Source organism: Hibiscus syriacus, unplaced genomic scaffold (genome assembly GCF_006381635.1).
Source record: "Hibiscus syriacus cultivar Baekdansim isolate YM2019G1 unplaced genomic scaffold, ASM638163v2 tig00110528_pilon, whole genome shotgun sequence".
In the NCBI taxonomy this organism is placed as follows: Eukaryota; Viridiplantae; Streptophyta; class Magnoliopsida; order Malvales; family Malvaceae; genus Hibiscus; species Hibiscus syriacus.
In genome coordinates, this window is record NW_024062770.1 from 1,620,440 (window position 1) to 1,692,528 (window position 72,089).

The following is a 72,089-nucleotide window of genomic DNA, read 5'->3' on the forward strand; positions in this document are numbered from 1 at the left end:
TGATATCTTGCAATATATCAAATATCAAAGTTATCCACAAAATGCATCTGAGATTGATAAAAGAACATTGAGAAGAATGGTTGCTAGATACAGGCGGGACTTTGTATAGAAGAAATAATGATCAAATGCTATTGAGATGTGCAAATACAAGCGAAGCCAGAAGCATCATTGAAGAAGTGCACAGTGGGATATATGGTACACATGCAAACGGTCTTTCCATGGCTAGAAAAATAATGAGATATGGGTATTACTGGGCTACCATGCATACAGATTGCATTGATTATGCTAGGAGATGTCATAAATGCCAGGTATATGCAGATAAGATTCATGTACGTCCATCAGCTTTACATGTAATGACAACACCTTGGCCATTTTCTATGTGGGGAATAGACGTCATTGGGGAAATCACACCAAAAGCATCAAATGGACATTGGTTCATCCTAGTGGGTTGAAGCTGCTTCGTATGACAATATTAAGAGGTCTACAGTTTGCAAATTTATAAAGAAATAAATAATCTGCCGGTATGGGCTACAAGAGAGAATCATTACAGATAATGCTCTGAACTTGAACAATAAAATGATGACTGAACTTTGTGCACAGTTCAAGATCAAGCATGCAAACTCAGTGGCATATCACCCAAAGATGAATGTGGCAGTTGAAGCAGGAAATAAGAACATCAAGAGAATCATTACGAAGACTACTAAAACTTACAAAGATTGGCATGAGAAGTTACATTTTTCCTTATATGCATACCGAACTACTGTGCGAACATCTACTGGGGCAACGCCTTTTTCTTTAGTTTTTGGGATGAAAGCAGTCTTACCAATTGAAGTTAAGATCCCATCACTTCGAATATTGAGAGAGGTAAAATTGGATGAGTCTGAATGGATCCAAGCTCGATTTGATCAGTTGAACCTTATTGATGATAATAGATTGAAATCTATTTTCCATAGACAAATGTATCAGAAACGGATGATGAAGTCTCAAGACAAGAAAGTACAACCAAGAGAATTCCAAGAGGGTGATCTAGTGTTGAAAAAAATCTTGCCTATACATAAAGATTTCCGTGGGAAATGGATGCCTAATTGGGAAGGGTCATATGTTGTAAAAAAGGCCTTTTCCGGAGGAGCGTTGATCATGGCAGAAATGGATGGAAAAGTTCTGAGAAATCCAATAAACTCATATTCTGTCAAGAAATATTAAGCTTGAAGAGAAAAAAATAAAAAAAATGAAAATGAAATGAAAAAATGATGAAAAAAATATATAAAAAGGAGGGTCAAGATGAAAACCCGCAAAGGGCGTCTTGCAACAAAAGGAAGGATTTGAGTTGAAAACTTGAATGGGTTTCTCAAATGCATGTTGATATTAGGCATCTGGCAATTAAACCCTTTTAAGAGCTTGATATTTTGGGAGAAACTTTACATGTACAAGCATTCTGGCAACGTTTGAGATCTTCCAGACATAAGCTTACCTCAGTGCTTTAAATTATATCAAGTTGATTAGTTTAGAAATACTTATGCTAATAATTTGTTGAGTCATTTGATTTTTATCATTCCTATGTTTTCCATGACTTTGGATACATTTTTATATATTTATTATTTATTCCAAGATTATCTTTTTGAAACTCAATTTCTTTTGTTCGAAATTCAATTTATTCTTTCACATAAACATCTGGTAAATGGATTAACATAATCTTGAAACAAACAAAATATTTCTGGCTATTACTTTATGTTAATACTTTTAAGTATATGAAATCCAAAATAAGTCTTATCAACATTTGTTATCACTGTTCAAAATCAAACAAGTTATTTCCATCATAGAGTCATTTGGAAGCAGAATAAGAGGAAATATGTTCTCAATTGATAGATTATGAATATAGCCCCTTTTTCGTGCAGCAGCACAAAAATACTTTGAATCTACAAATTCTGGCTCTACATCGTATAAGTACCATGACATTTGTGTCTAAACACCAATTGGAGGAAGTACCACGTTCTCATAGTAGAAATAAGGAGGCTCAATAGCATCTTCTGGAAGTGTTCTTTGAGTTATCTGATCTGGTTTGATAGAAACCCCAAAACTAATCATTATATTTAGAAGTTGAACTGCATGATCTTCTTTATTAAGAATCTTCTTTTCAAGCTTCCTCTGCTTCTTCCTTTTCCAAAAATCATAGCCCGAGTTTCACCTTTTCTTATAATTGGGGTCATTACATAATGGCTTCCTATCTTCTACCGGAAGAAGTGCGTCAGCAGCCTTAGCCATTTGAGCAGCACATATAAAATCTATCAACTCTGCGATTGATGAATCCATACCACATCTCTCCATGGCTATTGAAACCTCAGCCTCTGAGTACCCCATTTTCGTCAAGTATAACAGTTTATTATCCTCATTAGAATCAGAATTTAGGAGTTCCTCTGTATCAGAATAACTATCAATATCTATGAAATCATCCTGAAAGATTTCTTTATAATCAGATAAGTGGTTATTAGAATCAACTTGTTGTATGAAAAATTCCAGAAGTAGCCTTTACTAAAAACAAGGTTCACTATGTTGGCCTGGAATAAATTACCAAGCGATTTATACCACTCTGTCTGACTAGATCCCTCCAGATCTAGAAAATGGTCACCTCATTCAGAAGAGGCCCAATTCATACAAATCCATGCGGGACATCTTGAAAGCCCATTTCAACCAGAAATAGAATGGTGGGGCATTCTTGGAGGCTCATCTCAGCAAGAAGTAATGTTGAGCACACTTTTAGCATCTGTATAAACAAATGTTGGGGCATTTTAAAGGTTACTTCAGACAGATTCATGTGGGGTAATTTGAAAGCTCAGATTAACAAGAAGCAAATACTGGGGCATCCTGAAAGCCCCTTTCAATCAGAATCAGGAATATTGATGTATTTTGAACGTTCATATCAGCAAATGCTAGGGCATGTTGAAGGCCTACATCATCATGTGTTAAAGATCATTGACTTCAGCAAATATTTCCAATGAGATAGAAAGGTATGAAAAATGAAAATGGAGAAGCAATGGCAGTGGAGCTGACTATACATAATTGTTTCGTTCATCAGGCAGTTGCATTAAGGTCATGTTGTTGGATAAATATTTATTTAGCAAGTATGGTTTCAAATACCCAATCTTCTTAACCATGTGTCATATAAAAACATGATCTTTGTTAAGATACATCACGGTTGCATGAATAAAGATGGTCCCCATGTAGACCATCCGATCCAGGGTTCAGTTCATCAAAATATCAAGTTTGAATTTTGTATTATGTGTGTCAGTGATGATTGGAAATATTTCTTTGAGATTTCAAGCAATTAGTTTCAATCATACTGTTGGGGCTACGAAGCTGTTTTTCATAACAGTTTTCGATTACTTTATAATATCGAAGAAAGAAGCTCAGCTTATGTTATTCTTATTCCCATTGTTACTGGGGTTATCATTGTCAGCCAAGCTGAACTGAGTTTTCATCTATTTGGTTTATCATGTGCGTTTCATCTATAGCAGTAAAAATTCCATGGACCTATTTCTGTATGTGGCTCCTATAGTTGATGTGTTTTTACTTCCTACAATGCTCATTATGGAAGAAAACGTGATCGAAGTCACAGCTAGATGGATGTATTGTCAAATGTTTTACGAACATCAAAACAGAAGCCGCAAGAAGTGATGAATGTGTTGTCAAATGTTTTATGAACATCAAAATAGAAGCCACAGGAAATGATGAATGTGTTGTCAAATGTTTTACGAACATCAAAACAGAAGCCACATGAAATGATGAATGTGTTGTCAAGTGTTTTACGAACCAATAATTATGGTGTTGAACCAATGTTACAATCATGTAGCATTTCCATTTATAGATCCAAGATGAAGATTTCTTTCCACAGAAGGGAAGCATAAATTTTAACAACAAGAAACTAGTGAAACCAAATAATGTTGAACGACAAGTTATTGTTAAGCATCTTGACTTGACATGGTCCAAGCTGCCTTGTTCAAGATCCAATTAGATGTGGAGACATAGAAGGAATAAAGATAAATTTTCCTTATGATGTGTTTCAAGAGTCAAATCAGAACAGACTCTACTCTCCTAATTAATCCCTGCTGAGTCAGGCATATCTACATTTACATTCTTCAAAGATGATAGATTCTCTCTTCAAAGATGATAGATTCTCATTTAAAGATGAAAGATTTATTGGATTCTTTCACAAGTTCAGATGAAGAAAGTCGATTTTATCAAAGACAAAATGGGGCATCAAGGTCATAGTTCTGATTACGACAAGAGTTCCAGCTTGAAATCACATTTTGACCAAGTGAATGAAGTCCAAGTTTGCCACTTTGAAGTAAAAAAATACACTCAACATTCATGCATCATATTTAGGCATTTGAAAAAATATGGGCATTTTCATTCATTCCATGATAAATATTTGACAGGAATTTCAAAGATTTTAGAAAAGATTCGAATCCATACACTCAATGGATCAACATTTCAAGAAGAGTTCATAATGAGAAGAACTCATCTGAAGAATGAAGAAGAAATTCATAATGAGAAGAATTTGTTCAACCTTTCGCTCGAATTCATCATTCGATGCATCAACTTTTCCAGAGAAAGTTCATAATGAGAAGAACTTATCTGAAGAGGAAGAAGAAGTTCATAATGAGAAGAGCTTGTTCAATCTTTATTTGATTCTATCACAGAAGAAGATAGATCAACATCAACATTTCCATAAGTGTTCATAATGAGAAGCACTCATCTGAAGAATGAAAAGAAATTCATAATGAGAAGAATTTGTTCAAACCTTTTGTTTGAATTCATCACTCGATGGATCAATTTTTCCATAGAAAGTTCATAATGAGAAGAACTTATCTGAAGAGGAAGAAGAAGTTCATAATGAGAAGAACTTGTTCAACCTTTGTTTGATTATATCACAGAAAGAGATAGATCAACATCAACATTTCCAGAAGTGTTCATAATGAGAAGAACTCATCTGAAGAAGGAAGAAGAAGTTCATAATGAGAAGAACTTGTTCAACCTTGCCTTAATTCATCACATATGAAGCCAAATTAACAACCCCTTTTTTGAAGATTAGCATTTCCAGAAGGAGTTCATAATAAGAAGAACTCATCTGAAGAAGGAGAAGAGATCCATAATGAGAATAATTTGTTCAACTTTTTGCTAAATTACATCACAGAAAAAGATAGATTGTCATCCCCAATGGAAAAGTTCATAATGAGAAGAACTAATCCTAGAGAAGAACTTGTTCAACATGGCCATCATAATCAAGTGCAGTCAAATGGATAAAAAAAACTTATTATTTTTTATCTTTGTCCTATTCTTGTTAACACAAGAATGAGCAAAGAGGGGCAGCTGAAGATACTAATTTTTTCATCCATTTATTTTTATTTTTATTATATATTATTTTTATTAATATTATTATCATTAATATATATTATTATTATTATTAAATAAATAATACATGCCCAATAACAAGAACCCAGACCCGGTTTACAAGCCCGATTAGCTAGCCCAATAGCAACCCTAAAATACAACTAGGGTTTACATCCCATACACCCAGCTGCCGCTTCTATCAACCGTTGGATCTGATAGATCCAACTGTCCACAGGATACCAGCATAAAGCCCTAGGGTTTCATAACCCTAGGTTATCATTCAGCCACCGCTGCTTCCAGAACGGCCACATCGTCGCTTCTCTTGCTGCCACCACCCCGCCGCCTTAGGAAGCTATTGCCACCACTTCACCAAAACACTCCAGAAGATCCAGCTGCCCCTCCACGTTACAACTCTATGGTGAGTCACCACCATAGTCTGGTGACTCATCAAAGTGCCCCTTTTTGGACTGGTCTGAGGCCATTACCATGGTGGCTATAAAGCTACCGAACCTACAAAAGAGAAAAAAAAGGGATTGATAGAGGAACCCAAGAGTAAGCAAACAACCAACAGAGCAGAACTAAACAACAACCAATGGCAAAACAGAACATCAAAAAGAAAAATAAAGGAAATATATCAAGAAACTTACAAGCGATCATCGGAGAGCCTCCCCACGCCATCGGAAATCGTTGGATTTTGAAGGTAAAACTATAGATCTAGGCTATTTGAGAGACTTTTAGAACTAAGGAAGGTCAGATTTGGAATCTGGAATCCCTCCGATGTATAGAGAAGATAGAGAGAAAGTTCATTCTCTCGTTTAGAGAGAGAAGGAAAAGAGGAAAAATGAGAAACCATGGCTTTTAGGGCCGATTTTTATGGTATAAATACCCTAATCAAAATGGCGTCGTTTTGATGAGGGTGTATGTGTCATTTCAGAAAGAGTAAACCCTTTCTACGATACCTGCAGTTTTGTAACTTTACGAGTTGGTCACTTAAATTGAGTTATAATCATTTTAATTTAGTATCTTAATTTTATTTTATTATAATTCACTCATTACCTTGTTATATAATATTTAGGATAAATAATGTATTTAGCCCTTATAATTTTTATAATTATTATAATCATTATTTAATAATTAAAGGTTAATTACACTATTAGTAATTATATTTTTATAATACTTCGAATAAGGGCCATTGATTTATATATTTTATATTTTAATCCCTCAACAATTTGATATTTTTCATTTAATATATTTTACATTTTAATATTATTGCTTTTAATTTCTTTTATTTTGATTATTATTATTATTATTTTATTATTATTTTTTATATATTTTTAAATTATTATTTTATTATTATCTTAAGTCGTATAAATCTATTTATTTATTCTATTTGTTTTGTATTAAAATCCTAGTTATAAATTTAATTTTATAAATTACTTTTAAGAAAAATAATCATATTTTAATATATATTTATTTTTCAAAATTAAGAAAGGGTAGTCTTAAAGCAACTGAATGTCCATTTTCTGATATTTTTAAATAAATAAATATTTTATTTATATATAAAAAAATATATTAATCTAGTTTTAATAAATGTTTTATTAATATTTATTAATATTTTAATATTAAGAGAATAGTTATCTTAAAGCACCTAGAAGTCCTTTTCTGATATTTCTAAATAAATAAATATCTTATTTATATATATAAAAATTAATAGATTTTCTTAAAATTATAATAATAAATTTGAAATAACAAGATTATAAATTAAATATATTTGAATATTTAAATTTATAATAATAGAGACAATTTATAATTAATGAGTACCAATTTTGGGCGTTATAGGGGTGCTAATCCTTCCCTAAACGTAATCGACCACGAATCTTTTTTTTAAAAAATTTTGGTTATACGCAGATCAGTTCAGTTTATCTTTTAAATTATGTTTTCTTAAAAACTATTTTAAAAGATTATTTTTAGGTTTTTGACCTACCTAACCCAAAAAGGTTAATGGTGACTTCCAAAATATTTATTAACTCAAAATTATTTATTTATTCATTTTTATTTTTCCCGCCAAGTAAAATTTCGTGCCCGGGCGAAAACCAGTTACGACATCTATTGAAAGGAACAATGAGATGAAAAGAAGATGCGAAGATAGAAAGGCAAGATTGAAAGGAGAAGAAATCCCTTGGGAACGTATGTCTTTCCCTAAGTTGAAGACCACATTCAAATCAGGAGGAATGGTTAATATAAAACCACATTCAAAGCATGATTAAAGAAGCTATGGGAGGATTATTTATCACCATGATCACGAATGACCACAAGACTGGCAAGTACTTGGCTGGAATTCGCCCATATCTTCCTGGTGAAACACTCAACAATTGGACAGCTGAAGATCTCCCTGTAGTTTTTAGTATTAACACAAAGTAATACTCAGAACTAATCTTTATGTTTTAGCCCATGAATATAAAAAGTTTTTGTTATCTTGTAAGGGCAGTTGTTAAATTCACTTAATATCAAATATAAGAAGTTTTCTTAAAATTCTCAAATGACAATCATTCTTTACATTTTTTACATTTTTTACATTATTATTTCTCATTCTTTATATTTATTTCATAAATTTACTATATCCTTTCGGAATTATGTCCGACTTAAATTTGTAGGTGTCACAATGTTAATAGCCTGATTATTCCTAAATTTAATCATGAAATAAATTTAGAGCAGTCCATATGTTTGGAGGAAGTCAATGAGTGTGAGGATGAAGTAGAATGTGATGTTCCTACTGAATTGTTAAGATTAGTAGAAAAAGAAGACAAACAAATTTTACCTCACAAAGAAGAAATTGAGACTGTAAATCTGGGAACTGATGAAGAAATGAAAGAACTGAAAATTGGTACTACTTTGTCAACCCAGATAAACGAGAATTGATAGATCTCCTACAAGAGTTCAAAGATATCTTCGACTGGTCTTATCAAGATATGCCTGGTTTGAGTACAGATATAGTGGTCCATAAACTTCCGATAAGTCCAGAGTACAAACCTGTTTAACAAAAACTCAGACGAATGAGGCCAGAAATGTTGTTGCAAATTAAAGAAGAAGTGATGAAGCATATCAATGCAGGTTTCCTACATGCAGCCAAATATTCCGAATTGGTAGCCAACATTGTCCAGTACCAAATAAGAATGGGAAAGTTTGAATGTGTGTGGATTACAGAGATCTTAACAAAGCTATTCTGAAAGATAGCTTTCCGTTACCTCAAATAGACACGTTGGTGGACAATACTGCAGGACATTCATGTTTTTCATTTATGGATGGCTTTTCAGTGTATAATCAGATAAAAATGAACCCTGAGGACATGGAAAAAACAACATTTGTAACCATGTGGGGCACATTCTTTATAAAGTAATGTTATTTGGATTGAAAAATGCAGGGGCAACGTATCAAAGAGCAATGGTAACTTTGTTTCATGACATGATGCATAAAGAGATTGAAGTATACGTGGATGACATGATTGCCAAATCCTGAACCGAAGAAGAACATATTCAAAATTTGAGAAAGCTTTTCCAAAGATTGAGAAAATATCAATTAAAGCTCAACCCTGCTAAATGCACTTTTGGGGTGACATCATGGAAGCTTTTGGGATTTGTAGTCAGCCAAAAAGGAATCGAGATTTATCCAGATAAAGTAAAAGCAATTCAAGATCTTCTGCCATCCAATACAAAAAAAGATGTTCGAGGCTTTTTGGGAAGATTAAATTATATATCTCGATTCATTTCTCAATTAACTGACAAATGTGATCCAGTGTTCAAGTTACTTCGAAAGAACAATCCTGAAGTCTGGAACGATGAATGTCAAGAAACTTTGGATATTATTAAGAAATATTTATCCAATGCCCCCATTTTAGTATCACCAATGCCTGATTGACCGTTAATTCTCTATTTAACAGTCTTTGAAAATTTGATGGGATGTGTACTGGGACAGCATGATGGATCTGGAAGAAAAAAGAAAGCCATTTATTATCTTAGTAAGAAATTTACTGATTGTGAAATTCGATACCCACCAATACAAAAATTATGTTGTGCCTTGGTATGGGCTACTCGAAGGCTCAGACAATATATGTTATATCATACCACTTGGTTGATATCTAGACTTGACCCTTTAAAGTTCTTAATGGAATCACCAGCTTTGACAGGCAAAATGGCTAGATGGTAGATGTTATTATCCGAGTTTGATATTGTATATGTCAACGAAAAAGAAGTAAAAAGAAGTGTCATAGCTGATTTTCTGGCCAGTTGTGTATCGGATGATTATCAGTCTCTGAGCTTTAATTTTCCAGATGAAGATTTGTTATGCATATCCATGAATGAAGAAGTCAAAACAAATGATGAATCCTGGAAGCTTTATTTTGATGGAGCATCCAACGCCTTGGGAAGAGGAAATGGAGCAGTGTTAATTTCTCCAAAAAAATATATATTATCCTTTCACAAGCAGACTGTAGTTCTTTTGGACCAATAACATGGCGGAATATGAAGCTTGTACCATGGGATTGAAGGCATCCATAGAAAGGAAAATTAAATTTCTCAAGATACACGGAGATTAATCGTTAGTGGTGTATCAATTACGAAGAGAATGAGAAACAAAAGATCCCAAATTGATGGAATACCGAAATTTTACCCTCGAAATAGTGAAAGAATTTGAGAAAGTCACCTTTAATTATCTCCCTCGAGAGGAAAATCAGATGGAAGATGCTTTGGCTACATTAGCTGCTATGTTTCAAGCAACTAAGAAAGTTAATATGATGCCGATCAAAATACAAGTATATGAAACCCCTGCACATTGCTACAGTGTAGAAGAAGAGGAAGATGGCAAGTCATGGTATTATGATATCTTGCAATATATCAAATATCAAAGTTATCCACAAAATGCATCTGAGATTAATAAAAGAACATTGAGAACAATGGTTGCTGGATACTTTCTTGAAGGTGAGACTTTGTATAGAAGAAGTAATGATCAAATGCTATTGAGATGTGTAAATACAAGCAAAGCCAGAAGCATCATTGAAGAAGTACACAGTGGGATATGTGGTACACATGCAAACGGTCTTTCCATGGCTAGAAAAATAATGAGATATGGGTATTACTGGGCTACCATGCATACATATTGCATTGATTATGCAAGGAGATGTCATAAATGCCAGGTATATGCAAATAAGATTCATGTACCTCCATCACCTTTACATGTAATGACAACACCTTGGCCATTCTCTGTGTGGGGAATAGACGTCATTGGGGCAATCACACCAAAAGCATCAAATGGACATTGTTTCATCCTAGTGGCAATTGACTATTTCTCCAAGTGGGTTGAAGCTGCTTCGTATGCCAATATTAAGAGGTATACAGTTTGCAAATTTATAAAGAAAGAAATAATCTGTCGGTATGGGCTACCAAAGAGAATCATTACAGATAATGCTCTGAACTTGAACAACAAAATGATGACTGAAATTTGTGCACAGTTCAAGATGAAGCATGCAAACTCAGTGGCATATCGCCCAAAGATGAATGAGGCAGTTGAAGCAGCAAATAAGAACATCAAGAGAATCATTACGAAGACTACTGAAACTTACAAAGATTGGCATGAGAAGTTACCTTTTACATTATATGCATACCGAACTACTGTACGAACATCTACTGGGGCAACGCCTTTTTCTTTAGTCTATGGTATGGAAGCATTCTAACCAATTGAAGTTGAGATCCCATCACTTCGAATCTTAAGAGAGGTAAAATTGGATGAGTCTGAATGGATCCAAGCTCGATTTGATCAGTTGAACCTTATTGATGAGAATAGATTGAAAGCTATTTTCCATGGACAGATGTATCAGAAACGGATGATGAAGTCTCATGACAAGAAAGTATATCCAAGAGAATTCCAAGAGGGTGATCTAGTGTTGAAAAAGATCTTGCCTATACATAAAGATTTCCGTGGGAAATGCATGCCTAATTGGGAAGGGTCATATGTTGTAAAAAAGGCCTTTTCTAGAGGAGCGTTGATCTTTGCAGAAATGGATGGAAAAGTTCTGAGAAATCTAATAAACTCATATTCTATCAAGAAATATTATTCTTCAAGAGTAAAAAAATGAAAAAATGAAAAAAATGATGAAACAATATATAAAAAATGAGGGTCAAGATGAAAACCCGCAAAGGGCGTCTTGGAACCAAATGGAGGTTTTGAGTTGAAAACCTGAAAGGGCTGCTCAAATGCATGTTGATATTAGGCATCTGGAAATTAAACCCTCTTAAGATCTTGATATTTTGGGAGAAACTTTACATCTACAAGCATTCTGGCAACGTTTGAGATATTCCAGACATAAGTTTACCTCAGTGCTCTAAATTATATCAAGTTGATTAGTTTAGAAATACTTATTCTAATAATTTGTTGAGTCATTTGAATTTTTATCATTCCTATGTTTGCCATGATTTTGAATACATTTTTATATATTTAATATTTATTCCAAGATTATCTTTTTGAAACTCAATTTCTTTTGTTCGAAATTCAATTTATTTTTTCACATAAACATCCTGTAAATGGATTAACATAATCTTAAAACAAACAAAATATTTCTGGCTATTACTTTATGTTAATACTTTTAAGTGCATGGAATCTAAAGTAAGTCTTATCGACATTTGCAATCACTGTTGAAAAGCAAACAAGTTATGTCCATCATAGAGTCATTTGGAAGCGGAACATGAGGAAATTTGTTCTCAATTGGCAGATTATGAATATAGCCCCTTTTCCGTACAGTAGTACAAAAATACTTCAAATCTACAAGATTTGGCTCTACATCGTATAAGTACCGAAACATTTTGGTCCAAACACCAACTGGAGCAAGTTCCACTTTCTCATAGTAGAAATAAGGAGGCCCAATAGCATCTTCTAGAATTGTTCTTTGAGTTATCTAATCTGGTTTAGTAAAAACCCCAAAACCAATCATTGGATTTGGAAGATGAACTACATGATTGTCTTCATTAAGAAGCTTCTTTTTAAGCTTCCTCTTCTTCTTCCTTTTCCAAAAATATAGCCTGAGTTTTGCCTTTTTTTGTAATTGGGGTTATTACATAATGGTTTCCTATCTTTTACCAGAAGAAGTGCGTCAGCAGTCTTAGCCATTTGAGCAGCACATATAAAATCTGTCAACTCTACAATTGATGAATCCATACAACATCTCTCCATGGCTATTGAAGCCTTATCCTCTGAGTACCCCATTTTCGTCAAGTATAACAGTTTATTCTCCTCATTAGAATCAGAATTTAGGAGTTCCTTGGTATGAGAAGAACTATCAATATCTGTGAAATCATCCTGAAAGATCGCTTCATAATCATATTAGTAGTTATCAGAATCAACATGTTGCATGAATGCAGACTTTTCAAGAGCCTATACCATTGAGTTTTGTTCTTAAGTGGTTTTGTTACATCATACAAAATCTTTGAACATTATGTGAAGAATTTCATTTATCAGAAACCTGTGCAGAATCCACAAAAAAGGATGAATGTGTTGTCAAATGTTTTACAAACATCTGAGTAGAAACCACATGAGATGATGAATATGTTATCAAATGTTTTACGAACCAGTTATTATGGTGCTGAACCAAATGTTGCAATCATATGGTATTTCCGTTTATGGATCCAAGATGAAGTCTGTCTTCTTCGACCTCAAGATTAGAAATGAGATATGATGAAGATTTCTTTCAACAGAAGGGAAGCAGAAATTTTAACAACAAAAAAACTAGTGGAGCCAACTAAGGTCGAACGACAGGTTGTTAAGCATCTCGACATGATATGGTCCAAGTTGACTTGTTAGAGATCTGATTAGAAGTGGAGACATGAAAGGAATTAAGATAAATCCTCCTTATGATGTGTTTCAAGAGTTCAATCAAAATAGACATTGCTTTCTTAATTAATCCCTACTAAGTCAGGCATATCTACATCTACACTCTTCAAAAATGATAGATTCTCTCTTCAAAGATGATATATTCTCTTTTAAATATGAAAGATTTATTGGATTCTTTCACAAGTTCAGATGAAGAAAGCCGATTTTATCAAAATGACATTTTGACCAAGTGAATGAAGACCAAGTTTGCCACTTTGAACTAAAAAAATACAGTCAACATTCATGCATCATATTTAGGCATTTGTAAAAATAGGAGCATTTTCATTCATTCCATGTTAAATATTTGATAGGAATTTCAAAGATTTTAGCAAAGATTTGAATCCATTACTCAATGGACTAACATTACCAGGAAGAGTTCATAATGAGAATAACTCATCTGAAGAAGGAAGAAGAAGTTCATAATTAGAAGAACTTGTTTAACCTTTTGCTTGAATTCATCGTTCGATGGATTAACTTTTCCAGAGGAAGTTCATAATGAGAAGAAATCATCTGAAGAATGGAGAAGAAGTTCATAATGAGAAGAACTTGTTCAATCTTTTGCTCAAATTCATCACTTGATGGATCAACATTGCCAGGTGGAGTTCATAATAAGAAGAACTCATCTGAAGAAGGAAGAAGAAATTCATATTGAGAAGCATTTGTTCAACCTTTTGCTTGAATTCATCACTCGATGGATCAAATTTTCCAGAGGAAGTTCATAATGAGAAGAACTCATATGAAGAGGAAGAAGAAGTTCATAATGAGAATAACGTGTTCAACCTTTGTTTGATTCTATCACAGAAAGAGACAGATCAGCATCAACTTTTCCAGAGGAAGTTCATAATGAGAAGAACTCATCTGAAGAGGAAGAAGAAGTTCATAATGAGAATAACTTGTTCAACCTTCGTTTGATTCTATCACAAAAGGAGATAGATTAGCATCAACATTTCCAGAAGTGTTCATAATGAGAAGAACTTGTTCAACCTTAATTTGATTCATCACATATTGAAATTGAATCAACAATACTTCCTTTTAAAGATCAACATTTCTAGAAGGAGTTCATAATGAGAAGAACTCATCTGAAAAAGAAGAATATGTTCATAATAAGAGCTTGTTCAACCTTCTTGTTGAGTTAATCGATTGACATAATCGGTCAAGAGGGGGGTGAATTGGCAATTAAAATTTTGTGGAAGCTTTTGCAGAAAATTGAAAGTAATTGCACAGTGATTTAGAGTGGTTCGACTTTATCAACCAAAGTCTACGTCCACTACCTTAGCTATCCACACTAAGGATTTTATAACAAATTCACTAATTTTTTCTTTCTTTTGAGGCCAAAGAGATAACCTTACAACTCCCTCAAGAATATACCCCAATTCTTGAGAACACTCTTTTCTCAAAGAGAAGATTACAAATTTGAAAACTCACAAGAAAAACCTCACAAGGCAAATATGTTTGTACAATTCTAGAACAAAGAAAGAACACTCAAGAATAAATACAATTGTGCACAATAAGTGTTCTTGAAAACAAAATGAATATTGAATGAAAAATAGGCTTGAAATGCTCAAACTTGAGGTTTGATGCTTTCTCTTTGATTCTCTCTTGATTCTAGTTGCTTGATATTTCTTGTTATTGATCAATGGCTTCTAAGCTTGCTTAAATACACCTTGAATCAGTTCTGAACGTTGGGGATCATTAATTAACTTATTGGAGCCAATTAAGTTTGAAAACAATTAATACAACTGCTTGGAGCGTGGGGGGAATCGGTACCCCTCATGGGGAATCGGTTCCCTAAGTGTAAAACTCAAATATTTCGACCGTTGAACAAGGGGGAATCGGTACCCATGGGGGGTAATCGGTTCCCTCCGAGCATACTGGAATTCTCGGAGCCAAATCCTTCAGGGGGAATTGGTTCCCTCTGGACAAACTGTAATTTTTGGCTTTGAAACGGTTCGAAATACTTTGTAAAATTGTTTTAAAATTATTTTAATATTAAAACTTAATTTTACACTTTAGTAAGGATTTAAAATAAACTTTGAAATACTTTGAGTAATATTTTGATATTCGATTAATATATCGAATATGCTTAGAAAAATCTTTTTCAAAATTAAAATTCTTTTAATTTAATTTGTTATATCGAAACATCAAAATGTTTTCAACAATCTCCCCCTTTTTGATATAACAAAATATTTTAAGATTTTCTAATTTCAAAGTGAATTTTGATTTTGAAAAATACTACTCCTTCACAAAAACGCGTTTAACATTAATTTTCTTTCCTTTTTTGTTAAATAAAAAAGACTCGTAAAGGATTTTAAAAAAAGTTTTAAAATCATTTAGCCAATATATATAAACATAAGCTGCTAAGAACACAATCAAAAGAGATGTTAGTCATTAGTTTCATAATCAATATTCATAAACATGTAATGAATAATTGGTCATATATGTCTAAAGATACAAAATAAACACGAAATCCAAATCAAATGTATTAAACATAAGTTCGAACAAACAAAAATAAACAATCCAAAAGCATTCAAAATGTTTTAACAATAATGCAAATATTCAAGTTCAATCCAAACAAGCAAAGCAAAGATCAAAGTTCAAGCATCTGTAGGAGGATCGGGAGGTGGAAAATGAGCCCGCATAGCTGCCATTTCATGAGTGAGTTAATTAGTACGAGCGTTGGTTGCTTCATTGTTTGCACGCATCTCCCAGAGAATTTCCAATTGTTGAGCTTCCATAGTCGAGAAGTGAGATTCTATGGAAGTGAAGCGAGAATCCAAGGATGCATAACGGAAATCAAATATTTCCATAAATGATTGAAAATATGGAGGCACATGATCTTCTTGTTGAGCTTGTTCCTCGTGTTGTTCTGGCTCATCGTCGGCTTGGTCAATATCTTGCATTAATTGTTCAAGCCCGGGATCGTCGTCAGCTTCTGGTGGAGCTTGAGAAGAGCTAGCTCTCGGAGTATTTTCAGAAGATCGAACCCATTCACTGGTGTCCTTATTCTTTATTCATCCCGCTCTCGTTAAGGAAAGAAGATTGATTTGTTTCTTGAGAGGAAAGACGGCATCTAGACCTACTCTAAGCCCGGCTTTAGAAAATAGATTACTCAGAATGCAACCGTAAACTAGAGATGAACAGAATTTCTTATTAGGAACAAGATTTATGGTTTCAACAATTTCAGAAAAAATAATCTGAGGTAGGTTTATTTTAATATTGTTTTGGAAATAATGTAACCACCAGAGATCTAAGGCACGAAGAGTAGAGTAACGACCTCCGGATGGTCGAAACCACCAACAAATCATTAGATGAAGAAAACGATCATGAAGATCTAAGACACTCGCACTATCCCTTCTTTTATAACGAGAACCTAAAAAATGTTTTTCATTTGATATACCATCATTATCTAATCCTAATTCATTAGCTATGTAAGCCGATTCAAGATGGATGAATTGTCCTAAGAGATAGGAACGAACTGTTATGGTTTTGGTTTGATCTTGGTTTTTAATACAAACGGCATTAGAATAGAATATGCGAACAAGTTGATGGTAAACTATAGGTTCAAGGTCACAAAGTTTATCAAATTTCCACTCTTGTAAAAGAGGAAGATATCTAAAATCGATATCTATCATAGCTTGACGAGAAGGGATACGTTTTTCTCTAATTTTGTAAGAGTCAAAATATTGATAATACCAGAAACGATGATTTCTAGGACCAGGATGATTGAAGCACGAGTTTTGGATAGTCATATTAGGATCAACGGTATTAGGAATAGGAATTTCAGGAATAGGAGGAGGATTTGGAGGTGGATTTGGTTGTTGGTTTGAACGACTAGATAAAGACCTAGCACGTTTAGGATTTGACATGGTTTAGGAAATCAAAATAGAATCGATAACCTGCAATTTAGAAAATACATGTATGCAATTCAATCAATCCCAAAACTCAATTGAGTTCTCAATATTTCAAGGTTCTCTTAAACGAATCCGAATGGGCAAAGTTTTTGGAAAACTTATTGAAAAATGAGGTTTTGAAAATCAATATATGTATAGTTTTCATAACAGCAACAAAATTCAATCAAAACACAATAATTTGAAAAACAATTTTTTTTATTTCGAAAATTTCAAAGAATTTTGGAAAATTCTTGTGTTTTTGATGAAATTAGTTGTAAAATCTAGTTTCTAATCACTAAACAATCAATGCCCGATCACTATTTCTATCTAGAACTAATTGAAACTAGTTTTATGTTCAAAATCAATGAAATAGAGAGTTTAGAAAAATTTACCTTGAAAGATGAGATTGGGTGGATTTTGATGTTGTTTGCACGATTCTAATGATGCTAGCAGGTTTAGGATTTGAAAATGATGAAATTCCAACTAAAAATATATGTTATGAAGCAAAGAGGAGATAGGGAGAGAGAGAGAGGAAGAGAACAGTGTGAATGGAGAAGATATTGAGGGTTTGAGGAAAAATTAGGGTGTTCTGTCCGTAAAAACCAGAACCCCAGGGGGTATCAATTCCCCTAGGGGGAATCAGTTCCCCTTCAAAGGGGGAATCGGTTCCCCTTCAAGGGGGTATTGATTCCCTCTTCCCTATAATTCAAAATTCTATATTTTAAACAATCAAAATGCTAAATTAATCTTCTCTAGTGGTATTGGAAACTCCTTTATAAAAAATTAATTATGTTCAATCAATCAAATTAATCATTAAACTACATTTGAACATAAAGTTAATTTTTCATCAAGAATCATAAACTCCCCCTAACTAATAGCAATGAATGTAATCAGAAATTACTATTATAAGCATTTTTCATTTAGTCTTAAAAGTGCTAAAATTATTTTAAACATTTACTGAAGATAGGTCATTTAAACCTAATTATCTCCTTAGTGTCCAAAAATGTTCCTTGTCCAAAGGTTTTGTAAAGATATCCGCTAATTGATGCAAAGTATCAACAAATTGTAGAACTACATCTTCTTTAGTGACATGGTCTCTAATGAAGTGATGTATTATTTCAATGTGCTTAGTTCTAGAGTGTTTGATGGGATTTTTAGTGAGACAAATAGCACTAGTATTGTCACACTTGATAGGAATGGTACCTACTTCAATTCTATAATCAAAAAGTTATTGTTTCATCCATAAAACTTGTGCACAACAACTACCGGTTAAAATGTATTCGGCTTCAGTGGTAGATAATGCAACATAATTTTGTTTCTTTGAAAACCAAGAAATCAGCATATTTCCAAGGAATTGGCAAGTATCGGAGGTGCTTTTCCTATCTAATTTGCATCCTCCATAATCCGTATCAGAAAAGGCATGCAAGCTAAAGCTAGAGTCTCTAGGATACCAGAGTCCTAAACTAGGAGTGTCCTTAAGGTATCTAAAGATTCTCTTAACAGCTAGTAAATGTGATTCCTTAGGACATGATTGAAATCTAGCACATAAGAAAACACTAAACATAATGTCTGGTCAACTTGCAGTTAGATAGAGCAAATAACCAATCATTGACCTATATAATTTAACATCCACACATTTACCTCCTTCATCCAAGTTAAGCTTTGTAGAAGAGCTCATTGGAGTGTTATGAGGTTTCCCATTTTCCACTCCAAATTTCTTGAGCATATCTTTGACGTACTTAGCTTGATTGATGAAGATGCCATCTTTTCTTTGCTTGATTTGGAGTCCCAAGAAAAATGAGAGCTCCCCCAACATGCTCATTTCAAATTCGCTTTGCATTAGCTCAGAAAATTCTTGGCAAAGAACATTATTAGTAGAACCAAATATTATATCATCAACATAAATTTGAACTACTAATAAATCTTTACCTTTATGCTTTAAAAACAATGTAGTGTCAACCTTCCCTTTTGAAAAACCTTTTTCAATTAAAAAGTTTGACAATCTTTCATACCAAGCTCTAAGAGCTTGTTTTAAACCATAAAATGCTTTTGTCAATTTAAGAACATGATCCGAAAATTTTGAATCTTCAAAACCTGGAGGTTGTTCCACATACACTTCTTCTTTTATAAAACCATTTAAAAATGCACTTTTAACATCCATTTGATATAATTTAAATTCATGAAAACATGCAAATGCTAATAACATTCTAATTGCTTCCATCCTAGCTATGGGAGCGTATTTTTCATCATAGTCTATGCCCTCTTCTTGAGTATACCCTTGAGCAACAAGTCTAGCCTTGTTTCTCACTATATTACCACTCTCATCAAGCTTATTCCTAAATACCCATCTAGTACCTACAGTAGATTTATTACTAGGCCTTTCAACTAATGTCCATACTTTACTTCTCTCAAATTGATTTAACTCTTCTTGAATAGACATAATCCAATGTTCATCATTTAATACTTATATATAATATTCTTAGGCTCTATGCATGAAATAAATGCAACATAATTACAAATATTTTCTAAGAGAAGATCGAGTTGTTACCCCTTTGGATGGATCACCTATAATCTCACCATCCTTGACATAGTTGTACTCTCTTGGATAAGATACTTCCCTTTCTTCAATGGTTGGATTCTCAAGAGGATCATGAGTTTCCTCATCTTTCGTTTCTTCCTTTGATGATGATTCTCCAACGTCATGTCTAACGTCATTTGTATTTATAATACCTACACAATCATTCAAACAAGAATCCTTCCTCGGAAGGAGATTATCATCGAAAACAACATGTATATACTCTTCTACAACCAAAGTTCTTTTATTAAATACTCGATAAGATTTAGAATTTAAGGAATAACCCAGAAAAATTCCTTCATCACTTTTAGCATCAAATTTGACAAGGTTTTCTTTACCGTTGTTTAAAACAAAACATTTACATCCAAAAGGATTAAAATAGCTAATGTTAGGCTTTTTATTTTTGAAAATTTCATATGGAGTTTTCTTTAAAATTGGCCTAATCATTACTCGATTTACAACATAACAAGCGGTATTTGTGGCTTCCGCCCAAAAATATTTTGGCAAATTATTTTCACAAAGCATGATTCTAGCCATTTCTTCTAAAGTTTGATTTTTCCTCTCAACAACTCCATTTTGTTGAGGGGTTATAGGTGCTGAAAAATTATGGCTAATACCATTAGAATTACAAAACTCATTAAATCCAAGATTTTCAAATTCAGTGCCATGATCACTTCTAACACTAGTGATAGAGTAACCTTTTTCGTTTTGGATTACTTATGAAAATGTGATGAAATTTTCTAATGCTTCATCTTTAGTACTTAAGAATATAACCCAAGTATATCTAGAATAGTCATTTACCAAGACAAATGCATATTGTTTTCCACCCAAGCTAGTAGTCCTAGTTGGCCCAAAAAGATCTATATGGATCAATTGTAATACTCTACTAGTTGACACATCATTAATGGATTTAAAAGAAACTCGCTTTTGTTTTCCTTTAGCACAAACATCACAGATTTTATCATTATCAAATTTTAGTTTAGGTAGCCCTCGAACCAATTCTCCTTGAACTAACCGTTGCAAAACACTCATGCTAGCATGTCCTAGTCTCCTATGCCATAACAAACTATCATGTTCATCTTTAGCAACTAGGCATAAATTAGTCATTTCTATAGAGTCTAAATGCACCATGTATATGTTTCCTATTCTATGACCAACAAGCATAACCCGATTAGATGCAATGTCAACGACTTTACAACCATTAATTTCAAACATGACATTGAATCCCTTATCGCATAGTTGACTAATACTCAATAGATTATGCTTTAATCCATTCATATATAACACATTTTTAATTTGTATGGAATAGATATTACCTATAGTACCAAACCTTCAATGTGACCTTTTGAATTATCACCAAAAGTCACTTCTCCTCCATTTCTGGCGTTAAGCTTTATGAACCGGCTTTTGTCTCCGGTCATGTGTCTCGAGCATCCACTATCAAGGTACCATGAATTTGGATTTGTTTCCCCTACCTTGTAGCAATGCTCCTTTTCCTACAAACATAGATTAATTTCTAATTTTTGGTACACAAATTCTTTTGGGTCCATATTCATTAGTTTCCAAAATCCTAGTCCCCTTAGGTATCCATTTGTGTAGGATATCTTTATCTTTAGTAGTATTGAGTTCTTTAGGAATCCACATACTTCTAACAATTTTTCCATTAGAGGTTCTTCGGGGACCTCTATGATTGTAGTTTTTAAAACTTTTTCTAACAAAGTTGGATCTTGAATTTTCTCCTTTTTCAAAATGTTTTGTTCCAACTTTATCAAAAGAAGCTTTAAGATCATCAATTTTATTTAGATGATCCTTATTGTCCTTTGAAAGTAAATTTTTCAAATCCGAATTTTTCTTTTCAAACTCTTCTAGTTTGATTTGCAAATCTTTGATTTCACTTTCAAGATCGTTGTTGGTTTTGGATATGAGTTTTTTTCTTTTTTCAATTTTGAAATATCATTTTTATGTTTTAAAAATAATTTCTCATAATCCTAAGTCAACCAATTATATTCCTCTAATAACTCATCATAAGATAAATCATCAAAATCATATGAGTTAGAGGTTACCTTAGAATCTTCCCCGAATGCCATCAAGCACAAGTTAGCTACTTCTTGTTCCTCTTCATCAGAACCTTCTTCATCGCTCCATGTAGCCACATGAGCCTTGTGCTTATTCTTTGATTGACCATTTCTCTTCAATTGTGGGCAATCATATTTGACATGTCCCAACTTTTGCATTCATATCAAATGATCGGGTCCTTCTCTTTTGGTTCATTTTTTAGGCATTCATTTCTTTTGAATTTTCTTCCTTGGTAAGGTCTAATCATTTTTTGAACCGTTTAGCAAACAATGCCATTTCCTCATCATCGTCATCTTCATTCGAATCACTCTCATCTTTTGTGGATTTGAGAGCAACTCCAATGTTTTTCTTCTTGTTAATCTCCTTTGGTGTCTCGTCAATCTTATCGAGGTCCACCTCATCTTCAAGCATCATTTCATGAGTGAGGAGGGAACCGATTAGTTCTTCAAGAGTTAAGGATGTTAGGTCCTTAGACTCGATGATTGCCGTCTTCTTTGATTGCCATGATTTTGGAATGGAGTAAAATAACTTCCTCATAAGCTTTTCATTTGAAATGATCTCTCCATATGATTTGAGACCATTGACAATCGTTTAGAATCTATCCATCATAGCTTTGATATCTTTATTTGCTTTCATCCTGAAATTTTCATAGCTATGCGTTAGAATACTAATTTTAGATTTCTTTACCTCATCTGTAACTTCATGAGTGACTTGAAGTTTGTCCCATATTTCTTTGGCGGTTGTACAAGATGAAACTCTTCCGTATTCATCTAGTCCAAGAGCACAAAATATGATATGGATGGCTTTGGAGTTGAGCTAGAACATTTTTGTCTCTCCTTCACTCCACAATCTTGGATAAGTGAGAGGCTTGATGTATCCTTCTTCTACGACATTCCATGCTCCCATGTCACTTGCTTGAATGAAGTACATCATCCTATTTTTCCAATAGGCATAGTTAGCCCCATTGAAGAAAGGAGGCTTGTTCACGGGCATCAAATCGAGACCGGAGTCGAAGTTTAAAGTAGAGGCCATTGATGACTTTGATTATCGATGTAACTCTTCCCGAATCGACTCAAGAGGTGATTAAACCTTCAAATGAGTTAGGCTCTGATGCCAATTATTGAGTTAATCGATTGATGGAATCGGCCGAGAGGGGGTAAATTGGAAATTAAAATTTTGTGGAAGCTTTAGCAGAAAATTGAAAGTAATTGCACATAGATTTAGAGTGGTTCGACTTTATCAACCAAAGTCTACGTCCACTACCTTAGCTATCCACAAGGATTTTCCACAAATTCACTAATTTGTTCTTTCTTTTGAGGCCAAAGAGATAACCTTACAACTCCCTCAAGAATATACCCCAATTCTTGAGAACACTCTTTTCTCAAGGTGAAGATTACAAATTTGCAAACTCACAAGAAAAACCTCACAAGGCAAATATGTTTGCACAATTCTAGAACAAAGAAAGAACACTCAAGAATAAATACAATTGAGCACAATAAGTGTTCTTGAAAGCAAAATGAATATTGAATGAAAAATAGGCTTGAAATGCTCAAACTTGAGGTTTGATGCTTTCTCTTTGATTCTCTCTTGATTCTAGTTGCTTGATATTTCTTGTTATTGATCAATGGCTTCTAAGCTTGCTAAAATACACCTTGAATCACTTCTGAATGTTGGGGATCATTAATGAACTTATTGGAGCCAATTAAGTGTGAAAACAATTAATACAACAGCTTGGAGCGTAGGTGGAATCGATACCCCTCATGGGGAATCGGTTTCCTAAGTGTAAAATTCAAATATTTCGACCGTTGAACAAGGGGGGAATTGATACCCCTGGGGGGAATCGGTTCCCTCCGAGCATACTGGAATTCTCGGAGCCAAATCCTTCAGGGGGAATCGGTACCCCCTTGGGGGGGAATCGGTTCCCTCTGGACAAACTGTAATTTTTGGCTTTGAAACGGTTCGAAATACTTTGTAAAATTGTTTTAAAATTATTTTAATATTAAAACTTAATTTTACACTTAGTAAGGATTTTAAAATAAACTTTGAAATACTTGAGTAATATTTTGATATTCGATTAATATATCGAATATGCTTAGAAAAATCTTGTTCAAAATTAAAATTCTTTTAATTTAATTTGTTATATCGAAACATCAAAATGTTTTCAACACTTCTGCTAGATCTTATCACAGAAGAAGATAGATTGTCATTCCCAGTGGAAAAATGGAAGAATTCCCAAAGAAGAATTTGTTCAACATTGACATCATAATCAAGTGAAGTCAAATGAAAAAAAACTTATTATATTTTTGTCTTTGCTCCATTCCTGTTCTATAATAATGAGCAAAGAGGGGCAGCTGAAGACTCTCATTTTTTTCATTTGATTATTATTATTATTATCATCATCATCATCATCATCATCATTATTATTATATTATTATTATTATTATTATTATTATTATTATTTACAAACAGACCCAAAACTGGACCAGCCCAGTTACAAAAGACCAATCTAGACTGGCCTAACTACAAACCTTAAACCTGTTTACGGGTTATATCAATTTCTCTAGCCGCTAGCAATCATCCACTGTTGGATCCCAGCAATCATCCACCGTTGGATCTGATAAGATCCAACGATCCAGAAGCCTCCAGATGAAACCCTAGGGTTATGATACCCTAGGGACACGCGGTCACCGCCTCTGTTGTCGCCGATCTACGCCGTTCCACGTCGCTTCACATACTGCCACGACACCAACCGAGAGCCTCCAGAAGACTCAAAACTAGCCGTCCACGTTAAAGGCCACTGTGAGTCACCACTAAAGTTTGGTGACTCACCAAACTGCCATCCTATTAACCGGTCCGAGTCCAGTATCGAGGTGGCTATAAAGCCATCGAACCTGCAAATAGGAGAGAATAGCGAACAAAAAAAACGGAGAGCAACGGAAAAAACTAAAGACCAACTCACTGAGAAGAGAGAATAAAGAGCTTACCTTGCCGGAGAACCCCAAACATCGCCTAAGAACCAAAAATACCGAAGGTATTTTCTTAGATCTAAGAAATTCTAGAGGTTTTTAAGATAAAAAGAGGTCGGATTCAATTTAGTGGTTGTTAGATCTTTAAGTTAGGGGTATTTTTGTATATTCTGGCCACCATGGGCGGTGTTCGGCGGTGGTGGTCGGCGCTGGAGTACGACTGCCGGTCGGTGGTCGGCCAATCTCCGGTTGGAGGTTTGAAGAGAGAGTTGAGAGAAAAAATTTTCTCTCGTATAGAGAGAGAAAGGAAAAACAGAGAAATGAAAGAGGGCTGGTCTAAGAGGTCGGGTTTAGGGTATTTATACCCTCACCAAAACGACATCGTTTTTGATGAGGGCCTGGGTATAATTTCATCAATGGCTAAACCATACACGCAGTACTACAGTTTTGTAATTTTCTATTTTAGTCACTAAATCAAATTTTAGATTTTTTTAATTCGGAATATGAATTTTAATTCCTTTATAATTTGATCACTAATTTAATTAGGTAAAATAATCAAATTAGGCATTATGATTTTAATAATTATTTTAATCGAACAACATGTTTTAATTATTTTAATTTGATTTTCAAATTTAATATAATTTTATTTTAGTCCCAAGTAAATAAATATGTAAAATAACATGTTAATCCCTGTAACTTTAATGATTAATTACTAATTAGGGTATTTAATTTTATATGTTATAATTTAATCACTACTTTCATTTAATTACAAATTTTATTATTGTTATATTTCAATATTATAGTTTTAATTTCATTTATTTTAGTTATTGTTTAAATATATTTTAATATGTTTATTTTCAATATATTTAATTATTATTATTATTATTATTTATTCATATAAATATATATATAATATTTAATTATTTTATTTGTTTTCTATTAAAATCCTATTATAAATTTAATTTTATAAATTACTTTAAAAATAATCATATTTTAATATTTATTTTCCATATTAAGAAATGACAATCTTAAAGCAACTGGATGTCTATTTTCTGATATTTTAAATAAATATCTTACTTTTATAAATTATATTAATCTATTTTTAGATAAATACTTTATTGATATTTATTTTTTAATATTAAGAAAAGAGTTGTTTTAAAGCACCTAGAAGCACTTTTCTGATATTTCTAAATAAATAAATATCTCTTATATATATATTAATAGATTTTCTTAAAAATTATAGTTATAAATTTGAAACAACATGATTATAAATTAAATATATCTTCAAATTTTTAAAATTCTAATAATAAGAGATAATTTATAATTAATGAGTACCAATTTTGGGCGTTATAGGGGTGCTAATCATTCCCTAAACGCAACGACCACGAATCTCTTTTTATTATTAAAAAGAATGAATTTTTGGTTATACGTATATCAGTTTATCTTTAAATATGTTTCTTAAAAATATTTAAAAGATTATTTTTATGTATTTGACCTACCTAACCCAAAAGGTCAATGGCGACTCCCAAAATATTTTTTAAATCAAAATCATTTATTTATTCATTTTTTCGCCAAGTAAAAATTTTGCCCGGGCGAAAACCGGTTACGAAAAATATTATACAGAAATTTATGTGATTTATTATTTATATCTTCTATTATAATTAGGGGAAAATAAATTTCAAATCACTTTTGAATTGGGTAATGTTTTAAGTAAATCTGTGACACCTATAACCTGCATGATACCTATAATCTGCATGATACAGTATACAGGTCGTAGGTGTTACATTATATATGTATAGATTACCTGGAGAGTCCACGATAAATGGATGCACCCTTTGAAAAGCCCTTACTTTTTCTGAAAATTAGTGCACATTTCAATGTAATGAATAACTTCATTTGTTTTCAATGGAGATGGGAAATATGTATGTATGTATGTATGTATGTATGTATGTATGTATGTATGTATGTATGTATGTATGTATGTATGTATGTATGTATGTATATGTATGTATGTATGTATGTATGTATGTATGTATGTATGTGTATGTATGTATGTATGTATGTATGTATGTATGTATGTATGTATGTATGTATGTATGTATGTATGTATGTATGTATGTATGTATGTATGTATGTATGTATGTATGTATGTATGTATGTATGTATGTATGTATGTATGTATGTATGTATGTATGTATGTATGTATGTATGTATGTATGTATGTATGTATGTATGTATGTGATGTATGCATGTATGATGTATGTATGTATGTATGTATGTATGTATGTATGTATGTATGTATGTATGTATGTATGTATGTATGTATGCATGTATGCATGTATGTATGTATGTATGTATGTATGTATGTATGTATGTATGTATGTATGTATGTATGTATGTATGCATGGATGTATGTATGCATGTATGCATGGATGTATGTATGCATGTATGCATGCATGTATGTATGCATGTATGCATGCATGTATGTATGTATGTATGCATGCATGTATGTATGTATGTATGCATGTATGTATGCATGTATGCATGCATGTATGTATGTATGTATGTATGTATGTATGTATGTATGTATGTATGTATGTATGTATGTATGTATGTATGTATGTATGTATGTATGTATGTATGTATGTATGTATGTATGTATGTATGTATGTATGTATGTATGTATGTATGTATGTATGTATGTATGTATGTATGTATGTATGTATGTATGTATGTATGTATGTATGTATGTATGTATGATGTATGTATATATGTATGTATGTATGTATGTATGTATGGTATGTATGTATGTATGTATGTATGTATGTATGTATGTATGTATGTTGTTGTATGTATGTATGTATGTTGTATGTATGTATGTATGTATGTATGTATGTATGTATGTATGTATGTATGTATGTATGTATGTATGTATGTATGTATGTATGTATGTATGTATGTATGTATGTATGTATGTATGTATGTCTGTATGTATGTATGTATGTATGTATGTATGTATGTATGTATGTATGATGTATGTATGCATATGCATGTATGATGTATGTATGTATGTATGTATGTATGTATGTATGTATGTATGTATGTATGTATGTATGTATGTATGTATGTATGTATGCATGTATGCATGTATGTATGTATGTATGTATGTATGTATGTATGTATGTATGTATGTATGTATGTATGTATGTATGCATGGATGTATGTATGCATGTATGCATGGATGTATGTATGCATGTATGCATGCATGTATGTATGCATGTATGCATGCATGTATGTATGTATGTATGCATGCATGTATGTATGTATGTATGCATGCATGTATGCATGCATGCATGTATGTATGTATGCATGTATGTATGTATGTATGTATGTATGCATGTATGCATGTATGCATGTATGCATGTATGCATGTATGCATGCATGTATGTATGCATGTATGTATGCATGTATGTATGTATGTATGCCTGTATGCATGTATGCATGTATGCATGTATTCATGTATGCATGTATGCATGTATGCATGCATGTATGTATGTATGTATGTATATATGTATGTATGTATGCATGCATGCATGTATGTATGTATGTATATATGTATGTATGCATGTATGCATGTATGCATGCATGCATGTGGTGAAAGAGAAAACATACAGGGAAATTTATCGGTGCAAATTCGCCCCATAATTTCAGAGCAGCTAAATCATAAGCCCTTGCTGCTGATACTTCATCATCATATCCACCTGTGGAACCAATCCACGTTTTCCAAAATTGTTGTCCATTATCCTTGTTTGTAGGGTTAGCAAAATTCGATTCGACTTGAAAATAAAAATTTTCTATTATATGCTCAAAAATTTGACTCAACTCGGAAAAAAAAATTAAAATTTGAGTCTATTTATAAAATAGAATTCGAATAACTTAAATTTTTTAGTAATTAGTTGATTGATTTTCAAGTTTGAGTTAAGTCTCTTAACTTTACATAATATATATCACATATCAAGAATTATATGTATACTGTATATGATTATAGAAAACCATTTAAATTAGACCTACTTAATTCGGATAGGTAAAGTTTTGTACGTATGAAGAGTTTAAGGTCATATAAACTACCCATAATATGCTGGAGGTACATAAGAAATTATACAGAATTTAAAAGTGGAATCGGATGAGATCACTGACCTATATAAACTGCAAAGTGCAGGAGGAACAACAAGAAGAACAACATGGTTAGCAATGAATGAGATAATGACGATAACCAAGGAATATATATATATATATATATTAGAAATCAGAAAAACACAAGAGAAAAGAGGATAATGTAAAGACCAGTCTTTGGTTTTTGTGTTGGATCAGTGTTATCCCACAAAAATGACTCATATCGACCCGTGTATCTGCATCTAATGCCATGGCATCTTTCAGTTTCAATTGTAAAACAGTAGGAATATTAACTTAAAATGAAGATGGAGATAGGCCATCACAACCTGCTAACACATCGGTAGCTCGTCCTTCTCGCTCCGAAAATCCGCAGCGACTCCTTCCGTGGCCGTTTACGTTCATTGCTCCGGTTATCACTGTCAAATTATGAATTTGTTGAGTGAGTTCAACTGCAAATACTCAGATCAATGGAATAAATAGTGTGTTCTAATAGACTGTTTAACTTGGTTTGTTTTTGCTTCCTGGATGTTGTCGTTCCCATTGGGAAGGAGACGTTACCACCACATGCAATCATGAATAGTGTATTACAATCTTCAAACTGAGGATCAATGTTTGGTGAACTCATGTTAATAGAACCTACAAAATTAACACATGAGAAAAATGTACATACATAATTGTAAGTGATGCCAAATCATGCTCCAATGCCTTAAGATTTTTAGACTTGTTTGTGGAATTCATGATACTAATGGACAGACGCATGATTTTAAGATAAGAAAGGTGAATTTTTAAAATTTTAGGGAACAAAAATAAATTATCAAGAAAATACAAATAAAATATCTAAATTATACAATAAATTTAAAATTTTCAGAAAAAAATGACTGCCCACTCACTTTTCTTGGTCCATATCTGCTTCCATTTTCATTTTACTTCATGGGATTTTTGTAAACTTCGGCACTGTATTCTTCTTTAGTTGCCGGTGTTTTTATTGATTAACATTTTCTTTTATATGAATTTATAAACTATTTCATGCGGATATTTTTAATTTTTTTTTCTAAATTTTTTAAAAAAATCCTTGATTATATATCTATTAGTCATATCCCTCATCTTAGCTTTGACAAAACATGATTGAATGGTAAGAATCAATACGGAAAAATATTGGATTATGATATTTAGCTTAAAACTGCTTCCCAATGATTAAAAAAAAAAAAAGTGGAATAGAATTGCAGGGAAAGTGATGTTAAAAACATGAAGAGTAAATGAATTCTTATGGGAAGAAGAAACCCAGTATATAGACTGACCTGAATATAATCTCAATGGAACCAACTCTAAATCCAAATTAAAATCCCAAAATGTACGATTATATACATATATACACTGGGTTCATCAGAGAAGAGATATATAACGTAAATTTAATTACAGTGTGAAAAATGGCAACTTCATAATTGATAAACAAAGTGATAAATGATTTAAGAATTTTGTAACCATATATAGTGGTGTATAATAAATTCAGCAATCACATGAGTTTCAAGTGTGGGTCCCACACTTCTTTTAATTTAAATCAAATCACACAGTAAATTAAGTTGCCCAATCATTTCTTTGGATTCCAAAATTTCCTTGCACACCGTTCACCGATGACGACCAAAATTGTGTCGCTTGCCTTCACTTATTCAATAAATAAACCATTTACGCTGATTTACAAATGTAAACATAAAAACTTTCTTAGAAGTTGTTAGCATAATGAGTTAGTGAGCAACGATCATGCTCCTACACTGCTCGAGCTCTAGTGCATGCTGCATAGTGATTCTAGAAGATTGTTGATAATGATTAGTTGAGGTTGTTAATGATTAATTACAAAGTCTGGTAAGACTATAACAACTATGTAGAGCTGTATATAAGAAAGAGAGAGATGTAGATCAAGAACACAATTCATCTTCTCTATTCAATATACATGATTTCATTGCTTTCTCAGTAGATACTCAACATGGTATCATTCGCCAAACGGTCCTGACCTTGTTGTTCGTCCTGCATCCTCCTCCTCCTCCGTTGCCGTCGACTTCCGTTTTCAGTGCCGCTTAAATGGAAGCCGCCGACATACGGAAACTAACCAGTCTGCTGGAATCATTCGTTTCTTTTTGTATGTTCTCAAGATCTCTCGCGATGGCCCAAGCAGATCTGATCAAACAGCCCTTAAATCAAAGAGTCATCCCCTAAAGTACCAAAACTCAGTCAAAACAGAGTAAATGAAGTTATCCAAGGTTCGGTCACGCTCTTAAAAGTAAAAAGAATCTCTGAAAAAGTTGTTTTGCCGTCTAGAGGCTCTACTCTTGCCGCAGGCTACAATCTATCAAGTGCAACGGATACCAAAGTGCCTGCTAGAGGAAAAGCATTGATTCCTACTGATCTAAGCATTTTAGTACCTGAAGGAACATATCCAAGGTTTGGTTTGACTTGGAAGCATTCCATCGACGTGGGAGCTGGAGTAATCGATGCAGATTACAGGGGACCCCTTGGGGTGATTTTGTTCAACTATTCGGATGTTGACTTTGAAGAGAAAGTGGGTAACATAATTGCCCAGTTGATTATTAAGAGATCATTACACCCGATTTTGAAAGTTGAGGATTTGGATGTTACCACTAGAGGGCTGGGGGATTTGGCTCTACTAGTGTTAAATCTCTGGATTTTAGGGCTCGTTTAGAGGGCTAAGTTTGGTGGGCGGCTCTGGTTAAACAAAATGCTTTTCTTTTTGCTTACGGATATTTTCTTTTGGAAGAAGCCATGCATGCTTAATGAGTTTTGGTAATAAGCGGAGCAATGGAATTTTCTTGATGGGCTGGTCTTGTAATTGAAAGAGCAATGAAGAAGAAAGAAATGAAGGTGAAAGAAGAACGAAAGGAAGCATCAGCACTTTGGATTCAGTGAACGGAAGGAAGTATCGACACTTTCGATTCAAGTGAACGAAAGGAAGCATCGGCACTTTTGATTCAAGAAGAACGAAAGGAAGCATCGGCACTTTCGACTCAAGTGAACGGAATAAAGCATCCGCACTTTCGATTTAATTATTCATCTTTTCATCAAGAAGGTTGAATGTTAAAAATTAGTTGTAATTAGTTTTTAGAGCTTGTTGTAATAGTGTGTTCAAGGTCAAAAGAATAAGTAGAGGGAATGTTAGCATAATGAGTTAGTGAGCAACGATCGTGCTCTTACACTGCTCGAGCTCTAGTGCATGCTGCATAGTGATTCTAGAAGATTGTTGTTAATGATTAGTTGAGTTTGTTAATGTTTAGTTACAAAGTCTGTTAAGACTATAACAACTATGTAGAGCTGTATATAAGGAAGAGAGGGATGTAAATCAAGAACACAATTCATCTTGTCTATTCAATATACATGATTTCATTGCTTTCTCAGTAGATACTCAACAGAAGTTAATATTTGATGTACACATCAATAATAAAACAGTACAATAACTTATAAATGAATATTAACAAAATTGTTTAATCAAAATTAAAAGAAAACTATAACTGAAAATGAAAAAATATTTAAATAAAAGGCTTAATTATAAAATAAGTACCCGAGCTTTTTTTTAATCATCTACATGTCTAACATTACAAACGTTATAACTTTAGGTGTTTTGGTCGTAATGGTTGTTAAAACACCTGTTAAATGACACATGTAATAATCTGATAATTTTGAAAAATTATTTTTTAAAAAAAAACTTTAAAATTTTATTTTTAAAAAAACTCCAATTTTATTTAGTATACCAAAAAATCCAAACTCCCTAAATCTTTAATTCCACCCCATTGGTTGACCAGAGTCATTCTCGGCGAGTCTGACGCGACGGGGAAATGGCATCGATGATGGGTGGTCAAACAACCAACAACCATATCAACGATAAAGGGTGAGAATCGGTGGCAGTGTCGTTGCTTCACCTTTTTTTTCCTTTGAGTTTATCTTCTGTCACAGCATCGCCCACTATCGCAACAACACCCGTCGGCCATCATTATCTCGTCGTTGAAGCCTATCCATCAATCATCATATTCTACTTTTGGCCACCCCTTTACCATCAGCCAAATAGGAAATTAGGTTTTTGAGAATTGGGAATTAGGATTTTTAGGAATTACGGGGTATTTTGTGTAAAATAGAAAAGTTTAAGTTTTTTTTAATATGATAATATTTTAAAGTTTTTATAAAAATAAAATTTACAAATTTATCAGATTATGACATGTGTCTTTTAACGAGGTTTTTTAATAGTCGTTATGTGTTATACCCTAATTTAGGGGCCAAATTTTATTGTTTTAAGTAAATTTAAGGGACTAAATTACACGTTTTAGAAACTTGCAGCTCAGGTTGAAACTCTGGGAAGTTTAGGAACTTAACCCCAAATTTTCTCATTTTGTGATAAGTGAGAAAAATAAATCTCCCCCGATCAAAAGCAAAATTCCCCAAATTAATTCCCAATACCCTAACCCTAGCTACTACCTCTCTACCATGTTTCGCTCGATACGGCCTTTGTTACCATGCCTTAACCCTACCATTGTTACCGACGACCTCCCGCGACTATAGCCCCAAGTTTTCCTCATTGAAATTGGCTGCCAAATGCCATGGAAGAGTCAAAGAAGAACCGTCTAGAAATCTCCCCCGTCGCATCGACTTTTGCTCGATTCTGGTCGATCCGACGACTGTCTCGTCTCACCACCGTCACCAATGTGTTCCCCAGCCTGTTCCGCTCAAAACTCGACCGGTGGGTTGAGTTAACGCCATCAATTTCCCTCCATCGTCGGTGTGGCTATTCGTGGAGTAATCGACCGACCGCCCCGAGCCTGTCGTCGCCTCCATGCGTCGCCACGCGTCGCCGTACGTGTGTGGGGCTTTCTTCTCAGCCGAGACTTATGGAAAACTGAGTCAACTCAGTAGAGTTGACTGAACCCGTTGGGTCAACTCGTGAGTCAACTCGGACAGAGTCAACCCGACTTGACCTGTTGACTTTAACCAGAGTTAACCGTTGATCTATCTGACCGTTGACTTTGACTCGAAAAGTCAATTTTTTCAAAAAGTCCTATTTTAGGTTTTTCGGCATCCTGAGTCCAAATACGAAGTCCGTTTTGCCAAATTTGCACTCGGTAAGCCGTTTTTCAGTGTTTTACCTTTAGATTAAATTTGGTTTCTCAATTAAGTTCAGTTTTTGACGTAAATTTGGTTGTTATGTATCCGAGGAATTATTGGACGTTGAATTCAAGTTCGAGAGTGATCGAATGGAGTTTAAATGTTCTATTGGTAGAGCACAAAAATCAAGGTAATATTTTACTACCTCTTGTATGTTTTTCGAAACTTGTTAATAATTGGTAATTGCATCGATGAAATGATTGATCCTTTGGGTAAAATTTATTTATTTTGGAGTCGAACAGAATTTTGGTAAAAAATACTGTAAATTGTATAAGACTCAAATGGCTCGCATAAGATGTAACATCCCAAAAGTCAGGTTAGTGACCAAAATGAAAGTTTCTAAAATTTAGTGACCAATCTCAGAAAAGATTAAAGTTTAGGGACTTATTTGGGAATATTATGTGAAGGATTGTTAGTAAATATTAAATGAAATAAAGGGTAATTTGGTTTTTTCATAAGAAAGATTTTTATTATTCTTTTATAAGGCATAAAACACGTGGGGATTTGAGGAAAAAGGAAAAGAAATGTCTGGAGAGTTGGGCTCAACTGTTTCTTCTTCTCGTGAGCTCAATTCAAGGTGAGTCTTGGTAAGTTGACCATTTCTTTAGTTTTAAGCTTACTTTTTTTATTCTTGTAGTATTAAGAAAGCTTAAATAGAGATTAAGGTGTGTTGAAACTCAAAGATTAACAAGTTATGAGAGATTGAAGATTAGAGGATTCAAAATGAAATCTTGGAAAAGAGTTAGTAATTGAAGTTTGAGGCTAAATTTGACTTGTCATCAACCTAATTAAGGAATATGAAGTGTTAAAATAGGATTTAGAACATGTTGAAATTGAGTATGATCTTGAATTTTATATAGAGGATTGAATTTTGAAGTTAAAGATGTATTGAATGAGTATTAATGAGTTTAAGCATGTGTATGTAAGTTAAGAATAAGAAAGGGGATGATATATGAAGCAATTGAGCTGAAATGAAGTAATTTGCAGACTAAAAATGTGATTTCTGGGCAAGGGGTATCGGTACCCATTCAATAAGTACCGATACCTCAAGAGTAAATTTCAAGAAGATATGTAAAGGGCACCGATACCTTTAGGAGTGTATCGATACCCCCTTGAAACGAAAACTTATCGAAAGTAATTTGGGTATTCATACCTAGGAAATGTATCGATACCCCAGTTAAAGGATGTACGATACCCTATAGAGTGTATCGATACCTATTTTAATCAAGAATGAAAGTAGCCTTTTTCTTTAGTTAAGAAATGAAGGATTCGAATCATAGTATTTAGAATGCTGGTTTGTATATATAATTATGTAGATATCGATCGAGAGTAAGTCCAGACCAGTTGACAAGTAATAAGCATTGAGGAAAAGAAATAAGAGATCAGTATTGAATAGTGAGGCCAGGTGAGTTCATATGCATTGGTATATGATGTGTATGGAAAAAGACTCGCGATGAGTCTATTTTCCAATATTTGATTGCATGATTTTATGAATGTTAATATGGGTGATATGATTATTATGTATGCATGAATACATGAATATAGTCACAGGTGTTATATGTGATTTCATGTGCTATGGGTATAGGTAATGGTATGATGATAATGTATCAATTATATGCATTAGTTTTAAGTGAATAAATGAAAAGTGAGATAAAGGTAAGGTTAACCTAAATGATAATATAAGAAAATGAAATAAATTATATGATAGAGATTGAACATGTGATTTAAACTATAAGTTAAAGAAATTATATGATATCTGTGAACATAAGATAAGCAAGTGTAAGATATGTGATATTGTATGAGTGATTATACTAGAAAATATATGAGCTCTATGAGATATGAACTACGTGATCATATGAAAATGTGACAATGAGCTATGTGAAAGAAGCTATGAGATTATGTGCCTATGATATGTTTATGAATATGTGAAAAGATAAAAGATAATGCCCATGTTATGTGTCATGAGAGCTAGAGATATAGGCATGCCAAGAGTCGAGGGTTCTACGTGGTCCTTCGGGACATATGTATTCTACGTGGTCCTTCGGGATATATGTGTTCTACGTGGTCCTTAGGGACATATGTGTTCTATGTGGTCCTTCAGGACAAATTATATGTGCCCCTAGTGGGAATTATACGAGCTGTGGTAAAAATATATGTGCACAACCTCTATGTACTCGCATATCTTTGGTTATCACATGTGTACATGGACTAATTAAAAGAATAATATGAATAAACTTGGTATGATCATATGTTTGTTTTGTTGGGAAGTGATATATGTGCTATGATATGGTGTAATACATGATATGATGATTACAGGTAAGAGTATAAAATTATAATGACTAATGTGCAGATTGGTAATAATGGAAATAATTGTACATAAATATGTATGATTTGATATGATGCTACTTGTACTCGTTGTGAAATGATATACATGTTTTATGATGTGTATATTGTTAAGTTCAGGAGCATGTGACTAAGAGATATGAATGATAATAATAATAAGAATATTAAAAAGGATAATGAAAGGATATGGATATGTATGGAGTTATGTTCTGATGTATAATATGCTTTATAGTTTAATATGATTGCATAAAGTATGCATATAGAAATAGTAATGAGATGATATATTTAAGTTTATTTATGCCTCACTAAGTCATCGACTTAGCGTGTGAATGTTTCACGTAGGTTTTGACAAGCTTATGGATCAAAGAGGAGCAAGACAGGTCAGGTTCTCCTTACCGAAAGTCAGATAAGAAGATAAATGAATGATATGTATTAGGATATAGAGAATGTAGTTGCCATGTAATTAAAGATTTGAATTGTATCCGCTCGGATATGTTTTGTAAACTCTTTCACCTAAATTGTATAAATTATGCCTTTTGATTTTAATAAAAGTTGGAAAATTTGTTCTTTTGGGAAAATGTAAATTTTGAAAAGTAATGTGACACCTCGGACTCGTATTGGTAGGGTAGGTTGGGAATGTTATATAAGAAACTGAAAGATTAATCGGAAATAATAAGTTCAGTGATTCATTAATAAATGAATTGACTTCAGGATTCATAAATTTTGATTAATTTCTTTAAAGGTTGAATACCAGGAATATTTGGATAAGGAATTACTAAAATAGCCCTATAGGGTAAAATTATAAAAATGCCCTTGTACCATAAAAGACCAAGACTTCTCCTGATGGTAAAAAATAACCCAGAAAACGACATACTTGACCATTTATTAGAAAAAGTGCATATTTTGGATTGAAAGGAATTATCGAAATGTCGTTGAGCTACAAAATAACTAAAATAACCTTCAATGATCAAATGAACAAAATACCCTGAACTCTACAGGAACTAGAATACTTCCAAACCTAATTTATCGGAAGTAATGCCATTGACGAATGGAATGATGATAATACGCTTAAAATGTAAAAAGGACTATGGATGGCTATGATAATGGAGATGACCCGAGAACTCAAATTTTAATTCGCTTGAACCTTGGAATCACCGATTAAATTCCTGATCTATTTGAAAATACCCCAGAAATAAACTTTTACATTTGGAAATTCTTAATACGATGATCCCCTTGTTTTTGAATGGCCATTTGAATATTAGATTACTGAATGTGCGACACATCACTGAAGTATTTAGATGATGGATTATTCTCAAGTTTTGAAATAACTAATGTGCCTGGACTTCAAAATGACTAAAATAACCCCAAATACCGAGATGACATAAATACATTTATGACTTGGATTAAGTGAATGTCATTGGATAGACTTTTGGAACATCAATGAACCTAAATGATGTACTACCTCTAAAGGTTATGGAGCACGACTCAAGTCGTCAGACATTTTGGGATACTATTACAACATGGAAATGAAATAAATACCATCGAAATACCTATTTGTCTCCTTAAGAACTGATCAAGGATGATTCTGATATTAATTAGATCAGCTGGTGCAGTCAGTAATAAGAAATGAATGATAGTGAAGTGTCACAGTCTGAATGATTGACAAGTATTGCAGTGTTGGGATCTTTGGTTCAATTGAACTCAAAATCTTGATAATTCAATACATATTCTTAAATACCACAAATCATTGCTATACTCTTATTAGATTAAATTACTATGAATTCTCCAAGAATCAAATGTCTAAAATATCCTTGATTTGTCTGATGATGGGAACACTCATGTTATGTCTAAATATTCAATAATTATGATGTAAAAGCTTTTGAATGCCTTATTGTTACTCAATTGCCTCAAAAAAATATTTCAAATATTGTATGATCTTGATAAATCACTTCTGAATGACTGGTGACTCTGTTAGCTATCAATCCCCTAGTGTGTTTCATGGTCCCCACTTGATAATTGATAAGTACCTCCGGAAAATAATTGGATCCTCTAGTGTGTTTCAAATGTACTACATGACTGTTTTATCTATTTTGAAACGCGTTTCACCGAAACTTATGATTTACTTATTTACTAGCTTATGAACCATGGCTACGTGGTATGTGTTCTCTTATTATCATTTTCACTGGAAAATGTAATCATTTCTAATTTATAGATCAAGGGATATACTGTTACTACTTGAACTATTTTATTAGAACATTATCTGGGAAGGATGGAGTATGGAGGTTCAACTCTAATCAAGCTGGTAATTCCTTACAGACCTAAGGTGAGCCTTGGGTACGCTCCAAGGCCCCGAAAAACTTTCTTGGGTAGGCTCTCAGGCCCCAAGGCACTCCCTTGGGTAAATTATGTTGTACTGGTGGAAGGCAGTTAAAAGGTTTATTTCATTATCACACTTATGAGATTTTAATGGATCACGAATCAGATATTGTTTACTGTTAAATCTGATTTCTACCGAATATTGTATGAGTAGGATTATGGAGTATGGAAGTTCAGCTCTGATCAAGCTGGTAAATCCTTATGAACCTAAGGAGACCCTTGGGTAGGACCATAGACCCCAAGGCATTCCCTTACGGTGGCTTCTTTGTTGTGTGCTTATGGTAAGTCTTTATGGATGCAGTTCTGGGGAACTGCATAAAGGAGTTTGGTTGGAGGGTTTTATTATGGTTTTAAAAATATGTTTTAAACTGTTACAATTTTAAAAAGATTTGTACCTTTTCACTGGTTTTGTGGGAACACACTAGACACCCTATTATGATCTCATGAACCTAGTTCTCTGAACGTTTCCTCTGAACTGTAAGCTTCATGTCGTTTACTACCTGAAATATCAATGGAACCATCAGCTCATCACAAAAATCTGTAGATGTCTGAATCAATAAGGAAAATTATGCTTGCCCTTTATCTACATGTCCTTCAGCATCACTTGGTAGTTCTATATTACTGAGTTTTCCAAAGCTCACTCTGTAACACCCCTACCCATACTCGTACCCGACCCGAATACGATTCTGAGATGTCACATTGGCTTTTTAAAACCATATACTTATACAAAATAGTAGAAAAATTTAAACTTATATTAAATAAACTGAATAATTTATATAAGTTCAATACAAAAAGTTCACAAACTAACCAGAGCATATACAACTTAAACCTTTAATTACATGCCAACATCGATTACTATAACAAAAGAACCTACTTTTAAGTTGCTTGTGATATGATATTTGAAGGAGTAATGTTACCCCAGCCGACTATCCTCGTTCTTCTGACTTCCTGGATCCTACGTGTGAAACACTCACACACTAAGTCATCGACTTAGTGAGACATAATATATAGAATGATGTTATAATGAAATTTTGTAACATGTAATCATATATTTATTCAAAGCAACATACATATACATGTCTTTCACACATAGTAACTTATCACATTATTTAACGTTATTTCATATTATATCTTTTATTAGCCCATGATACAGTACCGAGAACTTAAGGTATGTGAGTGCATTGAGGTTGTGCACAAATGTTGTCACCATAGCTCGTATAAAATGCACATAAGTGCCACGTAAAAATGCACCAAAGTGCCATTTAAAATGTCCCGAATGACCACATAGAAATCTCCTTAAGGACCACATATATATTCCAAATGACCAAATATGTGTCTCAAAGAACTGCATATATGTTTCCAAGGATTACATATATGTCCCGAAGGACCACGTAGAACCCTCGACTCTGGCATGCCAATTATACCTATAGCTCTCATCTACATAACATGGGTTTTATCATACATCACATAATTTATGTTACATAGATATATAAGCTTATAGCTTTTATCACATAGTTCATATAACATTCCCATATGTTCACTTAGATCATTTTCTTATAATGCATGCCATATAGTTCATGTCACATATCATATCATCTAATGCAATCAAAATATGTCTACACCATACCAATCATAATTATGCTTCTCCTATTGTAATCATGTACTAAATATAAATAGACTTGTCACAAGTCTAATTTCCATATCGTACTATATATATATACTCTACAATTATGCACTCACCTTAGCCTCACTAGTCCAAGCAACACACCTATATTTCTTTGTCTTTCCCTCAATCAATCTTACTCGTTAACTATTCCAGAACTTGTTTATGCTCGGTATCTACATTAATATGATTTCAAGAAACATATCAGAATTCTAAACCTTATGAATCAATTTTTAATAACCTAAGTTGTCTAAAGAACATGATTCACATTTTCCTTTTTAAGTAGTATCGGTACCCAAGGTACAGTACCGATACTTCCTTTATGATGGTATCAATACTGAGCTTGAGTATCGATACCCTTTCCTGATTCTGGAATTCTATTTCCAAAATGGTATCGTACCTGCCTTATGGTACTGATACCCTTGGTATCGGTACTACCCTTTTGGTATCGATATTTCATATAGAAGTTGTCAATATTGGCCTTATGGTATCGATATTGTTCATGCAGTATCGATACCTACACACTAATATATCCTACTACAGATTGATAATATCGGTACTTACTCATCTAATACCGATACCATCAACCCAGAACATACTCTTTTTACCTGAAAATTATCACCATTTCGCCTAAATTCTACTTTTAGAGTTCCTCTCTTATCATCAAACTTAATTATATTCATTTTAACTATCTTTTATCATTCAAACACCTCATCAACTTTAATATCTCATTCAAATTCTTGAAACTAAGAATCTTACTAAATTTTCAACATAATCCAAACTCGTTTCTAACACTTATTATTTATTATCACTAATGACAAGTCAATTCCAACTTTCAAATTCATTTATTTCATCTTATTCACAATTTCACTTATACACCTCTTACATTTAATCATCATAACTTACAATTCTTTGAGTTTCTATATCCCTTTTTGTCTTCATAATCTTTCCTCAATGAAAACCACTTATAAATTTCAAGAATTAATCAGCTGAAAACCAAACTCACCTTAGCTTATGGAGTTTCACGCTGAAGGGAGAAGAAGAAGAGATGTCTAGAATCCTTTCTTTTCCCAATTATGAGCTCCACGTGGTTATAAAATAACCATAACCAAATTTTTAATTATTTTCCTTATCAAATGACCATTTTTCCCTTTTATTCTTCTTTCTTTGTTAAACAGCCCTACATAAAATATTTCAATTAAGTCCTTAAACTTTTTAATTTATCTAATTTAGTCACTGAATTATGAAATTTTACAATTTGATCACTAACCTGTTTGGGATGTTATAAATCTCCCCTTCAGAAAATTCGTCCTCAAATTTTTATTGCACAAAGAGAATGGGGTATTGGTTACGCATATCTTCTTCACGTTCCCACGTTGCTTCTTCTATTTTGTGATTCCTCCATAAAACTTTGACCAATGGAACTGTTTTTGTTTCTTAACTGCTTGACTTCATATGCCAATATTCACACTGGTTCCTCTTAATAGGTCAAATCGGGTTGGACTTCTATTTGTTTTGGTGTAACGATGTGGGAGAGGTCGATCTATATCTCTGAAGCATGGAAACGTGGAAAACATTATGAATTTTCTCCATTTCGGTAGCAAAGTAAACTGATATGCCACCTATTATCTTAACAATCTTGTATGGTCCAATGAATCTAGAACTCAATTTCCCTTTTTGTCCAAACCTTAATACTTTTTTTTAGGGAGATACCTTCAGGAAAACTTTATCTCCAACATTGAATTCAATTTCTTTCCTCTTAATAACAGAATATGACTTTTGCCGGTCGAATTCCACTTTGAGATTATGTTGAATTTCCTGACCTTTTTCTTCCAAATCTTGAATCAAATCCGGACCAAAAATATTTCGATCTTTAAGCTTATACCAGTTTAATGACGTACGGCATTTCCTCCCATATAACACCTCATAGGGTGCCATCTTTATACTGGACTGATAACTATTATTGTAAGCAAATTCAGCAAGTGGTAAATACTTCTCCCATGACCCTTTGAACTCAATTATACATGCTCTCAACATATCTTTCAATATTTGAATAGTCCTCTTGGATTTTCCGTCCGTCTAAGAGTGAAAAGTTGTACTAAAGTTCAGTCGAGTTCTCAACGCTCCATGTAAAGATTTCCAAAATCTTGAGGTGAATTGAGGATCTCGGTTAAAAACTATTGAAACAGGCACTCCATTCAATCTAATAATTTCACTAATGTACAACTTAGCATATTTTTCTATAGAGAAATCAGTTCTGACAGGAAAGAAATGTGTTAACTTGGTCAATCGATCAATAATTACCCAAATTGAATCTCTTTTGTTAGGAGTCAAAGGTAACCCCGAAACAAAGTCCATCGTCATATTCTCTCACTTTCATTGAGGAATGGAGAATGATTGCAATACTCCTGAAGGAACTTGATGCTCGGCTTTGACTTGTTGACATGTTAAACACTTGGACTCAAATTTGGTGATACGTTTTTTCATTCCTGGCCACCAATACCGATTCTTGAGATCCATATACATCTTGTTTCTACCCGAGTGCATCGTCAATGGACTGTAGTGAGCATCTTTCAATAGATCATTCATTAATTCCTCATCATCTGGAATCACCACTCTCCCTCGATAGTACAAATTCCCACCAGACTTAATCTCGAAATCCTTATTCTCTTCATTTTTTACTTTCTCCAATCTCTTCAAACACTTTTCATCTTTATTTTGCAATTCCCTAATTCGATCCAACCATGTTGGTTTAAGCTTTAATTCTGCACATAGAGCACCATCTTTATTTAATGATAACCTGACATCTAAAGCTAGTAAGGCTGCAAACGTTTTTCGACTTAAAGCATCTGTTACCACATTCACTTTTCCAGGATAAAAATCAATTATTACTGTCGTAACCGGTTTTCGCCCGGGCACGAATTTTTTACTTGGCGGTGAAATTGATGTAAATAAATGTTTTTTTTTGAAAATAATTTGGGAGTCGCCATCGGCCTTTTGGGTCAGGTAGGTCGAATACCTAAAAATTATTTTTTATTTTTTTTTAAAAGAGTTTTAAGAAAACATCAATAAAAAATTAACTGATATGCGTTTATAACCAAAAATTCGTTCTTTTTAATAATAAAAAAGGATTCGTGGTCGGTTACGTTTAGGGAAGGATTAGCACCCCTACAACGCCCAAAATTGGTACTTTTTAATTATAAATTGTCTCTATTATTAAAATTTTAAAAATTCAAAAATATATTTAATTTATAATTATTATTTCAAAATATATCAAAAATATTTTATTTATTTAAAAATATCAGAAAAGAACTTCTAGGTGCCTTAAGACAGCTCTTTTCTTTGATATTGATAAATATTAATTTAAATAATATTGTTTAATTTTAAAATACCAGAACAGGACATCCAGTTGTATTAAGACTGTCCTTTTCTTCGATATTAAAAATAAATATTTAAAATTTTAATTACTATTTATTATATATATATTTATGAATACATAAAAATATTTAAAAATATAAACAAATAAAATAAAAATACCACTAAAACAATATATTTTAAAAGCAGTAAAATAAATGAAAAACATATAAAATAAATGACTAAATTACAGTGAAAATAAAATTAAAAATCTCATTCATAATTAATCGAAATATTAGGGATTAAACATGCTATTTCTTTATTTTATTTATTTAATGACTAAAATAAAATTATCTAAAATTCGGATATTATAATAAAATAAATTAAAAATATAACTAGGGATTAAAATATTATTTATTAAAATTAAGGATTAAATCTGTTATTTATCCTAAATATTATTTTAATATAAAGGACTAAATAAATAAAATTAAAATTTCAAGATCAAATTAAAAGTATTATGAATTCAATTTAGTGACTAAAATGTAAAGTTTACAAGTTCGGAGGACGGCGGACGGGGTTTAACTATTATCTAATTACGCGCATAGTCCTTCCCGAAACGACGTCCTTCGGGAAGGACTATAAAAGGTCCAAAACCGGCTGGCCCGAAGGGCCAGCCTTCATTTCAAAATTTTCTTTCTCTCTCAAGCAGAGAGAGAGCTCTGGCTTCTCTCTAGCTTCCCTCATCGGAGGGAAGCCGGTCACCGGACGGCAACCGTCTGCCGCCGTGACCTTCACCGCCGGCCACCGCATCCGGTGGCCGGAAAATTTTATTTTTATATTATTGGGTAGATCGGACCGTCCTAAGGACGGTTCCGGCGTTATTTTCTTCTAAATATCTCCCAATCGGAGCAAATCCAAAGAAATACCTTCGGTATTTTCGAAGGTTTTGGTGAGATCCGGTGGTCGGCTTCCTCGGTAAGCTTCTCTCCTCCTTTTTCTTCTATTTTTGGTTGCTGGTTGTGGGATGTTGACTGAGATCGTTGGTAGTAGTTTGAAATATATCGTTTCTCTGTTTTTTTTTCTTTCCGGCTCTGTGTTCTTCTTTTCTTTCTGTCTTCTTTTTCCCTTTTTTTTTTTCAGGTTCGGGTGGTGGCTTTTATAGCCACCACCGGTGTGATCCTCGAACCGGTCCAAAGAGTGAGTCTCGGTGAGTCACCGGACTACCAGTGGTGACTCACCCCTTAGCCATGGCGTGTGGAGGGCAGCTGGGTCTTCTGGAGTCTTCATTTGGGACGTGGCAGCGGCGGAGGCGGCGAGAGCAGCAGCGGCGGCCGCGTGGCCCTAGGGTATCATACCCTAGGGTTTATATCTGGAGCCATCTGGACCGTTGGATCTTGCCAGATCCAACGGCATCAAGCTGAGGCGGCTGGGATTAGGGTTAGAAAACCCTAACTGAAACCCTAAATGTTTTTTTGGGTTTCAGTTTGGTTTGGGCCAGAAAATTGGTTTGTAATTCATTATTTTTTAATAATATTTATATATGTATTTACTATATTTAATAATAATAATAATAAATAATAATATAATAAAATAATAATAATTAATTAATATGGGTAAAAAATTAGTATCTTCAGCTGCCCCTCTTTGCTCATTCTTGTGTTAACAAGAATAGGGCAAAGATGAAAAGATAATAAATTTTTTTTATCCATTGGCTTCATGATCATAATGGAGATATTGAATAAATTCTTCTCTTTTTCAGATGAGTTCTTCTCATTATGAACTTTATGCTGGGGAAGATGCTGACCTCTTTCTTTCTGTGATAGAGTTATTGAACAAATTCTTCTTATTATGAACTTCTTCTTCCTTCTTCAGATGATGAGTTCTTCTCATTATGAACTCTACCTGGCAATGTTGATCCATCAAATGATGAATTCAAGCAAAAGATTGAACAAGTTCTTTCATTATGAACTTCTTCTTCCTTCTTCAGATGAGTTCTTCTCATTATGAACTTCTCTGGAAAAGATAATCCATCAATTTGATGAATTCAGGTAAAAGGTTGAACAAATTCTTCTCATTATGAACTTCTTCTTCCTTCTTCAGATGAGTTCTTCTCATTATGAACCTTCTCTGGAAAAGCTAATCCATCAATTTGATGAATTCAGGTAAAAGGTTGAACAAATTTCTTCTCATTATGAACTTCTTCTTCCTTCTTCAGATGAGTTCTTCTCATTATGAACTTTCTCTGGAAATGATGATCCATCAAATGATGAATTCAGGTAAAAGGTTGAACAAATTCTTCTCATTATGAACTTCTTCTTCCTTCTTCATATGAGTTCTTCTCATTATGAACTTTCTCTGGAAATGATAATCCATCAATTTGATGAATTCAGGTAAAAGGTTGAACAAATTCTTCTCATTATGAACTTCTTCTTCCTTCTTCAGATGAGTTCTTCTCATTATGAACTTTCTCTGGAAATGATGATCCATCAAATGATAGATTTGAATCTTTGCTAAAATCTTTGAAATTCCTGTTAAAAATTCAACATAGATGAAAATGAATGAAAATGCACCTATTTTTGTAAACATCTAAAATATGATGCATGAATGTTGAGTTATTTGATTTCAGATTGGTGAATTGAGTATTTCTTCAATTGTAAAAACCCAATAGATTTTTCTTCTTCAAATGAGAGAATCTATCATCTTTGACAAATGTAGATAATGTCACAAAATCTCTTGAGAATAAAACTCAATAGTATAGGCTCTTGAAAAGCTTGTATTCAGGCAATGTTGATTCTGATAAACAACTCATCTGATTATGAAAACCTTTCAAGATGATTTCACAGATATCGATAGTTCTTTTAATACCGAAAATCTTGAATTCTGATTCTGATGAGGAGAATAAACTGTTATACTTGACAAAAATGGGATTCTCAAAGGCTGAAGCTTCAATAGCCATGGAGAAACATGGTCCAGATTCATCAATTGCAAAATTGGCAAATTTTATATGTGCTGCTCACATGACTAATGTTACTGACACATTTCTTCCGGTACAAAATGGGAAGCCATTATGCAATGATCCCAATTACAAGAAAAGGCGAAACTTGGGCTATGATTTTTGGGAAAGGAATAAGCAAAAGAAGCTTGAAAAGAAACTTCTTAATGAAGACGATCATGCAGTTCATCTTTTAATTCCAATAATTGGTTCAGTAGTTCTTACCAAACCAGATCAGATAACTCAAAGAACACTTCCAGAAGATGCTATTGAGTCTCCTTATTTCTACTATGAGCAAATTCATCTTACAAATTCAATGATTGGTTCTGCCAAATCAGATCAGATAACTCAAAGAACACTTCCAGAAGATGCTATTAGCAAATTCATCTTCCAAATTCAATGATTGGTTCTGCCAAATCAGATCAGATAACTCAAAGAACACTTCCAGAAGATGCTATGAGCAAATTCATCTTCCAAATTCAATGATTGGTTCTGCCAAATCAGATCAGATAACTCAAAGAACACTTCCAGAAGATGCTATGAGCAAATTCATCTTCTAAATTCAATGATTGGTTCTGCCAAATCAGATCAGATAACTCAAAGAACACTTCCAGAAGATGCTATGAGCAAATTCATCTTCCAAATTCAATGATTGGTTCTGCCAAATCATATCAGATAACTCAAAGAACACTTCCAGAAGATGCTATGAGTAAATTCATCTTCTAAATTCAATGATTGGTTCTGCCAAATCAGATCAGATAACTCAAAGAACACTTCCAGAAGATGCTATGAGCAAATTCATCTTCCAAATTCAATGATTGGTTCTGCCAAATCAGATCAGATAACTCAAAGAACACTTCCAGAAGATGCTATGAGCAAATTCATCTTCTAAATTCAATGATTGGTTCTGCCAAATCAGATCAGATAACTCAAAGAACACTTCCAGAAGATGCTATGAGCAAATTCATCTTCCAATTAATGTTTGGACTAGGATATCACAGTGCTTATTCGATGTAGAGCCAAAATTTGTAGATTCGAAGCATTTCCATGCTACTACACTGAAAAGGGCTATATTCATAATTCTGCCAATTAAGAACAGATTTTCTCTTATTTTGCTTCCTCCATGTGCTGATGCTTTTCCATTGACAAAGAAATGATGGCTTTCATGGGATCCAAGAACAAAGTTGAACTGTTTATAAACATGTACAGGAAGTGTCAAATTGACAGAAAGTATCTGTATAGAGACATGTTTCCCAGTGATATCAATGTCTTGTTTCTTTTTGCTGGAATCAGTGCTGCAAAGATCGCCTTCTACTGTCTTAGTATATCTTTGAAAACAAATGTGCAAGAACTGAATGGTGATCGGTTGGAGCAATTGATGAGTAGATTTGGCGAATTCGACCTTGTTGTCGGTAGCATCCCGTGTAACAATCTTGATGTTCATGGCTTTAAGATAGTGATGATTGGCTTACTTTGTATTCCATGTATTTAAAAGTATTAACAATAAGTGATATTCAGAAATCTTTAAATTATTTCAAAATTATGTTAATTCATATAACAGATTAAATTGAATTTTCAAAAATAAATTGAATCTTGAATAAATTGAACTTGAAATAGATAGAATTGTATTCAAAGTTCTGGCAAGCATAAGAATGATAAAAATTCAAATGTCTCAACAAATTATAAGCATAAGTATTTCTAAATTAATCAAGTTGACACAATTTAGAGAAATGATGTAAGCTTTTGTCTGGAAGATCTCAAACGTTGTCGAAATGCTTGTAGATGTGAAATTTCTTCCAAACTGTCAAAATCTTAAGAAGGTTCAATTGCCAGATGCCTAATATCAACCTGCATTTGAGCCGCCTTTTCAGGTTTTCAACTCAAATTCTTCCTTTGGTTACAAGATGCCTTTTGCGGGTTTTCACCTTGACCCCCCTTTTTCTTTTTACTCTTTTTCTTTTTCTCTTTTTTTTTTCTTTTCTTTTTTCTTCATTTTTTCTTCAAGCATAATATTTCTTGACAGAATCCGAGTTTATTGGATTTCTCAGAATTTTTCCATCCATTTCTGCCAAGATCAATGCTCCTCCGGAAAAGGCCTTTTTTACAACGTATGGCCCTTCCCAATTAGGCATCCATTTCCCACGGAAATCTTTATGTATAGGCAAGATCTTTTTTTAGTACTAGATCACCCTCTTGGAATTCTCTTGGATGTACTTTTTGTCATGAGACTTCATCATCCGTTTTGATACATCTGTCCATGGCAAATAGCTTTCAAATCTCCTCAATAAGGTTTAATTGATCAAATCTAGCTTGGATCCATTCAGATTCATCCAATTTTATTTCTCTCAATATTCGGAGCGATGGAATCTCAACTTCAATTGGTAAGATGCTTCCATCCGTAGACTAAAGAAAAAGGCGTTGCCCCAGTAGATTTCGAACAGTATTTCGGTATGCATATAGAGCAAAAGATAACTTCTCGTGCCAATCTTTGTAAGTTTCAGTGGTCTTTGTAATGATTCTCTTGATGTTCTTATTTGCTGCTTCAACTGCCCCATTCATCTTGGACGATATGCCACTGAATTTGAATGTTTGATCTTAAACTGTGCACAAAGTTCGGTCATCATTTTGTTGTTCAGGTTCAGAGCATTATCTGTAATGATCCTTTCTGGTAGGCCATACCGGCAAACTATCTCTTTTTTATGAATTTGCAAACTGTGGATCTCTTAATATTAGTATATGAAGCAGCTTCAACCCATTTGGTAAAATAATCAATTGCCACAAGGATGAAGCAATGTCCATTCGATGCTTTTGGTGTGATTGCCCCAATGACATCTATTCCCCACATAGAAAATGGCCAGGGTGCTGTCATTATGTAAAGGAGATGGGGGTACATGAATTTTGTCTGCATATATCTGGCATTTATGACATTCCTTGCATAATCAATGCAATCTGTGTACATAGTAGCCCAATAGTATCCATATCTCATTTTTTCTGGCCATGGAAAGACCATTTTCATGCGTTCCACATATTCCATTGTGTACTTCTTCAATGACGTTTCGAGCTTCGCTAGTATTTAAACATCTCAATAGCATTTGATCATTGCTTTCTATACATAATCTCTCCATCAAGAAAATATCCAGCAGCCCTTCTCAAGGTCTTTTATCAATTTCTGATGCATTTGGTGGATAACTTTGATTTTTGATATATTGCAGTATATCATGATACCATGGTTTACCATCAACCTCTTCTTCACTATAACAATGTGCATGAATTTCATAAACTTGCATTTTGATTGGCATCATATCAACTTTCTTGTTGCTGAAACTAGCAGCTAATGTAGCCAAAGCATCTGCCATTTGATTTTCTTCTCAAGGAAGATAATTAAAGGTACTTTCTCAAATTCTTTCACTAATTCGAGTGTAAAATTTCGGGTATTCCAACAATTTGGGATCTTTTGTTTCCCATTCTCCTCGCAATTGATACACCACCAAAGATGATCTCCATATATCTTGAGACATTTGATTTTTCTTTCTATAGCTGCTTTCACCCCATGACACAAGCTTCATATTCTGCCATGTTATTGGTGCAAAGAACTCCAGTCTACTTGTAAAGATATAATAAACATTTTCTGAGAAATTAACACTGCCCCGATTTCCTCGTCCCAAAGCATTGGATGCTCCGTCAAAGTAAAGCTTCCAAGTTGATAATTCATCATTTGTTCTGACTTCATTCATGGTATGCACAACAAATCTTCATCGGAAATGAAGTTCAAAGGCTGATAATCATTTGATACACGACTGGCCAGAAAATCAGCTATGACACTTCCTTTATTGCTTTTTGGTTGACATATACATATCAAACTCAGATAATAACATCTGCCATCTAGCCATTGCCTGCAGCTGGTGATTCCATTAAGAATTTCAAAGGATCACGTTTTGATATCAGCCAAGTAGTATGGTATAATAGCATATATGTCTGAGTCTTCGAGTATCCACACCAAAGCACAACATAATTTTTGTATTGGTGGATATCGAATTTCACAATCAGTAAATTTCTTGCTCAGATAATAAATAGTTTTTTTCTTCCAGATTCATCATGCTGTCCTAGTACACATCCCATCGAATTTTGAAGACCGTCAAGTAAGAATTAATGGTCTATCAGGCATTGGTGATACTAAAATTGGGGCATTGGATAAATATTTCTTAATAATATCCAAAGTTCTTGACATTCTTCATTCCAGACTTCAGGAATGTTCTTTCGAAGTAATTTGAACACTGGATCACATTTGTCAGTTAATTGAGAAATGAACCGAGATATATAATTTAATCTTCCCAAAAAGCCTCGAACTTCTTTTTTTGTATTGGGTGGTGGAAGATCTTGAATTGCTTTTACTTTATCTGGATCAATCTCGATTCCTTTTTTGCTGACCACAAATCCCAAAAGTTTTCCGGAAGTTACCCCAAAAGTGCATTTTGTGGGGTTGAGCTTTAATTGATACTTCCTCAATCTCTGGAAAAGCTTTCTCAGATTTTGAATATGTTCTTTTTCAGTTCGGGATTTGACAATCATGTCATCTACATATACTTCAATCTCTTTGTGCATCATGTCATGAAACAAAGTTACCATGGCTCTTTGATACGTTGCCCCAGCATTTTTCAATCCAAATGGCATCACTTTATAACAGAGATTTGACCTGAATTGTTGTGGAATTATACCGGCTAAAGAAAGTTGTTGGAATACCCAAACAAACGGAGATTTAATTTCAGAAATGTCAGTTTTTGCTTTCTTTCTGTTCTCTTCTTGAATTGCATTCACGTTTTTATCTCCATGATTTGGCAATGGATGATTTGATGCAGATGGTGTATTGAATTCCAACTTCCCAGTGTTGATCAAATTTTGAACCACCCTTTTGAATGCCAAACAGTTTTCAATAGAATGACCCGTGATTCCTTCATGGTAAACACAATGTGCCTTTGTATCATACCAAGGAGGGAATGGTGGTTGCATGGGAACCAAAGGATAGGGTCGTATGACATCTGCTTTTAACAGTGAATCATAGATCTCAGCATATGGTACTGGTAAAGGTGTAAAAGACAACCTTTCATTTTTCCTTTCGAGATCCTCTGGAATCTGCTCTATTAGTGTTTGTTTATTCTTTCTTAACCCTTGGCTGGGTTATTGTAACACTTTTCGATGAATCCTTGCTGTAAGAATTAGCATTGTTGACTTCATTCTCCTTTTTCCGGTACGTAGGTCTTTTGGAACTAGACCCTTCATTTGATTCAATTTTACCACTTTTCAAGACATTTTCAATGAGTTCTCCAGAAATGACCAAATCTGCGAAATTTCTGGTTGCATTCCCCATTAGATGATTTAAATAAGGAGCCTTCAATGTATGAACAAATATTACTGTGGCCTCTTTTTCGACAAAGGTGGTTGAACTTGGGCCGCCGTGTCACGCCATCTCTGGGCATACTGTCTGAATGTTTCATTATTCTTTTTCTCCAAATTTTGGAGAGTCCATCTATCAGGAACCATGTCTGTCACGTGGCGATACTGCTCTAAGAATGCTTTAGCCAAATCTTTCCAAGATCTAATATTGGCTTTGGTCAATTGAGTATACCATTTTAAAGCCGGTCCTGTCAAACTATCCTGAAAGCAGTGAATTAACAATTTCTCGTCTTTTACATATCCTGCCATTCTGCGACAAAACATAGTAATGTGGGATGAAGGGCATGTAGTACCGTCATATTTATCAAATTCAGGAGCTTTGAAACTTGATGGGGAGGATTAGGTCTGGAACCAAACCAATTCACTAGCATCAAACCCATAGAATGATTCAGTTATTACCACGGATTTCATTCGTTCTTCTAAGCTCTTGATCTGTCTGGTCAGTTCTTCATTTACTTTTTGTTTCTCATTCAGCTCATTCAAATCTGGGATCAAATGCTTAGTATTAAGATCCCCTATTTTCACATCAGATGTAAGCGGATTTTTACTTGAAGATGCAGGATTCACTTGTTGATCTTCATGTGGTTTGGCTTCTTGTAATGCAGATGTACGAGCATTGATTTGTAGGTAGTACCAGAGTGATAAATTGGTTCTGGTGGAAAACCTAGAGGATATATGGGTTCTGGTCTAAAGATACAGGATTTTCATGCATTTTTCCAATGATTGCATGCCTTTTAACATGTCCTCTATTTTCTGCATCATACTGTCTTGTGAATTTGCAATATTGGCTTCAATTTTTTCCAACTTCATTCTCATTTCTTCTTGTTCCTTATGATGCTGTTCCTCAATACGCTGTATTTTATCCTCCATAATTCTCTTAGTAGCTTGTCCTAGTACCGTAGTGATGTTGTATTTCTCTTTTGCCAGAATAACTGCGATTTGAAAATCTTTTTAATTTATTATTTTTTCTCAAATTTTAATTAATGAATTTTATCTTAATAAATAATAAATAAATTATTCAAAGAAAATTATGAAATGAATGATGTATGTATGCAGAATGTATGTATGCAACAAAAAAAAAACATTGATCCCAAAAGTTAACTGTCATAAACACTTTCATCGGCATACAAAAGTTTCTTTATAATAGTTCATAACTACAGGTACGGCGTAGCTTTCCTATTCTCTATAATTTCTTTCATTAACCATGACACCTTCTTTCCGCACTTAGAACTGGAATCAACGTGATGCTCATTATTTTGCTTCAATGGCTAATTCTCCCACATATCTAGCAACTTCACTCATTTGTACCATGGCCTCGAACACCATATTACTTCTTTCTTCACTTCTTTCAACATAGAAATCAGTTGACTTTTGCCATTGTTCTCGTTCCTTCAAGAGTTTGCTCTAACTCAGTGATTCTGACTTGACAATTGTGCATTTTTTCAAGATCTCTAATGCGTCTTCGCAGTGAAGCATTTTCCTCATTACTTTCTTGGAGGTCATTAGGTCCTAGACGAACCTTTTCTGAAACAATGATTCTTCAAGTTGCAAAATGTAAGCATTAAACTCTGAGTTTTTATTTCTAGACTGATCCAGATCTTCTTCAAGTTTTTTCGTGCTTCTTGCGTTCTTGATTAAGCTTCTGGATTTGAACATCCTTGTTCTGCATCTTTGTATCCAATTTCTAGCCACTTCCTGCTCTACCTCAAGTCTGGTGTTGAAATTTTTTCTTTCCAGCTCCCATTTTTCTTTTTCAACATTGGATTCTTCCATCTTTTGCCTGGCTCGATCCCTTTCTCTTTGCATTTCATTCATGATCTCGCGATGCCAGCCTTGGTTTTATAATTCGCTCTCTTCTGTCGACCTCAAAATCTTCCATTTTTGCTTTCCTTCTCAAGGCTTTTGAGTAGAGGCTATTCTTTCCTTCAGATCTTCAACTCGTCTTTTCTCGATGTTCAATTCTCTGGTCATCTGTATTGTTGCTTGGCTTTGATGAATGAAAGTCAATTCAACCCCCAACATAGCTTTATCTTGTCTCATTTGCTCTATTCTTTCGACCAGCCTCTCTTTCTGCTTCAAACTCAGCTCTCAAGATTTCAATTTCTGACGGAACCACTTAATGCGATCTTCCATAGAGATATCCTCAATTTGATCTGGTAGAGGAATATTTTCGTTTTTCCTGACAAATCTCCATTCTTCATAATCAGGAGTTAGCATTTCTTTTGCTGCTTTAGCTCGGATACAAAAAATTGTTTTCCAAGCTGTAACGGCTTCCATGATACTTATTTTATAATTTTTGCTGTGGATGCGAATTCAGATGACTGTAATCCAGCAGTGACAGGTACAAATTGACGACCTTCATACTGTCTTATAACCAGAAGTGGTGCATATCCAATTCCTCCCCATAATCGAGTAGCATTATCCAGTTGTAATCTCCACATGTAAAAGAATTCCTTTGGATTTGCCACGGGGCTCGCCAAACAATGTCATTGCTTTGCAGATTTCGAAAGGCATTAATCCACATATCTTTCTTAATTTCTTTCGGCCATTCTGCTCCAGAAATCTTTTAATGGTGAGTAATCCGTATTAAAGCGTCGGTATGAAACCTTTTCTGTTCCAGAAATGACTACGGATCCAAACATATAACACTGGGTACACCCTGAAAATCGTCCACTCCTATCTTTCTACAAGCATTTAACGATCGAAGGTCTCTGCTAGGATTGCAGAAACAGGATTAATCTTTTTCGGTAGCTGTTCGAAAATTACCACTGCAGCTTCAACATATCCCAATACTTTTGGGAAGATGACCATACCATACATACAGAGCAAAAATCGATCGTACTTTAATATCTGGATGACTCTGAATAAGTTCTTTAATGTTGGTCCAAGCAATGCCTTCGCTTTTGCCTTTTGTTTTGTACGGGATGCTACCCATTCTCTCGTACCCCGGCAATCTTTGCTAATTTAACTCGAAAGGGTTGAGTTTTAATTGACTTTGAATAGATTCGATTCTCCAAAGCCCCATCTATATGTAGCAAAGTTGTGTATTCTTCAATAGTAGGGACCAAATCTTCTTTATTGAGTGAAGCAATTGTACCCTGGATTCCAGAATTGAACTAGGGCTGAGTAATTCATCATCAACTTCTACATAGAGCAAATATGGGATGTCTCGTAAGTCGATAAAACTGCAATTTTTGTTTGAATCCCAAATTTCCCAAATGCTTCGCAAATCTTGCATATCATTTCTTTTAGTGAAACTGGAGCATAACTGGCCAAGTCAGATACATATCATCCTGTAAACTGTCTCCTTCTTGTCTTTGTAAATCCTCAGCCCACTGTCTTACTTATGAGTTCATAATTACTTGATTGAACACTTTTATCCATAGATGAAGGCTTTCCAATGAGACAATTAACACAAGGATCAATGTCTTTTATCCTGTATGATGCTATGCAAACAGAAAATAGAGAACACACAAACAAAAAAATTAGTTATAATAAAGAAATTTAATAATAACATTTACATAATATTTTTATTTAAACATGTTTTCTAATTTAAATAATTTAAATATACATGTAATTTAATCAGTAAAGAAAATAAATAAACAAGAAAGTTAGATTCATTTCTCCTGTGTGTACTCCTATTTAGACAAATTTCGGCATGACTTCGGATCGGAAGAGTTTCTAAGGTTTTTTATATGCAGGGTTTCAGATCTAAGAATAAAGGTACCCGAATTGTCTTTGCTAGTGCCCCCTTGGGTTGCTAACCCTCAATCCTAGTCCATTACAGACTAAAGTGGATCGAGTTCAATTCGAGGGGATACATTTCTCTATGCCTGACACGGAGAATAAATTCTCACGAAGACATAGAGCATATGAACCCCGAAAGTTACTTGCTAGGTCTGACACGGAGAATAAATTCTCACGAAGACGTCGCTTTCACTCTCACTTAAAAGGGACAACTCAATTATAGAGCTTTATGTTATCCAATGCAAGTGTTGTGTGTGAGGAGAAATGCTCAAACCTTTGACAGAAAAATAAATAATGAAATAAAATACTTGCAAATAAAATAAAACATATAAATATTATGAAAATAATAAGTAAAAATTTTGAAACGAAAGAATTAAAAATTAAATATATGAACTTTTAATTTTTAATTAATAGAGACAATTTATAATTGATTTTAAAGTTTGACCGTTCCCCAGCAGAGTCGCCAAGCTGTCGTAACCGGTTTTCGCCCGGGCACAAATTTTTTTGGTGCATTTGACGGGATCCAACGGTCCAGATGGCTCTAGATATAAACCCTAGGGTATGATACCCTAGGGCCACGCGGCCGCCGCTGCTGCTCTCGCCGCCTCCGCCGCTGCCACGTCCCAAATGAAGACTCCAGAAGACCCAGCTGCCCTCCACACGCCATGGCTAAGGGGTGAGTCACCACTGGTAGTCCGGTGACTCACCGAGACTCACTCTTCGAACCGGTCCGAGGATCACACCGGTGGTGGCTATAAAAGCCACCACCCGAACCTGAAAAAAAAAAGGGAAAAAGAAGACAGAAAAAAAAGAAGAACACAGAGCCGGAGAAAGAAAAAAAAACAGAGAAACGATATATTTTCAAACTACTACAAACGATCTCAGTCAACATCCCACAACTAGCAACCAAAAATAGAAGAAAAAGGAGGAGAGAAGCTTACCGAGGAAGCCGACCACCGGATCTCACCAAAACCTTCGAAAATACCGAATGTATTTCTTTGGATTTGCTCCGATTGGGAGATATTTAGAAGAAAATAACGCCGGAACCGTCCTTAGGACGGTCCGATCTACCCAATAATATAAAAATAAAATTTTCCGACCACCGGATGCGGTGGCCAGCGGTGAAGGTCACGGCGGCAGACGGTTGCCGTCCGGTGACCGGCTTCCCTCCGATGAGGGAAGCTAGAGAGAAGCCAGAGCTCTCTCTCTGCTTGAGAGAGAAAGAAAATTTTGAAATTAAGGCTGGCCCTTCGGGCCAGCCGGTTTTGGACCTTTTATAGTCCTTCCCAAACGACGTCGTTTCGGGAAGGACTATGCGCATAATTAGATAATAGTTAAACCCCGTCCGCCGTCCTCCGAACTTGTAAACTTTACATTTTAGTCACTAAATTGAATTCATAATACTTTAATTTGATCTTGAAATTTTAATTTTATTATTTTAGTCCTTTATATTAAAATAATATTAGGATAAATAACAGATTTAATCCCTTAATTTTAATAAATAATATTTAATCCCTAGTTTATATTTTTAATTTATTTTATTATAATATCCGAATTTTAGATAATTTTATTTTAGTCATTAAATAAATAAAATAAAGAAATAGCATGCTTAATCCCTAATATTTCGATTAATTATGAATTAGATTTTTAATTTTATTTTCACTGTAATTTAGTCATTTATTTTATATGTTTTTCATTTATTTTACTGCTTTTAAAATATATTGTTTAGTGGTATTTTATTTTATTTGTTTATTTTTAAATATTTTTATGTATTCATAAATATATATATAATAAATAGTAATTAAATTTTTAAATATTTATTTTTAATATCGAAGAAAAGGACAGTCTTAATACAACTGGATGTCCTGTTCTGGTATTTTAAAATTAAACAATATTATTTAAATTAATATTTATCAATATCAAAGAAAAGAGCTGTCTTAAGGCACCTAGAAGTTATTTTCTGATATTTTTAAATAAATAAATATTTTTTATATAATTTGAAATAATAAGATTATAAATTAAATATATTTTGAATTTTTAAAATTTTAATAATAGAGACAATTTATAATTAAAAAGTACCAATTTTGGGCGTTGTAGGGGTGCTAATCCTTCCCTAAACGTAACTGACCACGAATCCTTTTTTATTATTAAAAAGAACGAATTTTTGGTTATAAACGCAGATCAGTTAATTTTTTATTGATGTTTTCTTAAAACTCTTTTAAAAAAAATAATAATAATTTTTAGGTATTCGACCTACCTGACCCAAAAGGCCGATGGCGACTCCCAAATTATTTTCAAAAAAAACATTTATTTACATCAATTTCACCGCCAAGTAAAAAATTCGTGCCCGGGCGAAAACCGGTTACGACAATTACATCTTAATCCTTTCAGAACTCAACCCATCTTATCTGCCTCAAGTTTAGTTCTTTCTGAGTCATCAAATACTTCAAGATCTTATGATCCGTATAAAGATAACAACGTTCTCCATATGAGTAGTGACGCCAAATCTTGAGAGCGAACACTACTGTAGTCAATTCTAAATCATATGTTGGATAGTTCTTTTCATGTGGATTCAATTGTCTAGACGCATATGCTACCACTTTCCCTTCTTGCATCAGCACACATCCTAATCCATTATGGGACGCGTCACTGTAAACCACGTAGTTCTTACCATACTCATGTTGGACCAAAACTAGAGCTTCTGTCAAAATCCTTTTTAGTGTTTCAAAACTTTCTTGACACTCGAAAGTCCAAATAAATGGTACATATTTCCTCATCAATTTGGTCAACGGTAGAACTATCATCGCAAAATTCTTAACGAATCTTCGATAATAACCAGCAAGCCTAAGAAAACTTCGAACTTCAGACACATTCTTTAGAACTTCCCATTCCAAAATAGCTTTTATCTTTTGAGGATCCACCCGAATCCTTTTTATAGAAATCACATGCCCTATGAAAGCCACTTCATTTAGCCAAAATTCACATTTAGACAATTTGTCATATAGTTTCTTATCACGTAGAGTTTGAAGACTACCCTTAAATGTGCACCATGCTCTTCATTAGACTTTGAGTACAATAGTATATCATCAATAAAAACAACTACGAACTGGTCCATATATGGTTGAAATATTCTATTGATAAGATCCACAAAAGCAACATGTGTGTTTGTTACCCCAAAGGGCATAACAATAAACTCATAGTGATCATATGTCGTTATAAAAGCCGTATTCGGGATATCTTTCTCCTGAATCTTCAATTGATAATAACCAGAACGTAAATCGATCTTTGAGAATACTGAAGCTCTCTTTAACTGATCAAACAAATCATCAATTCTTGGGAGAGAATACTTGTTCTTGATGGTCACATTGTTGAGCTGTCAATAATCAATGCAGAGACGCATTGAACCATCATTCTTTTTAACAAACAACACTGGAGCTCCCCAAGGTGACACTCTTGGTCTTATAAATCTTTTCTCTAACAATTCTTGCAACTGAATCTTCAACTCACTTAATTCTTTTGGTGTCATTCTATAAGGTTCCATTGCAATAGGCGCTATTCCAGGCATCACTTCGATTTGAAATTCCACTTCTCTATCTGGAGGTAATCCTGGCAATTCAGTAGGAAAGACATCGGGGAACTCTCTGACTATGGGAATCTCCTCTTACCCTTTCTCTTTGGCTCTGATATCTATTGCATTAGCAATGAAACACTGACATCCTTGTAGCAACAACTTCTTTGCTGATATCACTGATATTACATGATAATGGTACAACCAATTCATCCCTTTTCAATCTTTCAGTGAACACATTCACTTATGTTCCCTCTGAACTAATCAGGGTTACCCTTTTCATTTTACAATAAATATTTACATGATAATGGTACAACCAATTCATCCCTAAGATTACTTCAAACTCATCAAAGGGTAGTTCCACAAGATTAGTAGAGAATTCAATTCCATGAATCCTTATGGGACACCCTTTACATACTTTATTTAACAGAGCACTATGCCCTAAGGGATTAGTCATTGTCACCTCACTAATTGTAGCTTCTAATGGAATTTTCAACTCTTTCACTAACTTACTTCTAATATATGAATAAGTGGAACACGAATCAATAAATAGTAACACCAATTTATCACATAACTGAAAAGTACTTGCTATAATCTCTGGATCATCACGATCTTCATTTGTCTTTATATCATACACTCGTGCAGTTGAACGTACTTCCTGTTGTGTGGAGGATTTAGACTAGATTCTCTACCTCTTCCTTGTCCTCTTTGAGATGCAGAAGCAATTCGCTCAGATTCTGTAGGTTCGTCAGCCATCAATGGAAAATCTTGGATAAAATGTCTGGCGTCCCCACATCAGAAACAGGCTCATGAGACCATTCAACACACTCTATAATGATTCTTCCCACAATGCTGACATTGTCTTGATTGGCCCTGATTTGATCTCCTAACATCAGATCCCACTGATTGTGTATGTCTAGTTCTCATCTGACTTGATCCTCTACCAGATGATGCAACTGACTCAGACCTAGCCTGAGATCGAAATACATAATCTCTACCACTTTTTTATGGTACTGAGCTTGAAGAAGCACCAACTCTTTTAGATGTCTGAACTCTTTGTTCTCCAAATTTTTCATTTTAAGCTCTCTCTAGAGCTTTAGAATAATTAACCACCTCCTAGAATAAGGACAAATTCAATATAGTCAACATCTCCTTTAATCTAAGGCGTAAGCCCTCCACAAACCATTCACAAGCGTCATTTTCTGTTGGAATAAGCTCAGCAGCAAATCGACTCAACTAATTGAACTCATACTCATATAAATATACGGTGCGATTCAACTACTTCAAACTCATAAACTCCTGCTTCATTTGCCTAATAAACTGATCTCCAATATACTTGTGCTTGAACTCTTCCAAGAACAAAGACCATGTCACTTGATCACTTGACAACCTCATAGTGACATTCGTCCACCATATCCTAGCTTGTCCTCTTAACAAAGAAACCACTCCATCTAACTTCTCCATTTTTGAGTAGTGGAGACTATCTAACATAATCTTCAAATCATTATGTACAACCACTTGACAACCTCATAGTGATATTCGTCCACCATATCCTTTCAAATCCTTCACCACATTCATTCTTTGAGTTGATGGAACATGAGGTTGGAAACGCGTCAAAATAACATCTAACGTCCTGAAGAACATATCTTGATTTTGCACAGGCACTCCCTGAGGTGTCTGTTCTTCACCTAGCCTAACCAGGGCAGGTGAATTACTACTACCCTCATGCCTATAATCTTCTGCTTTACTTCGGGAGCTATCTTGATCAGACATCTAATAAAGCATAATCATATAATTCTATTAGCAGGGCAGCATACTCATTACTTTATCATATCAGAAATATTCACTATTCTATTGGCATGTAAACTCTTTAAAACACTTTTAACCTTGGTTTATGCCAAGAATCGGCTAAACCTTAGCTCTGATACCATTAAATGTAACACCCCTACTCGTACCTGACCCGAATACGAGTTCGAGATGTCACATTGGCTTTTTAAAACAATATACTTATACAAAATAGTAGAAATTTTAAACTTATATTAAATAAACCGAAAAATTTACATAAGTTCAATACAAAAAGTTCACAAACTAATCAGAGCATATACAACTTAAACCTTTAATTGCATGCCAACATTGATTACTATAACAAAAGAACCTATTATTTAAGTTGCTTCTGATCTGATATCTAAAGGAGTGATGTTATCCCAGCCGACTATCCTCGCTCTTCTGGCCTCTTGGATCCTACGTGTGAAACACTCACATGCTAAGTCATCGACTTAGTGAGGCACAATATATATAATGATGCTATAATGAAATTTGGTAACATGCAATCATATATTCATTAAATGCAACATACACAGACATGCCTTTCACACATAGTAACTTATCACAGTATTTACTATTATTTCATATTATATCTTTCATTATCCCATGATACAGTACCAAGAACTTAAGGTATGTGAGTGCATTGAGGTTTTGCACAAATGTTGTCACCACATCTCGTATAAAATGCACCGAAGTGTCACGTAGAAATGCACAAAAGTGCCATATAAAATATCCCGAATGACCACATATATGTCTCGAATGACCACATAGAAATCTCCTTAAGGACCACATATATACTCCAAAGGACCAAATATGTGTCTCAAAGAACCGCATATATGTTCCCAAGGATTACATATATGTCCCGAAGGACCACGTAGAACCCTCGACTCTTGGCATGCCAATTATACCTATAGCTCTCATCTACATAACATGGGCTTTATCATACTTCACATAATTTATGTTACATAGACAGATAAGCTCATTGCTTTTATCACATAGTTCATATAACATTCCCATATGTTCACTTAGATCATTGTCTTATAATACATGTCATAAAGTTCAAGTCACATATCATATCATGTAATGCAGTCAAAATATGTCTACACTATACCAATCATAATTATGCTTCTTCTATTGCAATCATGTACTAATTATGTAGGAAATAGACTTCTCACAAGTCTAATTTCCATATCGCATTATATATATATATATATACTCTACAATTATGCACTTACCTTAGCCCCACTAGTCCAAGCAACACACTTATATTTCTTTGTTTTTCCCTCGATTGATCTTACTCGTCAACTGTTCCGAAACTTGTTTATGCTCGATATCTACATTAATATAATTTTAAGAAAATTATCAGAATCCTAAACCTTGTGAATCAATTTTTCAATAACCTAAGTTGTCTAAAGAACATGATTCACATTTCCTTTTTAATTAGTATTGGTACCCAAGGTACATTATTGATACTTTCTTTATGATGGTATCGATACTGTTTTTGAGTATCGATACCCTTTCCCGATTCTAGAATTTTGTTTCCAAAATGGTATCGATACCCTTAGTATCGGTACTACCCTTTCGATATCAATACTTCATGAAGAAGTTGTCAATATTGGCCTTATGGTATCGATATTGTTCGTGCAGTATCGATACCTACACATTAATATCACCTACTACAATTTGATAGTATCAGTACTTACTCATCCAAAACTGATACCATCAACCCAGAACATACTCTTTTCACCCGAAAATTATCACCACTTCACCTAAATTCTACTTTTAGAGTTCCTCTCTTATCATCAAACTTAACTATATTCACTTTAACTATCTTTTATCATTTTAACACCTCATCAACTTCAATATCTCATTCAAATTCTTGAAACTAAGAATCTTACTAAATTTTCAACATAATCCAAACTCATTTCTAACACTTATTATTTCTTATTCTAACTAATGAAAAACCAATTCCAACTTCCAAATTCATTTATTTCATCTTATTCACAATTTCACTTATACACCTCTTACATTTAATCATCCATAACTTACAATTCTTTTAGTTTCTATAACCCTTTTTTCTTCATAATCTTTCATAATGTTTCCTAAATCAAAACCACTTATAAATTTCAAGAATTAATCAACTGAAAACTAAACTCACCTTAGCTTATGGAGATTCACGGCTGAAGGAGGAAGGAAGATGAAGAGATGTCTAGAATCCTTTATTTTCCCAATTATGAGCTCCACGTGGTTATAAAATAACCATAACCAAAATTTTAATTATTTCCTTTTGCAAATGACCATTTTGCCCTTTTATTCCTCATTCTTTGCTAAACAACCCTACCTAAAATATTCTAATTAAGTCCCTAAACTTTTTAATTTATCTAATTTAGTCACTAAATTTTAAAATTTTATAATTTGATCACTAACCCGATGTTTGGGATGTTACACACTCTTTTTAATTTTCATTTCAGGCTAAAATATTTGCTCGAGTAAATCTACTGATATTAGTAAAGGAGTTCCATTCGGCTTTTCTTGAAGAGTACGGTACAAGTATAGTTAGGGGGCATGTAGGTCACATTTGGTTTTTATAATGAGTATAAACATGTATGATTTTAATTCTACCTGTAATATATGAATAGTTTTTCAAAATTATATTTTTAATTATAAATTATTTTACGATTTTACACATTTTAACAAAATTTTAAATTTTTCCTGGAATTTTACTGTGGGTCGCTCCGTTGGCCTTAATGTGGAACCTCGGATCGGGTCACCTATATCGGTTTGTGGGTGTTACATTTAGTGGTATCAAAGCCTAGGTTAAGTCGAGTCTTCTGGGAAGATCGGTCGATCAACTGTCATAGGATGTTTGGTTTGTACATGCCCCTAGATTATGGTCGTACTCTCTGAGCCCAAACTCTGATGTTAAGAAATCATTTTGTAATAAGTATACCAAAATATCTTATTTGTATTGACTCAATCTGTGAAAAAAGGGAATAATGTTCGTATTTATCCCAATCTGGAAAGTTACCCTGCTAGTAACGTGGGAGATTATTCGTTTGAGAATTTTGATATGGCTCCCGACCTAAATTTGAGTTGTTACCCCCCAAACACTTTGTAATGATAAAATCATAACAAAACTTTATAAGTAACATTTTGAGATTAAATTCTGCTACTCAAGTAGATCAGAGAATAAGGTATTTGGTCCAGACTTAGACAAAGTGTTCTGCCTCAAAAGGTTCTACACTGATGTATTGAATTGGAGAATTTTGGAATCATGCTTGTTCTAATTTTATGAGATTGAAATCCAATAGGTGCCAAGCCATGTGCCTTAATAATTTGACCTGTATGAGATTAAAGCAAATGTACGAATATTGGGAAAAGTGTAAATCTTGAGGTGATGCTACTCGTATAAAGGAAACCAATTATGTCTGATTGTTACATTGAAAGTAAGCGAGTGTTATTCTGATTAAGGATTGGTGATTAAGGTAAGTTTGGTTCTACGAGGAAAATTCTATTCAAATTCTGGAATTTCGATAAGGAAAAGTTTTTCCTAGAACTCTTATTCATCCGGTTAAGGTCTAATAGAGGAATCATATAACTGTTAATGAAACCTGAGAGAATGAAGACTGGATGGAAGCTTATTTTCTACATTTCTATCACTTGAGTAAATTTCAAGGACAAAATTTCTTTTAAAGAGAGGAGATTGTCACACCCCAATATAGGGGCTAAATTTTATTGATTTAAGTAAATTTAAGGGACTAAATTGCAAGTTTTAGAAACTTGTAGCTCAGGTTGAAACTCTGGAAAGTTTAGGGACTTAACCTTAAATTTTCCTATTTTTGTTAAGTGAGAAAAATAAATCCCCCCCCCCCCGATCGGAAGCAAAATTATCCAAATTAATTCCCAATACCCCAATCATAGACCTCGCCTCTCCACTGTGTTTCGCTCCAATCCGGTAGCTGTTTCTTTGCCCTGACCCTACCATCATGACCGATAACCTCCCGTGATCATAACTCCTCATTTTTCTTATTGAGATTGGCCTCCAATCACCATGGAAGAGTCGAAGAAGCATCGTTGATCCGGTGACTGTATCGTCTCACCATCTTCACCAATGTGTTCCCCATACTATTCCGTTCAAAACTCGACCGGTGGATTACGTCAATACCGTCGATCTCCCTTCATCTTTGGCGTGGCTTCTCGTGGAGTAATTGATCGACAACCTGAGCCCATCGTCGTCACCATGTACAGTCGTACGCGCGTGGGGCTTACTTCTCAGCCGAGGCTTCTGGAAAACTGAGTCAACTTGGTTGAATTGAACGAGTCAACCCGTTGAGTCAACTTAGACAGAGTCAACACGACCTGTCCCGACCCGTTGACTTTGACCAAAGTTGATTGTTGACCAGTCTGACTGTTGACTATTAACTTTGAAACGAAAAGTTAAAATTTTCTAAAAGTCCTATTTTAAGTATTTTGACATCCTGAGTCCGAATTCGAAGTCTGTTTTGCCAAATTCACACTAGGTAAGTCATTTTTCAGTGTTTTACCTTTGGATTCAATTTGTTTCTCATTTAAGTTCAGTTTCTGATGTAAATTTTATTGCTATGTATCAGAGGAATTATTGAACATTGAATTAAAGTTCGAGAGTGATCGAATGGAGTTTAAATGTTTGATCAATGAAGCATGAAAATAGAGGTAATATTTTACTAACTCTTGTATGCTTTCCAGAACTTGTTGATAATTGGTAACTGCATCGATAAAATGATTGATCCTTTGGGTTAAATTTATTTATTTTGGCCTCGAACAGAATTTTGGTAAAAAGAAAGTAAATTGTATAAGACTCAGATGGCTTGTATAAGAAAATGAAAGATCGTTGGAAATAATTATAAGTTCAGTGATTCATTAAAAAATGAAATCACTTCAGTATTTGTAAATTTTGATTAATTTCTTTAAAGATTGAATACCAGGAATATTTGGATAATAAATTACTAAAATAGTCCTATGGAGTAAAATTACAAAAATGCCCTTATATTGTAAAAGACCAAGACTTCCCCTGATAGTGAAAAATAACCCAGAAATGACATACTTGACCAACTATTGGAAAAAGTGCATATGTTTGGATTGAAAGAAATTACCAAAATGTCCTCGAGCTACGAAATAACTAAAATAACCTCCAATGATCAAATGAACAAAATACTCTGAACTCTAAAGGAACTAGAATAGGTTTAAGCCTAATTTATTGAAAGTAATGCCACTGACAGAATTGAATGGAATGGCGATAATACGTTTAAAATGTAAAAAGGACTATGGATGGCTATGATAATAGAGATGACCTGAGAACTCAAATATTGATTCACTTAAACATTGGAATCATCGATTAAATTATTGATCTATTTGAAAAACCCCAAAAATAAACTTTCACATTTAGAAATTCTTAATACGGTGATCCCTTTGTTTTTGAATGATCATTTGAAGATTAGATTACTGGAAGTGCGACACGTCACTGTAGTATTTAATTGATGGATTATTCTCAAGTTTAGAAATAACTAATGTGCCTAGATCCCAAAATGACTAAAATAACCCTGAATACCGATATGACCTAAATATATTTATGATTTGGATTAAATTAATGTCATTGGATAAACTTTGGGAACATTGATGGACCTAAATGATGTACTGCCTCTAAAGGTTATGGAGCATGAACCAAATTGTCGGACATTTTGGGATACTATTACAACATGGAAATGAAATAAATACCAATAAAATACCTATTCGTCTCTTCAAGAACTGATCAAGGATGATTCTGATATTAATCAGATCAGCTGGTGCAGTCAGTAATAAGAAGTGAATAATAGTGAAGTATCACGATCCAAATGATTGACAAGTATCGCAGTGTTGGGATGTTTGGTTCAATTGGACTTAAAATCCTGATAATTTAATATATATTCTTAAATACAACAAATCATCGCTCTACTCTTATTAGATTAAATTACTAAGAAATGTCCAAGAATAAAATGTCTAAAATGTCCCTGATTTGTCTGAATGATGGGAAACTCATGTTATGTCTAAATCTTCAATAATTATGATGTAAAAGATTTTGAATATCTTCCTTATACTCAATTGCCTCCGAAAAATATCTGAAACATTGTATGATCTGGATAAATCACTTCCTAAATGATTCATGACTCTGGTAGCTATCAAACCCCTTTTTATAGGGATCTTGATTATAAAATTTGTTAGGATTTTGAAGAGGCTCAAATTAACGATCGAAAAAGTGCAAATGGGGTAATTGGCAATAATTTTGATAAGGGAGTAAGGAGAGCAAAAGATATAAAGATATGGCACAATGATTTAAAGTGGTTCGACTTATCAACCAAGTTTACAACCACTACCGTAGCTCCTCACTAAGGATTTTTTAACAAATTCACTAATTTGTTCTTTCTTTTTAAAGGATCAAGAGATAACCTTTACAACTCTCTATGTTTTGAATTGGCTAAGATAGAACCAAAAACCCTTTACAAGGAAAAAGAATGTAAACAAATAAAACCTCTAAATAGGAAGGTTTTTACAAATTAAAAGCTCACAAGAACAAAATATTTACAAGATAATTGGAATAAATAGTGAAAAACTCTTCTCTTGTGTTTGATTTCTTGGATAGGTGTTCTGACCCTTCTTCAAATGTCCTCAACTTGTATTTATGTATTGGAATGTTGTTGTGCTCGCTTCTAGCTGTTGAAGGTGGTTTGGAGTCATTGGGGATCAATTTTCGTGCAAAATAAAACTGCCCAGACCAAGGGGTATCGGTACTCCTAAAGGGAGTATCGGTACTACCTTTGTTATTTTTAAATCAACTAGCCGTTGGGGCCTGATGGTATCGATACTATGCCAATGGTATCGATACTACTATACATAGAAGTATCGGTACCCCTTTGGGTATCGGTACCATTTTTGCATACTGTAATTTGAGCAAAGCTGGTATTATCGGTATTACCTAGAGAGTATCGATACTTCCCTTTCCTTTGGTATCGGTACCATATGAACAATATCGGTACTAGTTCATTAGGTATCGATACTGTAAGAACAGTATCGATACTACTTGTCCAGAAAACCGTTTTGTGCTCCATTCCAAGCTTTAAGGACTTTGAATTATTTTTGAAAAACTTTGAAAGCTTTGAATAAATTCAATTTATCCAAAAACATTTTGCCTTAATTTTTATATCAAAATATAGTTCAACAAAATCCTATTAAATTACAGAAGTTTCATGGTCCCCACTTGATAATTGCTAAGTATCTCTGGAAAATAGCTTGATCCTCTAGTGTGTTTCCTATGTATTACATGACTGTTTTATTTGTTTTGAAATGTGTTTCACCAAACCTTACGATTTACTGATTTACTATCTTATGAACCATGGCTACATGGTATGTGTTCTCTGATTACCGTTTTCACTGGAAAATATAATCGTTTCTTATTTATGGATCTGGGGATATACTGGTTACTACTTGAACTGTTTTATTGGGACACTATCTGGGTAGTTTTCTGAACTTGTATTTTAATTATAAATTGTTTTATGATTTTACACATATTAACAAAAAAATTAAATTTTTCCAGGAATTTTATTGTGGGTCACTCCGGTGGCCCTAATGTGGCACCTCAGATCGGGCCACCCGCATCGGTATGTGGATGTTACATTTAGTGGTATTAGATCCTAGGTTGAGTCGAGTCTTCTGGGTATATCAGTCGATCGACTGTCATATGATTTTTGGTCTGTACATGCCCCTAGATTATGGTTGTACTCTCTGAGCCGAAACTCTGATGTTAAAAAATCATTTTGTAATAAGTATACCAAAGATTATGGTCGTACTCTCTAAATTATTACTATTAGTAGGTTAACATGCTAAATATATCTAATTATAAAATCATAACCTAAGTTTCAACTAAAATCATCAAATTGTTCTTTTATCACATTTTAGTCCTTAAAGCTTTATTCAAATTCAATTATTCTTTATTTCATGAAAAAACCTCAATCTCAGAAATCTAAATATCACAATAAAATAACGGGAAAAAAGTCTGATCATTAGTCATCAAAAAAATGCTAGATCAATTTTGGAGGTGCTAGACTTTGTGACTTGTCCAAAGCAACCAAACCAGAAAATCCCTCCTAAGAAATACTAACATTAAAAATCAAACATATCATGCATTACAATCGACATGAAAATCCATAAAAGATGTGATCCAAAGTTCAAATCAAAGTCATTGGATGGAGCCCAACATTGTCATTACAATACATATAAATCACTTATTTTATTATTTATCGAACGTCTTAAGGATCGCTTTCATTTGTCTTGCTTCTCCTCCTTTATTAACTCTATTTATATGTATTTTTGTTAAAAACAAATTGTTAGAAAAAAATCGTTAATCCGAGAATACTATAAAAAATAATAATGAAATAAATATCATTATAAAAATCAAAGGGATATTACGAGTTTACTATGTTTTGAGATTGTTATTCGAAATAACAATATGAGACAAAATCAATCCTGAGAAAAAAAATAAAACAAAGAAGTTAAACTTCTTAAAAGATAAGATAAAATAAATGGAAATAAAATTATTCCTGTTGAGGCATGTCGTTACACAGTTTCATTAAGCGGTCACCCCGTTACACAGTTCATTAAGATAGATTTTCGGTCACCCCTTTGGTGCTCGAGTTCGTTAGTCAACTGCCTCCCAAGATACAACAACTAGATGACTAGCTATAGTAGCACAATATTAGAATTCATGAACTATCCTTGCATTCAACTATCACTAGAAAACTAATGAAAGAGAAAAACTTTTTTTCTTTTTGAACTTGTCAAAAACTTATTGAAACTTTTGACTTGTGTTTAACCTAGCAAATTAACTTAGTATTTATAGGATATTTTCAAGAGATATTTAGTTCAACCAAATATCTTTTAATATTCAAAAGTAAACAGATAATAATATATTTTAATTTGAATATTCAAAAGATAATTTTTTTCTCCATTCAAACTTAAATATGTATCATTTTAATTTAAAATATACAAAAGTCTATAATTATCTTTAATATTCAAAGTTAAAAAGATAACAAATTCCTTTTTAAATTGATATATTCAAAGAGTAATTATACTACTAATATTCAAATTAAAATTATCTTTTAATTTGAAATAGTCAAATGGAATATGAATTTAATATAAATACTAAATCCATCAATTAAATTCATATTTTTTTCTAACAATCCCCACATGAATGAAATTGATGATCTTATCAAAAATATTTTGACTCGATGTAATGATAACCTCTACAATCAATAGTTACATAGGATAGGTAGGTGTCCACCTTTGAACCTTCCCTTATGATAGTGTATTTAATTTACTAGTTGAATAGTAGACGTGATATCCTTGAATTGTTTTGTCATTTTTGTAAATGATGGCATACTTCACACAACTACCTCTTTGACAAGAATTTAGTTCTCATGGGTATGTCCTTAAAGTCATGGGCATTCACCTGATTATGCAAGAGTTTGAAAGAACTATGCCCAATAGTCTCCTTGAAGCGGCCCTCTTCACTCTCACATAGGTGACTTATGTTGCTCGGCTCACCGCAACACACAATTTTCATTAAAAGCTTTTCTTAGCTTGTACCACTTTAATCATTGTTTACATCATAGAAGCAAACTTGGGATGAGAAACCCCCACAATGACCATACATGGTTTATGCAATTAGCTTATCCATTTGAACCTAGATCTTGGGATCTCCAGTCAACAAGGTAGGATTTTCCTTCATATAAATACTTTAAATTTTATGGGTTTTAATCACATTTCTTTAGATGTTTTCTCAACTTGATCTCGATTTAACCCTTTAATTAGTGGATCCGTAATGTTATCCTTTGATCTTACAAAATTAACAAAGATGACTCCATTTGAGATCAGTTGTCTATGGCATTATGTCGACGATACATATGCATCGACTTATCATTATAATTAAAATTATATGTTATTCGTAGTATATGCATATTATGGGCACATGTTTCATACATTCAAGAATATCCTTTCAAGAAATTCTAAAGTCGTTCAACTTATTCTCCAGACTTTATCTAGAGATACAAACTCATATTCCATTATGAATCTGGTTATAATTGTTTTCTTAAGGATTTCCATAACACGGCTTCTCCTCCCAATGTGAAACATATTCACCTGTATAATTGGTATCTTGAATATCAAATTTCAACTAGCATCAGTCTATCCTTCTAAGATAGTAGGATAGTCAAAGAAAATACAATTCATCGTTTAAGATCTATTTTCATTTGTTTTGGTAATATGACCATTACCTTCTCAAGACACCCCACATTTTCAAGTGTTTTTATGATACAAGTTTTAAACATTTTTATAACTCATATGGTATCTTGTCCTTTTTTTCCTTTCATGGGGACCTTATTTAAAAGGTAATTAGTTGACAGAACAACTTCTCTCTACCCCACATGTTCTATGACAACTTAGAACTTCTTAGCATTGCGTTCATTTTTCCTTTAAGGTTCAGTTCTTCCATTTTGCTACTCCATTTATTTTAGGAGAGTATAGTGATGTCACTTCATCATCACTATCGTTTCTTACCATCTT

At 33.6% G+C, this 72,089-nt stretch overlaps 1 pseudogene; it reads left to right on the forward strand.

The window, feature by feature from the left end:
• The first annotated feature begins 24,988 nt into the window (after nucleotides 1-24,988).
• LOC120130182 lies at nucleotides 24,989-31,685 on the forward strand (annotated as a pseudogene).
• The last annotated feature ends 40,404 nt before the right edge of the window (nucleotides 31,686-72,089 follow it).